The sequence below is a fragment of the Mytilus galloprovincialis genome, chromosome 2, assembly GCF_965363235.1.
Source record: "Mytilus galloprovincialis chromosome 2, xbMytGall1.hap1.1, whole genome shotgun sequence".
NCBI lineage: Eukaryota > Metazoa > Mollusca > Bivalvia > Mytilida > Mytilidae > Mytilus > Mytilus galloprovincialis.
Genome location: NC_134839.1, coordinates 945,004 through 1,002,630, shown reverse-complemented (window position 1 = coordinate 1,002,630; position 57,627 = coordinate 945,004). Strand labels below are relative to the sequence as shown.

Genomic DNA, 57,627 nt, shown 5'->3' with positions numbered 1-57,627 from the left:
GGACGACATTGAATGTCGTACTGGAGTTATCTTTTGACTGAGTCAGTTGCAATTGTAATTGATATCCAAGTGTAATTGATATCCTTGGATATCAATAACAATGGTCTTACACATGAGGATGTTGAATTTGGGCCTCGCAAAGTGGTGGTCAAAATTTCAAGAAATAAAGCATTCATTTCTTTTAGCATGTGGACTGTAGAATAATAAATTATACTATTTATGTTCACGATAGAAATGTTCAGCTTAAACTATTAAAATATTCAAGTCAATAGTTTTACGACAGAGATAAATTCCTCTACAGTTACTGGAGTAAACATCGCTTCCTCACTAAAAATGAAGACACGGAAGTGTTGCGGATTTTTAGTCTGGTACTATAAACGATGCACCAACGCAACTTTGCGTCTTTAGTCGTCCCATTTTAAATAGCTCCAGTGGTTGTTCATTTCGAAGACTGGAATGCTACTTCACAGATTCTCGGCCGCCCCGTCATACCTCCGTTTACCATACATTATGGTCTATGCGTTTTTTTAAGGATTCTCGATTAAAGCAGCATTCTCAGATCGCAAGGAGCGTGCAAGTTTGTAAAAATGTATGAGTTGATGAGATACGAAGACATTAGTCCATGAGAGGCTTTGAAAAACGTTCAGTTTATACTGGCATCGGAATTAAAAAGGTAACTAATGAAGAATCATACGGGTCGGAGTTATATGTTCAAACATTTTTTTGCTGGTTAATAGCCTGGCAGTGGTATTATGAACACGTTGAAATTTGGATAGACTAGAGACATTCACACCATACATTAAAGTATTACCAAAACCAACTTGAAGTCTTGGTATAACAAGAGATCATACATGAGCAAGCGTCCTCCAATATATGTGATCGAAACCCACCTAAATTACGAGTTATATGTGATTGAATCCGTTCTATATTACGAGTTATACAATGTATGTGATAGAATCCATCCCATGTAACTAATCTGATGGAACAGGATTTGGAAATTGCGTTAGTCTGTTGCTGAATGATGAAGGTTTGGATTGAAATAAACTCCGAGATTTCTAACACAGGACGATTCACTAAGTATAGTTCCATCAAATTTCAGTTGTAACTTACCAATACTACTGTAAATATACGTTTTTATCTATCTTAATTAACTTGATGATTCCAATGACCTACAACTTTGTCACATACATGTAGTTTCATTTACAAACTACTCTGATTTAAGCGTAAAACATTACTAGGCATTGTTGTATCATAGTCATATAGTCCTATAATATAAGACTTCGTAGGTTCATAGCTTGTGTATTCAACTGTTTTTAATAGGATATTTCTTTCACAATCAATGGTTCAGCATTGAAAGTAAAAAATATATCCGGTAAGAACGTTGAATGCAAACACTAATATGAGGCAGGCATAACCTGTGAATGGGGACGAAGTCTGTATGTATTATTTTTTTTAAATCAATCACGTTGATAAAAGAAACCGAAATACCGTACGTAACGTTCCCGATTTTGATTCTGTTGTTAGGGAATTAGCTGTGACGTTCTTTAAATTATGACGTCATATTCGATGTAAACAAAAGAAACGCTTTCATCAGGTAACGTTTTTTTTCATATCAAACAATTATTAAAATTGAATTTGTATTGAGATCCAATCTTATATTTTACTAGACTGATAAATATAAATGTTTTCAAAGTCTCATGCAAACAAGACAGATATCTGCGCAAAAGCGGAGAAAACCGGAACAGGAAGTAGATCTGAAAAAAAAAGTTAACGATTTTGAGTTCATTAGTAGAATGAAAAATTCGGGAAATTTTCCCGATTTATTTATTTTTTTTTTTTTTTTTATTGATTTTTCTACCGTAATTGGGGACTTCGTCCCCATATGAACCTAGTATGCAGTATTATAGGGTTATTGCATGAATATTGGGGAATATTGTCCCGAGTAGAATTTTATATTGCACGAGCTTGAGAGTGCAATATATGTTCTACGAGGGACAATATTCCCCAATATTCATGCAATAACCCTTTTATTGTATAGCAATATAATATTTGACAGTAAAAATTGGTTTAAACTAAGATTTAAACGCTGATGACGTCATGAATTTTGAAAATTTATTGCACTAGTGCAATATTAAAATTTTTTGCACGCTAACTTTTGGTTGCGTTCTGTGGGAAATATTATTTAATGAATGGCTGTTATTTATTTTGAATTTATTGAACCATAAAACTAATTTTTGACTCTTCACATTGAATAATCCGCGAAGCGGATTATGTTAAATGTGAAGAGTCAAACATTAATTTTATGGTTCAATAAATTCAAAATAAATTATTGCCATTCATTATAAATAAATTTCTATCAAAAATAAGGCTCAAAGATGTATATTAATAAGGATAACAACGTACACAGATGTTTGCGTATGAATACACAACGTTAGAGTGGGCGTGTCGCCATAAAAATTGATAACATTGAAAATAAACCCAATCCTTTTAACCAATCAGAAGACAGTAAATACACCAAATTTATCTATATTGCTATACAATAATATATTATACTACAGGACTAAATAGTCATGGAGAAATTCCCAAATTAAAATGTTACGTAAATAGTTATTTTAGAATTACCATTTGCTCAAAATTTACAAAATAATACCAGGAGATTTATTTGCTTGTTCATCGTTTATTTGTACAAATTTGTCTGTATAGTTTTATATACTATATTTACAACTGCAATATTCTCTTTATTCACGAAGGAATCATTTTCTTGCTTGATCTTTCTACAGATAACCTGAAACTTTGTGCTTATTATAAATTTCTTTTTCTTTTTGCTTTGAAGTAAACTGTTTATGACTGTTTATGACTGGTTCTTCACTAACCTAATATATTCCAAAACTCGTCTAAACTGATTAAAAACAGTTGGCAATATGAAGATAGACTAAATTTGTCAAAATTAAGTTTTCACACCTCTGTTAAAGTTCACTAAATCGCATCAGAGTAAATTCAATTAAAGAAAGCTTACTCCTATTACAAGATTCTATCAACTGCCAGCGTCATACGGGTCCTTTGGGAAAGACCCGACTTTAATTGTATTGAAAAGTGAGAGTAAAATGTGATAATAAGTCTCAGGATTCCAGTTAGAGACGCCTGGCTTTAACTTTGTAAGGTGTTTAATTAATCAGAGTTCTTGAACCACAACCGCTTCGTGCACAACTTTACCACTTATTATCAAATTTTAAAGGACATATTTCACCAGTGTGTCACAAAATTTAATTTGAAGGGGGAGTCGTAAAGGTTATGCAACTCTAGATTTCAGTTATAAAGGAACTATATCTGACCGATTATTTCGAGTAAATCTTTTGACAAAACGATTTCATGATTGAATTAAAAACTAAGGAACTCTAATGTTAATTTAATTGAATAAGGTTAAATCGGAATAAAAAACGTATTGAATTATACTTTGTTGGTTTAAAGATTACAAATTGAAAATAAAATGTATTGGATTTGCCCTTTTTATAGGTTAGCTGTCACAAGAAGTATTGAGAGAATAATTAGTTGGAAGACACCAGAAAAGGTTTCAGAAGCAAAAGGGTATATAAAATAATGTCCAGAATTGTCCTGATTGAGTCAGAATACTATGTAGTAATCAGGACAATGGTTTTATAAAAAAAAAAACATTCTTAGTCTAACTGAATCAATATCAACATGTTTGTCGAAATAATATGATATAGAATTATGAACACTCCAACATTTCCTTGTGCCTGATAAAATGTAAATCCGGCGCACGAACTTTATACAGTTTTATTTTGATGTGTATTACAGAAATTATATTCAACCTATGCCAACATGGTAAGGAATCAGAGCTTTGCATAAAGGGGTTGTCATGATCAATAGTGTACATTAAAACAATAAACATGTGTTGAGCACCGATTAAAATAAGGAGATCCTACTTCCTGTCCATGGCAGTCCACACAATGCCTATAAAGGATATTTTGTTTTCTTTTCGAAAGACATCAAAAATAAATCTGACTGTAACAGGGCTTTTCAACCAGATATTTTGGGAGAGAAAAAAACAACTATTTTGTAAGAAATTTAACTTATTTCAAGGCCAAAGTATTAAAATATAATCATATACAGTTTAAAATGTCATTTTTCTGTGTTAAAGAAATTAGGTTAAACATATTATACTCTAATTAAAAAGCATAGTGAACTGTTGACAAATTCTTGTCCGGATTTTGATTTACTTTTCGATTTATCAAATCATCCATATTTGTATCAGGTTTTTGACTTTTCAAATATGTTTTCCTTGGCATGGGCATCACTGAAGAGACATTTTTGTAGAAAGAAAAACATTAAAAGTGGTTCCGTAAACGTTATAAAACGACATAAACTTTTTCTTAGATTGTAATATGACGTGCTTCTTTCGCTTTGTGAATAAACCCATGCTTTAAATGAAATAAAATGTGTTTGCACATGCGGATATTGACTACTGCAGAATAATGAATTTTATCAAATTGGCATGCATTTGATAAATTTCATTAATTGAAAACACTTCCTAACTCTTAAATGATGACCATGTTGTTACTAATGATTCATTTATTATGGTTGTAATGTTTTGCATTTCGAAATTGACATATTTGACCTAGATACGACAACCGTTCATGCTGGCTGTTCAAAACTCCTCCCTCTGAAAAAATCACGTTGCCAGTCGTTTGCTTCGGCGTTTTGCATTCGCGCCGATCTGCATTTCATTTGCGCCGTCGATGATTAAAGAATTGACTCCTCGGCTCGTTTCAGTGTGCAATACAGCCCGTAACAGAGTAGTGATCGAATTCGCGTTTCTTTACCGTCAGAATAAGTTACGTTATCGACAAACTTATTTCAGAAGTGACATAATTTAATTTTCTTCATCGACAAAATATTTTATGTCCAACGTGTAAGTTTTCATTGTTTAAGTCGAAGTTTTTTTTTAACACAGTAAAACATTTTTTATAATCAACCTCTGTCATTGGCATTTTCATTTTAACGGTGAAGGATCAAATACGGGATCTCCGAAATTTCTATCATTTGTTACGAGGAAATCATTATTCAATCGAACATATGTCTTTGTTCATGACAAATATTATGAGATACAAAGGAGTTGAAATGATCAAATCAGTGGCAGATCCAGAGGGGGCGTAGAGGGCGTACGCCCCTCCCCCCTTTTGCTTGGACTTTTTTTTTGTAAAAGTTTAATGACTAATGAGGCCCCTCATGGGGGGGGGGGGGTCCTAGTAATCACATAATCACCATTTTTTTGCCAATATAATCACATAATCATTAAATATTTGCTTATCTTAAGTAATCAAATAATCATAAACTAAAAATACAGTCCTATGTAATCAAATAATCATGAAATATTTGGCTTAATAATCAAATAATCATTAAAAAAACGGCCAAGTAATCACATAATCAAAAACCCCATGAGGGCCCTCACTAATCAGACTAGACGACGTGAACTTTGCCATTTCCCGTGTATTTATTTTATGTGCCAATTCTTTACTTATAAAGATATTTGTCGCTGGTGTATACTAACTGAAAGTCATGTGATTCACTATGGTGGAGTTGACCAGTGCGTCGAAAAAACGTCACTCAGTCATTTTGAAATTTAATTACTGTCACAAAATTGCTTAGGCTGAGCATGACAATCTTAACACCTTCAAGGCGACACAGGATTGAGCAAGAACATATTGACTTCTATTTCATTAGTCCACAAAATAGTAGTACTTGTTATATAAGTACACTCTCATAAAGAAAAAAAAAATCCTCAGCAATATTATTTACCTACGAAAACATGTTCAACTCGTAACGCCCCATGATCGGCATCCTATTTTAAAATAACAGCTGAATAATGATCCCCAGTCAGTATAATCTCTAGATAGATTTAAATTCTAAGGTACGAACTATTTGATTTGAGGAGGCAGTCTGAGATATTTGAGAGATAAAAAATTGACTCTAATTTTTGCATTAAACAAAAATTCTGGCCGTATCTGGATTGAAAACAATAATCTTGTCCATTCTTTTGCTATTAGAAACGAATATCCAACAGAATTATTAAGCATTAAATGAACATGATAGACGGGGTTTGCATGTCTGACCGGAATGTCTGTTTCGCCGAACTGATACATTGAATACTTTTTTCAAGACCAGATTACAACCTTAACAGACTTAATGTCTACATTTTTCGACCGTCATTTATATATTCGTTGTCCGATGATTTCAGACTCATTCGTAGCTTTTGGTTAATTTGGAACCCCTCACATCCCTTAATTTTGTTGGGTGAAACATATCAGCCAAACATTTGGATAAATATTGCTTGTTTGTCTTTTTTAGCTCGTGTCCGTAGTATTGTAAATTTTATCGAATAGCCCGACGTATATCTTGTTTACAACAAGAAATTTGTGAGGTTATGATAACTTAACTTACAGCAAACCAGCGAGAATTTTCCATGTCCTTTTTTACTGAAAAGTCCAACATCAAATTTATCGGTAAATAGCTTGAAATCCTTACTATCATTTAATGATAGACAATTAATAGGGAGAATACAGCATTTAAAATGTCCAACCCTAGCTTACACCTTTCAGGAACTACAAAATATACATGCACCACGCCAGGAATCGTTTTAAAAAGTGCATATTACACTTATTTCATGTTTTTTAGCCAAAAAAAGGTCCAAAAAAATTTTCGCCTCGCTCCGCTCGGCAAATTTAAAAACTTCGCCCCCTTTCCAAAATCCTGGATCCGACCCTGGCAAGCGCAGTTTTCGGGACGATTTTCATTTGTACACTGCTAAAAACTGTCAGGTCCTGGCCATGGTATATTGGGAAGAAAATTTTTTTACTGCTTTTTACTAAACAAAAATATTCTCTGTGTGAAGAAATAGTTTTGTTCGTTATTTTGTCATATTAAAAAAATTCTCAACAAAATTGTCCCGTTTAAACTGTACTAGAAAAAAGTTTGGCATGTGAAACGGACGAAGACATATTCTAACAGAAGTACAAATACCAGTCCTCCCTTTTATGTATACATATGAGAACACATTTCAAAGTCATTGATTGAATTCAAATCCATCACACATACGGTACACATTGTAGTCCGAAAAAATAAAGGACTTCATTCCTATCAAACAACTTTTTAATTGTTTACCAGTATATTTCTTTTAGTTTTGGGTCAAATTGTAAAGGAAATATAATACTATCAAGACGTCCTTCCATAAATCTTTTTTTTCTGTTCTGACTTTGAAGAAATGACTACTTTTCGCCCAATCGAAATGGTGCATGGACATATTTTGTTTCATATTATTAGAATTATTTTCAATATTATCGGTATTAAACTTGATTACCGACACATGAACGTTTGTCAGCATTGTCAATCTTTTTAACGTTAAAGTACCAATAGTTCGGTCACTACTCAATTAAGTTTGTCGATAACGTAGCTAATTTTGACGGTAAAGAACAGTGGCGGATGCAGGAATTTTCGAAAGGGGGGGTGCTAGCCCAGGGCAAAGGGGGGGTGCAGGGGTGCAAAACATATGTCCCGATTCAAATGCATTGATCGGCCAAAATAAAGGAGGGGTGCGCACCCCCGGAACCCCCCCTCTGGATCCGCCACTGAAGAAACATCAATTCGATCACTTCTCTGTTACGGGCTGTATGTCTATCATGTTACAAAGAAGTTCCAAAAGTTTTAACACTATAAATCAAAATAAACTTAAACCTAAATAACAACATTTATAACCAGGTTTTACCAATGGTATAGTACAGTACATGTACAAGTATTAACTTACCTGTAAATCTAATTAGTAGCAAATATAAAATCGGCGCAAATGTCATACGCCCGTTTGCTTGTTTACAAACCAAAAAGGGGGTTTATGGAAGAGCCTACACAAACGAACTACACTTATACACATCGGACAGGCAAGAATTATCACGAATATAATGCCTATCCATGTTAAAACTACAATAAAGTATAGCTTGCATCACTTATTTCTTAACTAAACAATCATGCAATCAGTACACATCTAACATCCAATGGATTCGATGTGATTTTCTATTGCTGTCGGCAATTGATTTGTTATTACTGTCTGCAATTGATTTGTTATTGTTGTCGACAATTAATTTGCTATTCTATAGTGTCGGCAATTGATTTGCTATTACTTTTGGCAACTGATTTGCTATTTCTGTCGCAAATTGATTTGCTATTGCTATCGGAAATTGATTTGCTATTTCTGACGGAAATTGATTTGCTATTGCTGTCGGACGGAAATTGATTTGCTATTACTGCCGGCAATTGATTTTCTATTACTGTCGTCAATATTGATTTGATATTCAATAGTGTCGTCAATTGATTTGCTATTAGTAGGTGCACTTTATATGATAGTAGCCCTTGTAACAAAACCAAAAACACAAGAAATAAAAAAAAATTGGCATATCTATAGATTGTTGGTTCAACTCCATTGGCTATATTTCATGCATATTCAGGATGCCAGATGCATTTGGAGAAACAATTTGAAAGATATGCATTTTGAGAAATTATATGCCAAAATATAAAGCAATACAACATGTGGCAGTAAAACTTGACTTTTACTGCCACATGTTGTATTGCTTTATATTACAGGAGTAATTTTGGTAAATAAGTCAAGTTTTACTGCCACATGTTGTATTGCTTTATATTTTGGCATATAATTTCTCAAAATGTACGTGATTATTTATAGTCATAAAGACTGTAGTGGGTGATGGCCCGGTCCTGAACATTCCAGCGACCCCGCACCAGTGGGATCACCTTGAGTATTTAATTAAAGTAATGAAATGATTTTTCAACATTCGAAGCTCATTGCTTTCATTTGGAGATTTAACATTTCATGTAATAAATAAGTAAAGAAAAATTAGGAAACATTGTTAAATTTCGCGCGGATTTTCCTTGTGAAGACGCAGTTTGATGCATTTGTTTGACAATGCATATATCCTTATAATCGATAAGGTTTTCAACGCCTATCATTGAAATCACGGAAATAATCTTAGAATACTACAAAAATACCCATAACAGTGCATGATGTTTTCTCGCGAGAATTCCCGAGAGACTCTCACGTGACAAAATATTTATCAATGGCGGTAGAACCAATCTCCTTTTTATCCATGCCATAATGCCAGAGTGGCGAAATCAATTTCTCGCAGACATTTTGTAACAGAAAAGAATTCGATTGACATATCGTTTTTCACGCCTTTACTCTATCAATATTTATTTATAATCTCTAAACAAAAAAAGTTTTTTGTTCTTTTAACAGATTTAAATTCAGAGGTTAAACTGATAGCTTGCGAAAAAAAAATGACGCACTGAGAGGTTTTCTTAGTCTTGATAAAGTACCTTCGAAATTAGAGGCAGGTGATAGATATGAAAGAAGTCGAAGTGTGTACTATTTTCGTGATACTTTTTGGTGATCAAATAGTGTATATATACAATTTTGAGGAAAAATCATATGCTGTATACACATGAAAGCCCGAGTAAACAAGGTAATCCGAAAGTGCACGTGCTGTAAAAAAAAGTTGAGGATTGTTATCATGATTTTTTGTCGTCCTCTTTTCTACGTTTTGTAATGTAAGGTACATGTAAATGATGTATATATCTTGTTTTTGACTTAAGGCCAGACAATTGAAAACCCGCTACATCCTACTTTTCTTTTGATTATTTTATAAGATATAGTTTAAAAGCTATTTTGGAAAATATTTGTAAATCTTCGTTATTCTTTTCTTAGTTTTTCTGAAAGAGAAAATTGTTTGAATGAGAATTGTATAAACATAAAGAGAATCATTTCCCTCCTTACATCTTAAAATGAAGGACACGGACTAACCATTTGTTCTCCTTTTCTGTTCTTGTTTTTCATACATACTTTCAATTCATAACAGTTTTTGAAAAGCTTTTTATTTTGAAGCAGAGCAGCAGAACGTCCTTTCATGACTTGTGTTATCATTCTTTAACGAAGAATTTAAGTAGTATTCTAAACTCATAATATCTAATTCGGAGTTAAAGTACGTAATGTCCCCGAACATGTATTAGTCCTGACGTGAGTGCGAATTTATACATTTCGAACAACAAAATGGGCACACTTAACACGCAAAAGAAGTAACTAGCTTAAGAGACCCAATTGCTATACCCCTACGACCCTAACTGATAAATTCAATATTTTATCTATTTCGCATTGTTATCAATCGATGATTAAATAATCACGCTTTCGTGTGCCTCCCCTTTACAAAAGTGTACCTTTTATCATAATTCAATAGGATAAAAATCCGAATCACCTGTCATCTCCTATCGTCTAAAGTGAATTTATCACCTTTAAACAGTGTATTTGACACGATATCTTTAAATAGAAAAGGATTTTTAAAAAGAAATATGATTCTAGTATTTTATCATACCAGATGACGTTATTTCATGGATTGTTTAATATTGTATAACACATGCTCATTATGTGTGAAAAAAATGATAATAGTTACACGACTTGTTGTCCAACACACATGTACAGTACTAAGTTTGAAAAAATACTGAAAGTATCATGCATTAAAAAAACACTACCTTATGGGAACTCTATCTAGTAAACCAAGACGAAATACGTTGAGTAAAGAGAGATATAACAAGAGAACAAAACTACAAAAAAAGTAAAATCACAAAAATACTGAACTCCGAGGAAAATTCAATAAAGAAAGTCCTTAATCAAATGGCAAAATAAAAACCTCAAACACATCAAACGAATGAACAACAACTGTCATATTCCTGACTTGGTACAGGCATTTTCTTATATAGAAAATGGTGGATTAAACTGATTTTATAGCTAGCTTAACCTCTCTATTGTATGACAGATTGACAGTAGCATAAAATTCAGTGCATTGATTCTTACATCAATATGTCATGAGATATAATTGGTTGTTCTACGTTTGTCTTGATTTTCCTTAGAAATAAACTCAAGTGCAGCAAGATCCACTCCTTAGTTATTGAAATAAGTCTTTGTGCATTTCACATCAATTTTGATGATTTAAAAATATCAAGTCAGGTTAACCCAAATACGTGTGTATGATATATCTAATAGATAACAAAGAAAAGAACGGGAGTCGCATGTGGAGCAGGATCTGCTTACCCGTCTGGAGTTCCTGAGATTACCCCCAGTGTTTGGTTTGGTTTTTCTTGCTCAGGCTTTAGTTTATGGTGTTGTGTTTGTCTATTTGTCTTTTTCTTTTTTAACCATGGCGTTTTGATTTTATTTTTGACTTATGGATTTGAAATTTTGAATATCCCTTTGGTAACTTTCTCCTCTCTTTTTTTGTCACTTCCCAAGTCTGTCTTTTCAGCCTATTAAAACCTACGTTCTTTTTTTTTATTCAAATCTTAAGTTTTCTTTTCTCTCTTGTTTTCTGTGTAAGGGAGATGAATTTACTAATCAAATAAAAAATTATTATATGTATTAAAATTTGTAGGATTGCTACGGATGAATCCGACAACAAAAGTAGGCGTGTTATACACCATTGTGAAGATAAATCCGTTTAGATTTACGACACAACAAGTTTTAGTGGGGTTGATAGCCGAGTAATCATCATTTAACGGAATTTCGTCTCCGCCTAACATTTTTTCTAAATCGTGAGTTAAGTACCTTGTGTTATATAAAGGTATATAGGAAAAAAAATTGTTAGACGAGTGCATGTGTGTAAACCACCTTATTTTCGCGGATACCTTATTTCACGTTCAGCTCGGTATAGACCACTTAGCAGAGATTTAATTTCGCGATTTTCCAATTAACTTGATGTAGCCAAATAGAGAAAGATCGAAGCGTTACCTTTTCGTGACAATTTATATTCGCGTTATTTGTTAATCGCGAAATTCGCGAATATAAATCGATCGCGAAAATAAGTTGGTTTACAGTATGTCATTAACTGGCTACTTCAATGTTAAAACCACACAAATGGCCACATGCATCCAAGTAGGAAACGTGGTCATCACCTTTGATTGCATATAGTTTAATATGTTTGCCGTATAGTTTAATATATTCGGCGAAGAAAGCACCGCGAATTTTCCACCAACCCAGTATCACATATAATATAATATAACATTAAAAGGTTGCCCTGACTTAACTCATTAACGCCTTTTTAAACGCTGCTAGTTTTTACGCGAAACGATCGTTCACTAGCGTGACTGTTTTCAATACAGTTATATGTTAGTATTTTCGAATGAGACACCAGCTGACTATGCGGTATGTGCTTTACTCCTTGTTAAAGGCCGTAAAGGGAAATAACATTGTTAATTTCTGTGTCATTTGGTCACTTGTTAAGAGTTGTCTCATTGCCTATCACACCACTTCATTTTTACAACACATGCCATCCAGTATAAACCGGCTGTCGTCGTATTCTGTAAAAAAAAAAAACCCGCAAAGTTTGAAAATAAAGTTTGTCTAAGACCTTCGTTTCTAATTAATTTCACATTTTTCAAGTTTGTCTAGAAGGTACCGATCATCTGTCATGCAACTAATTGTCTCTTCCAGTAAAAAAAATGCATAGCCGTAAAAGGTACGTTTGCGTGTTCTGCACGTGTTCCGGCACTATTTCTAACGAAAGGTGATACTCTACTTGTATTTCCAAGCTGTTTCATCTATTACGTAATTTTCATTGCATGAAGTTGTGTTTTTTTTTTTTACAAAGTTTAGTAATTAAACTGTTGTCCCCAATCCAGACCCTCATATATCACTGTGACAGATAGTTTTGTTTAATATATTTGTCTTCAAAAAGAATACTTTTATTTCTATACAAAGTGTTGTTAATATGTAATGGACAATATATGCCATGCCCTCTCAGTCGAAGTCGTTACCTCATATCAATGAAAGCAAGTATTTGAATGATTGCCTCCCTGTGCAATATGTTATTAAACTGTGACCAGATCAGTCTGATTTAAATTGCGCAAATATAAGGCAGCCTGTCTGATTTAAATTGCGCAAAGAAAAGACAGCCTGTTGGTATAAAACTGAAAAATGAACGGGAAAAAAATTGCTACAGAAATTAACCATGAAAACAAAACTTCAAGAAAGTTTAATTAAATTCGACGAAGGTTTAACAAAGTAATTGATATGTAACAAATCTAAACTTTGATTGTGTAAAGTGATGCAAAAAGAAATTCCTTTTATTCATAAAATACGGGACAACTCATCATAATTTCGTCATTTTGCTCTCGATACTCGTTTTTGTCCAGCTACCGTAAAATTTTTACGATGGTTTGACAAAGTGATTGATATTTGCAAAATTAAACCAGGTAATGAACCTACATGTACATAGTTATATTAGTGGCACCGCCGAAGAAATGTAGGACCGAAATGTCTCGATTTCGCGACATAAATGTCAAAAGCTCGACAAAAAATGCAAACCGCATATCGAATCTTAGCACATAATGAATTGCTTTAAAAAGAAATAAGGAAAGTGAGTATAGAATTCACGGTAGATTTAGACTTTGACAGAAAATGAACAAATATATGATATGATTCTAATTTTCGACACTTTTATTCGCAATTACAAGCTATTGAAGAAAGACTTGGAATGTTGGTGTACTGTTAACCAATTCTTTTATTTTCTTATTTAGATGAAGTGTACGCCCGGGCGTTTTGACGCACACGTAGCTACGCGCAGGGTATATGTTGTACTACTTGGTAATGACAATTGTATTTTGTACTGCTCGGTGGTATTGTATATATAGATATAGGAAGATGTGGTATGAGTGACAATGAGACAATTCTCCATCCAAGTCACAATTTATAAAAGTTAACCAATATAAGTCAAGGTACGGTCTTCAACACGTAGCATTGGCTCACACCAAACAGCATGCTATAAATGGGCCCCCAATAATTACTAGTGAAAACCCATTCAAACGGGAAAACCAACGGTCTAATCTATATAAAAAAAAACGAGAAACGAGAAACACTTATAAACTTCATAAACAAACGACAACTACTGAACATCACGTTCCTAGCTTAGATCAGGTGCAAACAATTTCAGCGGGATTAATGGTACAGAACCTTGGAAAGACTGAACTCAATCAAAAAACGTAGTAACACAAATTAACACACAATGAACGAATAAATTTGATCTATGATACATACATAGTTTGTTCTGGCATATTTTATACTTATAAGTGGTATATAGTGAATAATGAAGATGTTGTATGGAACGCCAACACTGTCTTGTTATGACCATTTTCTTTATATGATGTGCATTTACCTTTATATGATGTGCAATTGTCATTATATGATGTGCAAATATCCTTACATGATGTGCAAACATCCTTATATGATGTACAAACATCATTATTTGATGTGCAAACATCATTATATGATGTGCAAGCATCATTATATGATGTACAAACATCATTATATGATGTGCATGTACACTTATATGATGTGCATATATACTTATATGATGTGCTTATATACTTATATGATGTGCAAATATACTTATAAGATGTGCATATGTTCTTATATGATGTGCGAATGTACTTATATGAGGTGCAAACATTCTTATACGATGTGCAAACGTACTTATATTATGTACAACGATCCTTATATGATGTGCAACTATACTTATGTCACGTGCAAATATACTTATATGAAGTGTACATATCATTATATGATGTGCAGTTACCATTATATTATGTGCAAATATCTTTATATGATGTGGTTGTGTCATTATATTATGTGCTTGTAATCTTATATTATGTGGTTTGGTTTACTTCATTATATGATGTCGAAACGTCATTATATGATGTGCTTTCGTCGTCCTTATGGTCAATGAACATGATTACGATTAGAATGATTACTGTCTACGTCATAACTGATTCCGATCAGCTTCTGTAAACTATAAACCCGGCTCAAATATGTGTCCATCGCTAGCGAGAGTGCAATTAATAGGAAAAATGAGACAATGCAATTTAACAAAATCAACGTTTTAAACAGTTCAGAGGGAGATAATTTAAAGATCAATTAATACAGGAGCTAATTGGAGAAATTTGCGGCTGTGGCGAAAATATGATAAAACAAATTTTGAGGCTCTTTATAGGTTGCTATTTGGGTTTAGCAAAAGCTACGTGTTGCAGGTCGTACTTTGACCTATGAGTGTTTACTCTTACAAATTATGACTTGGATAGAGATTTTCTCATTGGCTCTCATACCGCATCTTCTTATTTCTATTCATTGCAAAATTCATCATTGAACTCACAGTCAGTTTTAAAATATTTCACAACAATAGCTATAGAATTATCTACTCATGCATAATATGGCGAGATGGTTTGTTTTATAAACTGTTATTGAATAATATAAATGGTAAGATGTAGAATGTAATAATTACATTAGATGTATGTTTCATTATGATACTTTATTCTGATTGGCTAACTGCACATCACGTGTTATTCCGTAAGCAATTGTATTGCTCAATATAACTTTTCATTCATGATAACACGTGGTCCCACAATAAAGTGCACAGGTGAATTAAATAAAACAATAATAAAATTTGTATTTTCATGATAATTGCTAAAAAAAATGTAATTATAAGTATTGAATGCTTCTTTTTGTAACTTCATAGGGTTGTAAAAGCGTTGACCGTGTGCACATTTTTAGTATGAAGCGCTTCCGCCAAAATATCCAAATTCGGAGACTGCATGCTTAATCCACGTACTGCCCGCGAAATGCAAAATGGTCAGGTTTGGTAATGTTCACATATTTGTATATACAGATTGTTTATTTTCAACTTATTTCAATGGAGATTTTTTAACGTATTGAGAAAGGTGTGTGTAATTGTTCTCTTGTGGGTTTTTTTAGGGGAAGGGGGGGGGGGGGGGGGGAGTCGTGAAAAGTTTATGTCTTTGAAATGATTGTTTTTTCCCCTATTTCACGGTAATAACTTGGAAAATAAATTAGAGGAATTCCCATCTTTCCTACGCCGTCCCCACCACCAATGATGAAAATGACAATAATTATAATTTACTTATTTTTAAATCTGTTCTTATAATATAAAAAAAGAAGACGTGGTATGATTGCCAATGAGACAACCCTCCACAAGAGACCAAAATGACACAGAAATTATTACTTATAGGTAACCGTAAGGCCTTCAACAATGAGCAAAGCCCATACCGCATAGTCAGTACAAAAGGCCCCGAAATGACAATGTAAAACAATTCAAACGAGAAAACTATTTTGCTCAGAAAAGGTTTCCCTATAAATAAGTATCAAGATAAAAGGCAATAAAACAACAAAACTCATAAGAGCCAAAATTGCCCAAAATGGGACCTGAAAATTTACCATAAAATATATTCAAACACATTGCAGTATTTTTTTTAATCTATTGTAGTTTTAAAGATAAACCTAAAATATTAAAAGTCAACGCCGTAAATCTTCACTTAGAAAAAATAAAACACAACTCTCTATATGTCAGAGACCACCAGGCCTCAGTAAACAAAAAATAAATATAGTATTTTTATTTTCATTCAGACACAAATCTAATTAAATTACAGCTATTGTGTGTCCAAGCTATGCTTACGCAGATCTGAAAACGCTCCATTTTATTTTCTGTTTAAAGACCATTGGGATTCTCGGTTTTGTCGGATTTATATACATGTACACCTTCAAAAATGTGAAGGCTGAATGTCATTGGCTTATGTAATATTTACTAGAACAGAAAGTATCAAAGGACTGAAGTACTGAACATCGGATGACCACAAGTTCTCGTTGATTGTAACACGCACTTGTCTTAAAGAAAATCACATCACAATACCTGAAAGTGAGGTTAACTTACAGAGACATATTTTTTTCTGAGACAAGTTCGTGCGTGGATGATGAACGGGCTCGTCTAGATATTCAACATGATATAGTCAGTATCAAAAACGAAACTACCTATTATTCTATATATAACAGTTACATGTATACATAATTTTTATCCAAATGCTATAGAATTCTATTCTACTATTCTAATAATAGTGCAGTGCAAGTGCATGGTGAAAACACTTCTATAATAATTCGGATTTTCTAATAGTTTGGATTTATGTAGGCATTCATTTTTCCCGTATAAACGTTCTTGAGATGTTCTTCCGAATGCGTTAACACAATTGTCCTGTATGTGTGCCTAGATATAACTTACTTATAACTTAAAAATATATTTCTAATGACGCAACATTTTCATATAATTAATTTAATATGTTCTAAAAAAAATAATTTTTATTAGTATTACTTGAAGCGACAATGAATGCTATTTTGCACTCGGTTATGTCTGCGTTTTTATACAATCGGTAACATGTACCAGTCAAAGTCGAAAGTCAAATCTCTGTTGCGACAATACATCGGAATGCCCTCACGGTCATCGTGATGTAAACATGAAGTGTGGACAGGAGGACGTGTGCTTCCTTGTTCCAGGACAAACACTATTGTTTTATTTTTTCTCTCATTTTTTCATATTTATCAGAATAATCTGTCCGGGTAAGGTGAAATGGATTTCTGTGAAGTAGAATGTTAAAAATTGGACTCAGGGTGTTGGTCTATTACAAAACAGGGTTAATATTCATTTCACATTAATATTTTCCCGTACGAATATGCACCTGTCCCAAGTCTGGAGCCTGTAATTCAGTGGGTTGTCGTCTGTTGATGTGTTACATACCGGTTTTTGTTTTTCGTTCATTTTTTGTACATAAATTATGTCGTTAGTTTTCTCGTTTGAATTGTTTTACATTTGTCATCAAGGGGCCTTTTATAGCTGATTATGCGGTATGGGCTTTGCTCATTGTTGAAGGTCGTACGGTAACCTATAGTTGTTAATTTCTGTGTCATTTGGTGTTTTGTGGAGAGTTGTCTCATTGGCAATCATAACACATACTAGTAGTCTTTTACATGCATGAAAACATAATAAAAAGATGCAAGCAAGTGTCATGCACCGAGTTGAAGGTCATCCCATATCTCCTTTAATTCCTTTTTTTGTGGGGTGGGGTTGGTGGGGGTGAGGTTGGGGAGGGGGGGGGGGCTCGGTTGGCGAGTAGTCCAAGTATCTAGCCTGTCAACACTTACATGTAGGTTGTGAGTTCGAATCCCACACGTGGCAGGTAAGCTCGACTCCAATCTTAATTTAATAGAATTATTAGTTTTTCCTACCGAAAGTCGGTGGTTCTTTCCGGGGACTTCGGCTTCTTCCATCAATATAAACTCACCGCCACGATATAGCTGATAGTGTTGAAAGTGGCGTTAAAAAGCAATCAATCAACAAATCAATCAACCAATCATCCATACCGGTACAATTATAAATGCAAGAGAGGATAATTTTGTAGCTATCGTTATTAAATATTTTTAAAATTGACTCTGAGTTCATTGGTGCCTTTTGCAATGAATAGAAATAAGAAGATATGATATGAGTGCCAATGAGACTACTCTACATCTAAGTCTTAATGTGTAAAAGGAAACAATTATAGGTTAAATTACGCCCTTCAACACGGAGCTTTTACTCAAACCGAACAGCAAGCTATAAATAAGAGCTCAATATTGTAGATCCCCTATATTCATTATTGTAGACCCATCGATAAAAATTCATAATTTGACAATTTTCCATCAATAATATCTGGTGTGATTTTTAAAATGCATTGTCTCACTTTATCTTAAAAATGCAGTTTCGCTTAAAAGATTAAAGATCTATTTCTAAAACGTAATAAGTTAACTACTTATGCTCATTATTGTAGATCCCGTATATTCATTATTGTAGACCCATCGATAAAAATTCATAATTTGACAATTTTCCATCAATAATATCTGGTGTGATTAAAGCGATTACTCAATACGTCAGAATCTGCAGAATTAATATAAACCCGGATCAAATCTTTAGCTTTCGTTTGGAAAATGGTTGAGATGTAAAAAGAAATAACCTTGACATGTTTGTTCCTTGATTAAAGATGAAAAAAATCACACCAGATATTATTGATACCGATCGTATAAAAACGCAGACATAACCGAGTGCAAAATAGCATTCATTGTCGCTTCAAGTAATACTAATAAAAATTATTTTTTTTAGAACATATTAAATTAATTATATGAAAATGTTGCGTCATTAGAAATATATTTTTAAGTTATAGGTAAGTTATATCTAGGCACACATACAGGACAATTGTGTTAACGCATTCGAAAGAACATCTCAAGAACGTTTATAAGGGAAAAATGAATGTTTTTTCTGAGACAAGTTCGTGCGTGGATGATGAACGGGCTCGTCTAGATATTCAACATGATATAGTCAGTATCAAAAACGAAACTACCTATTATTCTATATATAACAGTTACATGTATACATAATTTTTATCCAAATGCTATAGAATTCTATTCTACTATTCTAATAATAGTGCAGTGCAAGTGCATGGTGAAAACACTTCTATAATAATTCAGATTTTCTAATAGTTTGGATTTATGTAGGCATTCATTTTTCCCTTATAAACGTTCTTGAGATGTAGAGAACTTGTGGTCATCCGATGTTCAGTACTTCAGTCCTTTGATACTTTCTGTTCTAGTAAATATTACATAAGCCAATGACATTCAGCCTTCACATTTTTGAAGGTGTATATAAATCCGATAAAACCGAGAATCCCAATGGTCTTTAAACAGAAAATAAAATGGAGCGTTTTCAGATCCGCGTAAGCATAGCTTGGACACACAATAGCTGTAATTTAATTAGATTTGTGTCTGAATGAAAATAAAAATACTATATTTATTTTTTGTTTACTGAGGCCTGGTGGTCTCTGACATACAGAGAGTTGTGTTTTATTTTTTCTAAGTGAAGATTTACGGCGGTGACTTTTAATTTTTTTAGGTTTATCTTTAAAACTACAATAGATTTAAAAAATACTGCAATGTGTCTGAATATATTTTATGGTAAATTTTAAGGTCCCATTTTGGGCAATTTTGGCTCTTATGAGTTTTGTTGTTTTATTGCCTTTTATCTTGATACTTATTTATAGGGAAACCTTTTCTGAGCAAAATAGTTTTCTCGTTTGAATTGTTTTACATTGTCATTTCGGGGCCTTTTGTACTGACTATACGGTATGGGCTTTGCTCATTGTTGAAGGCCTTACGGTTACCTATAAGTAATAATCTCTGTGTCATTTTGGTCTCTTGTGGAGAGTTGTCTCATTGGCAATCATACCACGTCTTCTTTTTTTATATTATAAGAACAGATTTAAAAATAAGTAAATTATAATTATTGTCATTTTCATCATTGGTGGTGGGGACGGCGTAGGAAAGATGGGAATTCCTCTAATTTATTTTCCAAGTTATTACCGTGAAATAAGGAAAAAAAACAATCATTCCAAAGACATAAACTTTTCACGACCCCCCCCCTCTCCTAAAAAACCACAAGAGAACAATTACACACACCTTTCTCAATACGTTAAAAAAAATCTCCATTGAAATAAGTTGAAAATAAACAATCTGTATATACAAATTTGTAAACATTACCAAACCTGACCATTTTGCATTTCGCGGGCAGTACGTGGATTAAGCATGCAGTCTCCGAATTTGGATATTTTGGCTTTTTCTGAGGAAAAAAAAGATTGTTTCAAAGACAAATAAAGGAAGTACAAAACACTACATGTATACGTCATATCACAAATCTATCCGACTTTGTATGGTTTTGGAGGAGTAACACTTAAGAATTGAATGCTTCTTTTTGTAACTTCATTGGGGTGTAAAAGCGTTGACCGAAGTACATTTTGTATGAAGTGCGGAAGCGCTTCATACTAAAAATGTGCACACGGTCAACGCTTTTACAACCCTATGAAGTTACAAAAAGAAGCATTCAATACTTATAATTACATTTTTTTAGCAATTATCATGAAAATACAAATTTTATTATTGTTTTATTTAATTCACCTGTGCACTTTATTGTGGGGCCACGTGTTATCATGAATGAAAAGTTATATTGAGCAATACAATATATTGCTTACGGAATAACACGTGATGTGCAGTTAGCCAATCAGAATAAAGTATCATAATGAAACATACATCTAATGTAATTATTACATTCTACATCTTACCATTTATATTATTCAATAACAGTTTATAAAACAAACCATCTCGCCATATTATGCATGAGTAGATAATTCTATAGCTATTGTTGTGAAATATTTTTGAAACTGACTGTGAGTTCAATGATGAATTTTGCAATGAATAGAAATAAGAAGATGCGGTATGAGAGCCAATGAGAAAACTCTCCATCCAAGTCATAATTTGTAAGAGTAAACACTCATAGGTCAAAGTACGACCTGCAACACGTAGCTTTTGCTAAACCCAAATAGCAACCTATAAAGAGCCTCAAAATTTGCAGTGTTCTAGGATTCCCATTACCCGTTACCCGGGGTAAGTGGATTAGGACAACGGGTAAGTCATTTTTTAGCCTTTGTCACCCGGTGGTAAGTCAATTTTCAAGTTCGGGGAAGCCGAAAAACTCTTGAAATTTCCCGGTCCTCTTCAATTTTCCCATATCTGCTTTTTATTTTTATTAAATCACGAGAAAAAACTTTGATAAAAGATCGAAGATTTTGTCGATGTCTATCGGCGCTTTTATTCAAGCACTCGTTTACTAGGTGTAATCAAGCGCAAAAGAGACCACATTCTTCTCCTATCATTCTAAAAGTCGGTCACGGTGTCGGTAAAATCGGAAAATCCGGATTGATAACTGTTGCTTAAATCGGGACATAAACGATTTTTTTTCTTGTCATCGGAGGAAAATAAACTTACAGTTGCATTTATTATAGCTCTTAATAAATGACATAGTAATAACTATAACATATTTGTCAAATTTAGTAAGAAATCGTTTTTTTTGCGCCGTCCGCATTGGTTGGCGGATTTAACTTTTAGATGTGGGTAAGTAATTTTTTTATTGATCTTACCCGTGGTAAGTCAAGGTGCCAAAAAAATCCTAGAACACTGAATTTGTTTTATCATATTTTCGCCACAGCCGCAAATTTCTCCAATTAGCTCCTGTATTAATTGATCTTTAAATTATCTCCCTCTGAACTGTTTAAAACGTTGATTTTGTTAAATTGCATTGTCTCATTTTTCCTATTAATTGCACTCTCGCTAGCGATGGACACATATTTGAGCCGGGTTTATAGTTTACAGAAGCAGATCGGAATCAATTATGACGACTATAGACAGTAATCATTCTAATCGTAATCATGTTGATTGACCATAAGGACGATGAAAGCACATCATATAATGACGTTTCGACATCATATAATGAAGTAAACCAAACCACATAATATAAGATTACAAGCACATAATATAATGACACAACCACATCATATAAAGATATTTGCACATAATATAATGGTAACTGCACATCATATAATGATATGTACACATCATATAAGTATATTTTCACATGACATAAGTATAGTTGCACATAATATAAGTACGTTTGCACATCATATAAGAATGTTTGCACATCATATAAGTACATTCGCACATCATATAAGTACATATGCACATCATATAAGTATATTTGCACATCATATAAGTATATAAGCACATCATATAAGTATATATGCACATCATATAAGTATACATGCACATCATATAATGATGTTTGTACATCATATAATGATGCTTGCACATCATATAATGATGTTTGCACATCAAATAATGATGTTTGTACATCATATAAGGATGTTTGCACATCATGTAAGGATATTTGCACATCATATAATGACAATTGCACATCATATAAAGGCAAATGCACATCATATAAAGAAAATGGTCATAACAAGACAGTGTTGGCGTTCCATAATGTTGTGTACTGGTTGTTAGTATGATGACTAATGAATTAAGTGTGTACTGGTTGTTATAATATCAATTCTAGTTTACACAAGTTGGTAGTGTTGATTGTAGTTTGTATTTGTTGGTAGTATGGTGACTAATGAATTAAGTGTGTACTGGTTGTTATAATATCAATTCTAGTTTACACAAGTTGGTAGTGTTGATTGTAGTTTGTATTTGTTGGTAGTATGGTGACTAATGAATTAAGTGTGTACTGGTTGTTATAATATCAATTCTAGTTTACACAAGTTGGTAGTGTTGATTGTAGTTTGTATTTGTTGGTAGTATGGTGACTAATGAATTAAGTGTGTACTGGTTGTTATAATATCAATTCTAGTTTACACAAGTTGGTAGTGTTGATTGTAGTTTGTATTTGTTGGTAGTATGGTGTCTAATGAATATAGTGTACTATTTGGCAGTATATAAATGTATGTGCTTACTGGTAGGTAGCATTGCATAAGTTTATACTGGTTAGCTGTAAGGAATACAGTTTTTACTGCCTGATACTAATATGACTAATAAATAAAGTTTCTAATGATTTAAGTGCGGTACCCCTAGTCTAGAACAATAAAGAAACAAATCATCTTGGTTAGTAGTAATTAGTACAGTTTGTGTACTGGTTGGTGGTATTGTAGCTAATGAATTTTGCTTGATTTTATTGGTTGTGTAGAATATAGAGTCTACTGATAGGTAGTGACAGGTTTTACTTGTTGACTGTAAGGAATACAGGTTTTACTTATTGGCTGTAAGGAATACAGGTTTTACTTGTTGGCTGTAAGGAATACAGGTTTTACTTATTGACTGTAAAGAATACCGGTTTTACTTGTTGGCTGTAAGGAATACCGGTTTTACTTGTTGGCTGTAAGGAATACCGGTTTTACTTGTTGGCTGTAAGGAATACCGGTTTTACTTGTTGGCTGTAAGGAATACAGGTTTTACTTGTTGGCTGTAAGGAATACCGGTTTTACTGCCTAGTAATAAGACGACTAATATATATAGTTTCTACGTATTTGTTGTGCAATGACTGTCTACAACAGTAAGCAAGCGGATCTACTTGCTATTATGTCTCCCCCAAACCGCAAATAACGATTTGTCCGAACTAACTTTACATGTTTTCCCCCTCAGTTTCGTGGATTTTTTTAAAGAAGTAGCTTGTATCAAAATTATTAGGAATAATGATTTTTTTTTCTTTTAATTATTTGTCAAATCTAAAGGAAAAATAATAATGACGTTTTGCGTTTGCGCCAATCTGCAATATATATGCGACATTTTTTTCTTACATTTGCGCCAATCTACACTTCATATGTGCCAATTTTTATTTCATTGTGCCAAGTTTTTTTTATATTTTTTTTTCATTTCCGCAATTTTTCTTTTTTCTTTAGCGCAATTTACTTTTTGCATTGCTCAATTTTTTTTCTTTGTCATATGTACCATTTGACAGATCAACACAAGCTATGTGGCATATAAGGTGTACAGAATTCATTGATTTAATATCTACCCCTTCAGTCTGTCATCTACTCGCCACGTAGATGTGGAAGTGGTACTTTGAGCAGGTAGGTTTATTGATAAAGTTTATAAAACTATATTCATGATCATCACACATAAAATAGCATATTTTTTTAAAAATAAAATAGTAACAGTTTGACGCAAGCACATTTGCATTTTGCTCGCGGTGTTTAGTTTTCGATGTTGTGTTTCGTGTACTGTTGTTTCGTCGTTTCTATAATTTTAGCCATGGCATTGTTAGTTTATTTACGACTTATTAGTTTGAATATCCCTTTGATATCTTACGCCTTTATATTACCAGTTTAAATTAAATTTGGCGCAAAAAACAAAATTAATAATTTGCACTAATGAAATCTGTGTTTTGGTGCAAATGGAAAAAAAAATTATATTTTCAAAATAAATTGGCGCAAATTTCATAACGCTGAAAAATACTTAAGAAAAAATAAATCCGGAATTTTTGCATACATTAATGGATTCGTTGATAATATTTATTTCAACTTATATAACTAAGTTTGTAGAAAGTCTCAATAATAATCAAGAACTGAGAAAAGGAAGGATTATACACCACTGACACAAGCAGTGCTTTTATGCAGTTCTGTTATCTCCGTTTATTGTTTTAAAATAAAATTATTGCATTCCTGTTAAGGCATACAATTTAATATGACAAAATAATATTATATTCTCAGATAAATTCGGAAAATTATTAGTCATTAAATCTGTAATAAAAACATTAACTTATGAAAATTCCGCATACGAAAAGCTTCACACGGAATTCAAATAGTTTTCATAAGATTCATGATTAACTCGGTTTATTTATTTGAACCAACTTGTAAAATAACATAAAACAATAATTAATATTGTTATTATTATGTGGTCATGTTTAAAACATTTCTCTTTTCTAAAGAATTATAATTTGCAAAACAAACAATCAGTTTAGGAACGAAAAAGTTATAGACCAAAATTCGAGAATTTTGTGAGCCAATAAAAGCTGTCACTTCTATTGTTTATTTAGCAGATTTTTCTTACTTTCTTAGTCAGTTTGAATAATAGAAATATACAAGGAAATTAATATCTTTGTTTTTTCAACTGTTAGTTTTATGAAGAAAACTCACTGGCGTATTATAATTTTATTGGACTGCTTTTGTAAATTATTAGTAAATTGAATTAAATCGTTAAATACCATGTCGAAATAAATTATCAAATCAGAAAGATCTTTTGCCATAAAAGGATGGTACTTAAGACGATATTGATTTAATCAAACCAATCACAAAGCTGTATTTTCTGTGAGACTTCCAGCACCTGTGCCATGCTTTACATTGCGCATGCTTCACGTGTAATCAGAAAATAGAATTATCTAAACTAAATATAATAATAATATTTGACCAAATCTTATACCAATTGTGGTTTCTCAAATGGACAATACACTTTAAATGACAATTCTTCAATTTGTTTTACATTAGTGCAAATTAAAAGTACAGTGTTCTTATTATTGAAAAAAACAAATTACAAATATAAGTATTTTTATCAACGGTTTCACATTTTGTTCTGATGACGGACTTTCACAGAAGTGCATTTAAATCAGTTACCGGCAAGCCAATGGGTAAGTGTATTAATGATTTAAATATAAATAAGAAAGATTTGCGTTTCAGAAAAATACAATTTTTAGTATTTATCTTAAATTATATTAAGATTTCAAATCATTTGTTTTATGAATAATCGAGTAAATAAACAGTTCATTTGTTCTTTTTTTTTTTGTGTGTGTTTTTTTTTTTATTATTATAATTTCTAGAATGAAATATTTTATCAAAACGTAATCTAGAAGATATAAGGTACATGTCAATGAAACCGCAACCAAAATGACTAAATGACCAAAAGATCAGCTTAAGATATTTGAAAGAAGAAAATAAATTGTGCAGATTAAACACCGAAAGAATCTAAAATAACTTTGTCCTTGACTATATTTAACTTGGACAATTATGATAAAAGTTGAAAAAATCAAACTTTAAATCAACACGATGCTTTCAAGTGAAATTTTATAACTAAACTGAATTAATTGAAGTATATAAAAAATCCTCATCTATTTACTTTTTTAATTCTTTTTTAATTCTTTATTAACGAATGTAAAACTATAAAGGGATCCTTCAGACCTTTGAAATTTGACAAATTTCTCGAGTTTGAAACATTTTTTTTTACAGGATTAATTGGTATATATAAGATGTGAGAATGTAATGTTGATAACAATGTGAACAAATCGGCATATAAATAAAATGTGCTTTTAGTCCTGCATAATATTCATTAAAAATGAGATTTAATTCGTTTGCAAGAACAATGAATTAAAAATGCCATAATCTATGTGCGCCAAAGGTAATATTGCGCCACTCTGTTTTAAGAATTTCAATTATAAGTTTCATTTGCGCATTTAAAACTGACACACAACTGCGCTTCTTTTAAAAAAAATGTATTTGATTTTTACTTTGTTAATAAAAAAACGGAAACAATTTTAAAAGTTAAAAACTTATTACAAAAAATGAAGAGCTCATAAAACCGGAAAGGACCAAAATAAAAACCAAAATTGGACAAGAAATTAGAACTATACATGAGGGATATTAATAATGGTTCCCTATCTCTTTTGTGATAAAAAAAAATGTCCTCTGAAAGTCAAAGAGTAGAAATTTCAAATAAGTTCCACACTAATATAAAACTAACACTAAACCGCCTTTGTTCGTTACAATACCAAATGCCATCAAGAAAAATATTGAATTCTGTAGAATTTTACAGGTTTTTTTTTTAAACTGGGAGCAGGTTCCTTTTTTCATGACATGGACGACGAACATATATCTGTTCTTTTTTTCTTATTTATTTTCACCAATTTTAAAGTTTTGATTTTTCGTTTTAAAATATCATTCAGATTGTTTTCTTTTGCGTACTTCTATTAAAGTCTTACTTTTAAGTAAATTTTTATGTAAAGGGTCTAATTCAAAACTCAAATTAATTGTTCAGGACTTCTCCAGTAAATAAATACGGGAGACAAATTCGTGTTACATTCCCATTTTTTTTTACAATTTTTATTTTCGAAGGCCAGATGTAATTTGTGACTTTTTACATGTAAAGACTATAGTCTCAATTGAAATTAAACGGAATGTCAAAACTTGTTTACAAGTGCAAACAATTCTATTTGCTAGGACGACAATTTTGTTCTTTTTTGTTAGTTGTTATATTATCTCTGGCCTGCCTTCTATTCGATCCTGCCTTTTTTTTTTGCATTCTATTCGTTCCTGCCTTTTTATTTTGCATTCTATTCGGTCCTGCCTTTTTTATTAGTTCATCCTGATTTATTCATAAATTGTCATCCTTCCTCTTTTAAACTCAAAAATCCTGTCCGGCCTTTCGTCTACCCCCCCCCCCCCCCCCCCCCCGCTTTCCATAAAAATCAAATTGAAGCTCCCTTCCTGAACATTTGATTTCTTGGAGAGTATGTTCAGTGGCTGTTTTTCACCACAATGAATTAATACATTAAATTAAAAGACAATGGCGAAATTGATGTATTTTTAAAAAAGCAATAGGAACAAACTGATTACGGTTAATAAAAGATTGATTTGATTGTTGGTTGCTTAACGTCCAGTGGCAAATATTTCATGCATATTCAGGACGATGGGTTAATAAAAGTGCTTACTAATAAATAGGTTACCTAAGCCAACAATGCGACCTAAATACTTGAATAATTAAAATACTTTCTACCTTATGAATACAATGTATGATTAATATTCATCAAATGTACTTGAATAAAATAGAATCATTTCTAAGCATCGTTTTGAATATATATAATTCATATCTTACTGTTATAAGAAATAGAATTCCATCTCCCGTACTGGGATTAGAAACAAGCGAATTGTTAGATTGATAATTCTTAGTTTTGAATATGTATCAAAATATATATATATTTTACTTTATTTTAAAACATATTTACTATACAAAAAAAAATGATTGCTTAATGTCGTTGCCAATTTAGCAAATTTATAAAAAGATCAACAGTTTTAACAAAATTGAAAAAGAAAGCATGACACAAAATAAAAAAAATAATAAAATCTACCACACTTGTCAAGATATCTTTCATGAATACATTTCTTTAATAAATGATAATCAGCGGCAAAAGATCGTTTTGCCTTATTTCTAATGTTTCAAATCTGCTTGTTTGATTAGTTGTTTCCACTATTTATTATTTATCTATTTGGGGGTGGGAGGGGGGGGGGTGTTTGGGTGGGAGGGATAATTGGTGCTTGTTGATTATTATTATTTTTTTATTACTTGAACTTAATTTAAAAACAAATTGTATAAAAGAGGGACGAAATATACCAGAGGGACAGTCAAACTCATAAATCGAAAATAAACTGACGACGCCATGGCTAAAAATAAAAAGGACAAACAGACAAACAATAGTACACACGACACAACATAGAAAACTAAAGAATAAACAATACGAACCCCACCAAAAACTAGGGGTGATGTCAGGTGCTCCATAAGGGTAAGCAGATCCTGCTCCACATGTGGCACCCGTCGTGTTGCTTATGATATATCAAATCCGGTAAAAAGTCTTAATTCGGTAGGTCACATTTATGAAAGGGAAGGGGATTGTAGTTACGACGCAAGGAACATATCCGATATCATTTGTGAAACGGTTATTCCATAACGGTCCGTAAAATTTACGAAGAGATGATTTCAACTTCACCATTTGGAACTCTTGATTTAATACCTTCCTTGTGAGCAACAACCCTCATGATCAAGAAAATCATGATAGGAAATATAAGATTTACAAAATTATAAACCCATTTATTATAACAGGGAAGTAAGTTTTCGCCATGCGTTTATACTCATAAATATAAGAAAGAGAGCACACGCAAGCATCTTTATTTAAGCAAACAATTGTTAAGTAATAATCAATCGTTGTTGTCAAATTGGCGTTTTAATCATATCTTCTTATATTCACATTATGTAACAGTAAACATTATAATTGTTATGTAACATGCTAGAATACAAATACATTTAATCGACTTTTGATAATATGAAGTTCATGTATCTGAACGTTTTTCGATGGTGTTTTATTTGATTTCATTGTCTACTAGGAACCTTTTTTTAAAGTGATGCGACAGGTGTTTATTTGGGAAATAAATTGGCCACCAACACGCTGATTTTTTTTTTGTGACGATTGAATGTTAGCTGTTTAACGTGCCTTCTCATTGGACGATATGCAACCGAAAATCAACCAATCAATGCTTAACAAATGGTTTTCCGCTTTTAGGGTTATACTTGTACAAACAAATAGCTAGACTAGTCTTCAATCCGACACCTGTTGCAAGTCATGAACAGGTTTTAATTTATGACTTATTGACAAGAATTAGACCTCAATTGTTATTTGATATGAAAGAGCGATGGTTTAACAAATTAACAGAAAAACAAAGAGCATTTCAAATTGTAACATGAAAATAAGCATCACAGCTGTTATTCGTATGATTATCAAGAATCTGTAATTACATACTGAAAATATCTGTTTTATCTGTTTGAAAATCTTAACTGCACAGCCATATTAATATTTTAAAAGATTCTATAAAAATAGATTTTCAAATTATAAATGTCAATATCAAGGTTAAGTAATGAGAGTACGCGTGGGTGACTAAAGAATAAATGAATAGGACGATATAAACCCATTTAAACACATAAAATGATTGTGTTAGCGAAACAGGATAAAATGTGAGGACCAACGTACAATCAATCAATCAATCAATCAATCAATCAATCAATCAATCAATCAATCAATCAATCAATCAATCAGTAAATGGATAGATAAATACAGACCCTATAACATACCGGAACACTTCAAGCGTGAGTGAGTTTGTTCTTTGTAATTTCTTTGATATGCAATAGTATGTAACAAATCAAATAAAGCAATAATACAACAACTCAGTTCAGGCAATAGTTAAAAAACTCAAAAACAGGTAATAGTAAAAAACTCAAACAATGGTACAACTAACCGAAACAGGCAATAGTACAACAAATCAAATAAATCATGCAATAGAACAACAACACAAACCTTGCAATAGAACAACAACACAAACCTTGCAATAGAACAACAACACAAACCTTGCAATAGAACAACAACACAAACCTTGCAATTGAACAACAACACAAACCTTGCAATAGAACAACAACACAAACCATGCAATAGAACAACAACACACATCTTGCAATAGAACAACAACACAAACCTTGCAATAGAACAACAACACAAACCATGCAATAGAACAACAACACACATCTTGCAATAGAACAACAACACAAACCTTGCAATTGAACAACAACACAAACCTTGCAATTGAACAACAACACAAACCATGCAATAGAACAACATCACAAACCTTGCAATAGAACAACAACACACACCTTGCAATTGAACAACAACACAAACCTTGCAATAGAACAACACAAACCTTGCAATAGAACAACAACACACATCTTGCAATAGAACAACAACACACACCTTGCAATTGAACAACAACACAAACCTTGCAATAGAACAACAACACAAACCTTGCAATAGAACAACAACACACATCTTGCAATAGAACAACAACACACACCTTGCAATTGAACAACAACACAAACCTTGCAATTGAACAACAACACAAACCTTGCAATAGAACAACAACACAAACCATGCAATAGAACAACAACACACATCTTGCAATAGAACAACAACACAAACCTTGCAATAGAACAACAACACAAACCATGCAATAGAACAACAACACACATCTTGCAATAGAACAACAACACAAACCTTGCAATTGAACAACAACACAAACCTTGCAATTGAACAACAACACAAACCATGCAATAGAACAACATCACAAACCTTGCAATAGAACAAAAACACAAACTTTGCAATAGTACACTGTACACTTGTTCTAATCAGGCAAAAATACAATGAATCAAATCAGACAATAGTACAACAAATCTATAAATCTAAACTTTTCTTTCTTTATTTTTTTTCAGATGAAATTTCAATCGCACATCACAATTTGCTACGACGATTCCATCAGTTTCCAACTGCTAATGTTTTAACAGAGGGTGCCTCGTGTTCTAGGGACCCAGAGAACGATGTAAACAAATCAACATTGAATGCAGACCATTCTTCGACGAACCCATTTCGGCCTTGGTTATGCGAGAGTAAAACGACGAAAAAAACGGATAGTACAAATCCGGAAACAGAATGTCCGGAAACTAAATCGGGTACTACTTATTTTTTTAAAAACAGTATTTTTATTGCAAATGTCTGAAAGAAAATTTTAAAAGTTTGATTGAAAAATTATTTATAGCGTTTTATTCAAATTTTCTATCTAAAAAAGTTTATGAATTATATAAAAAAAAAATATATTTTCTAATAACTTTAAAATTGAGTTAATACACTCTTTATAAAGTATGAATTATAAAAAAAATCAATTTTCTAAATAACTGTTTAAAATTGAGTTTATACACTATTTTTAAAACATAATTTGTTTCATTTATTACAGATCAGACGATAGTATCCAGAAATATTTTCAAACCATCACTTAGTGATTTGTATCGTTACCAATGGGCACAACATTTATATCGTTCGCCATTTAATTTTCTAACATACGGGCAACAAGCTCTTTGGACAGATCCAAGATTTTTTCAATTTTTTGGTCAAAGAAAAGATTTGTCACATGGAATGTTTCCAAATAAATACACAGAAGAGGGAGAAGTTATTGGAAAAGGTTTATACGAATGTTTGAAATGTCTGAAACAGTTCAGCACACCTCATGGTTTGGAAGTTCACGTTCGACGTTCGCATAGCGGCAGACGACCTTATGCTTGTGACATTTGCAACAAAACTTTTGGTCATTCTGTGAGTTTGTCTCAGCACAGAGCCGTTCATACTCAAGAAAAATCTTTTCAGTGCCAGCAGTGTGGGAAATCATTCAAGCGATCCTCAACCCTTTCTACCCATCTTCTTATCCATAGCGACACGAGACCTTATCCATGTCCATATTGCGGTAAACGATTCCACCAGAAATCGGACATGAAAAAACACACCTACATACATACAGGTAAATATGTGTACTGAATTTTCACATGTCTGAGTTGCTTGTTGTTGTTGTTGTTTTTTTTTTTTTTATATATATATAAATATTCGATATTATCAATACCAATGTTACGATAAAATGTCAAAACTTTTGGATTTGCAAACAACTTTGGTTCGTTGAAATATAACTGAAAATCGTGAAAAAAATGCATTATCCCTTTTATTTCTGAAATATTATTAAATAACTATGTACATTCTATACGCATGTTCACCAATTCTGAAAGAATTCATCCGGTAATTTTTCAGACAAAAAAGATAAATGCATTACTGTTTCGTCTTCAGTTTTAAGTTTAAAAAAACACAACTACGTAACATTTGACACCTTTATGTGACCTGTCGCATTTACTGTCACTTTTCCTTTAGTTGGTGTCGGGTTTTTTTAATTACATGAACATGATAAAAGGGGTAAACAACAGACGGCAAACGAAAAAAAAATATACAAAAATATCAGTGTCGAATATAGTCTTGTATTTTAAGAAGACAGTGTTGTTTATTTTCAGGCCTTGTATCACCAGTTTACTCTTGCACAATAAATTGCTTTTGCACCTTTTATTTTAACGTATATGTAAAGTAGTCACCGACTCCCTGGGTATATTTTGCTATGCATGTATTGTGATAATTATTTTGAGGTCGTTAGCCCGAATTGGTGTATCTTATTTACGTCAAGATATTGTTTCAAGTTTTTTTTTAGTGATTTTACCATTTGTTATTTGTTATAGAAAAGCACGATAAATGCTGGATATTCAATTTTATTGAACGATATCTTGATGTAAAAAAGGATATATAAAGTGTTTCAATACCACCAACACACTGTAAATCTAAATAAAGAGACATTCACAGACACTCACTCACAAAGCGAACTTTCAGAAACACTCACTCACTAAGCGACATTTCGGTGATCAGTTCCAACTTTTTTAGCGGTTTATTGAGAGATTTATATTCGTTTGTTTATTACTGTTCGTGTTATTAATTTATGAAATTCAATATAATTACAAAATGTGTACTTAATCAAAAAGTAAAATCACAAAAATACTAAACTCCAATGAAATTTTAAAACGGAAAGTCCTTTATCAAATGGAAATATCAAAAGCTCAAACCCATCAAACGAATGGACAAGTATCATATTCCTGACTTGGTATAAGCATTTTCAATCCATTTTACAAAACGTAACTGCACATAGTAGGCAGGTGTAGTTAAACAGTTGCAACTCTATAGCTAATCATAGCTGAAAAAAACAATAACAGACTTAAAACATAATTGCTATAGGGTGAATGACTTTTTTTCTCCCTGTAGGAAGTTACTCTGCTAATCTGTAAAGATAAAAGTATTTCAACTGAGAATTTTCTCAAATTTAATATAAGGGGGTATGGAAAGTTTGCATTTCGTAATTGTCAATTCTTTTATTATATCTTACTCGTTGGTAAATCAGATCAGCGTCAAACATTCTGGTGCACTTGTCAATAAAATTGAAACCGACATGTCAAAAGGACAACGTCAACATCAGTTGATATTTGATTTTCCCAGAAGTCTTTGTAAATCATGGAAGATCGTCGATGTTTTGATTTGATCAGTGTAATAGAAACTTCTTTAGATTGAGTTTGATTTGCGAGATTTGCCCGAAGTTTATTTGCTTCCATTCGGAATACTAATTTGTGTAATCTGCATATAGTTTCCTTATATGACTCTAGAGTCTTTAATTTAATCTGACAGAGGTATCGGTTTGGGGTTATAGGTACGAGCTTAGCCCAGATTCATTTTACTATTATAATAACGCTGAAAACACATAAAACAATGGAACTTATAAATACAATTTCATTCAAAATTTACTTTCTTTCATCAATTACATTCTGACGTTTTTTTTTCTGCCATACGACTGGCATCATTTTAAAGATTTAGACTATATCAAATGGTTGTATTTCACAATTCTTAATAAACAATTCAAATTAATTTTGAATCGTCAAAATAAATAAATGTGTTCAAGACCTGTTTGACGATGATATGTTAGGTTTAACGTATTATATTCGAAACAGGGTGATATAAATTTACAATTTATCCCTATTTGGTGTAAAAACCTTATTGAACCTCAATTCTGACCAGGAAGCATTACTGTAATGGGCGAGTCTCGAGGACTTGTAATTAACAATCCAATGTGGATAACGCTAACAGAATTATATCTGATCTCAGTTTATCTTCTGTAATAACTTCGGTTGTCGCATGGGCGTGTTCGATTTGACATTTTATGTGATTTCAATTAACCGCAGACCGCTAAATCATTATAAAGAATGGAAGTCGTTTACAGAAACAATTAAGAATATCTTAGCAACACTGTAGTATCAAGTTGAAGTTGCGAACATTTCAATTTATTCCTTTCCCTATGATTTTTATCATGCTGATACATTGCATTTTTTTTCAGGTGAGAAGCCATACAAGTGTACCCACTGTGGAAAAGCATTTAGTCAGTCATCGAATCTCATCACACACTGCCGTAAACACACAGGTTTCAAACCATTCTGTTGTCAGAAATGTGGTCGGTCATTTCAAAGAAAAGTCGACCTCCGCCGCCACCAAGAAACTCAACATGCAGAGGAAGTGACATCATCGGCGGAAGCTTGCATGAATTCGAGTTCAGACTGTTTAGTTTCAAAAACTCCACCTGCAATCAATATTGTATAGACACATATACTATTGTAGTTGTAAATTTATAGACATAGAAAAAATAGTCAGTGGGATGCTTGGGTAGATGAAAATCACACATTATTTATATTTTTACACTCATTTATATACTTAATAGCTAATACAGTTTAATTAGTGCTATTCTTAATCGACAAAAATAGAGTACTATTTGTATATTTATTGTTGAACTTACACATCTGTTTTTTTTTTATGTTTACTAATTTATCTTTGCTGCTTGCTTGCTAAACTGGAATTGACTGCTTGTATCTACGTTTGTAAGTCAGGTCTTATTGTGCGTGTGCCTCTGCGTGTGTCTGTGCGTGTGTCTGTATTCATGCATGTGTGTGTATGTGCGTGTGATTGTCTTCGTACATGTGTGTGATATGAGCAATATTTGAATCGATCAGTCTTAAAAATAAAAGTAAGATGTGCATACAGTTATAGTTTTAGTTAAAGTGTCGGTTATTGTGCACAATTTCCTTAAGTGAAATAAACAATTGAAATTAAAGATGTTTATTTATAGCTTGACAATGTTCAAGTTATGAGCATCTCAGAAAAGAAAAACAAGAAGAAGGTTCGGGGTGGGATGACAATAAAAACCTCAATAGAGACAGACAGCAACATGGCAAAAAACAGAAAAAAAATGATTAAAGATCATTAAGGACGTTTGGAGACAAACAAAACACCGTGGATTCTTCGTAAATTTTCGTAGGGTGTGATGTTTATCCCCTCGAGATAGATATAACGATTTTGAATGCAAGCCTTAACAAGAGATGTCGACTATCGAAAGTGGATAAACTGATAATTTTTTAAGTATAGTAGATTAAAAAAAAATAGGAGATGACTTATTTCCTAAACTCACCTATCCATAAAGAAGATGAACATCAAAGTAAAAACCAATAGATTGAGAAATGTGTATGTATTCCATAAGGATCGAAACCAGATGCGTCGAAAAGTGTATTATGTATACATCACACAGGCACTTGTCTCAGAAAAAAAATTTCCTATATACCTTAATATAACACAAGGTACTTAACTAAATTTTTTGAAAAATGACCCCCAGTCCCGAATTCCCGTTATTTTTCGATTTCTCGGTTGTCAAACCTACTTAAACTTAATATGCCGTAAATCTAAATTGATTTATCTACACAATGGTATATGACACGACTATCATTGTTGTCGGGATCATTAGTAGCAGGTCTCAGAAGTCGGTCAACGGGATTTTTTTTGCATTCGTCTCAAACTTTGACAACACCCAGCCCGCAGTGATTGAATTATTATAAAAATTATTAAAATAAAAACTGTCAGCTTCCCTCTGACTATAAATTTTTATCTTTATTGTAAATTCTTTACAGATTATGTGAAACAAACCCAAATAAGTGTTTTTTGAGGTCTGTCGAATGTGTCAGGAGTTTCTAATTTTAGAACTCAGATTTTCCCATTTTATTGACATCATTCAGACTCTCTCTGGACTTTACATAAGATATTGAGATAACTCCAAAAGGTTTGAAAAGCGAGAAATTTTGAAGTATCATGAAAAGATGTATTTAGCTAATAATGCTATTTGTTTATGGTATGTATATTTCTAATAACATTTTGATATCATTTTGAGTAGGGAAAACAAAACAAAAACATATGTCAATCCTTATTTGAATGGTAAATTGACATTTTTAAAATCCTAAACTTGCAGAACCCCTTGTATTTTCGAAAATATTCATCAATAGTCAATTTTTGTAATAGTTCGTCATTTGAAAAATGACCATCTGCTATACCGGAACAGGAATGGACAGTAATCCCACCTATATTCAAGGAAGCCACTCCCGTTGTTCCTGTGACTGCGACCGTTTCCCCCCTTTTTTAGTTCTTGTTCTATAGTACAGACCAAATGGCTCTTCCCCGTTCCACTTTGCCCCAGAAGCAAAAGGTTATGACCATTTTTTACCTGATTCAATGCTATAAGCTGTTTGACATTCATTTTGTTATGAAACACACGTGTACACAACGACACTTATGTAGAGTTATAAATTGACCAAAATTTCCCACATTTATTTTTAGATAGATGATCGACCAATGAGAAACCAGTATAAAATTACATGCGGACTGGGTGTTGCCAAAGTTTGAGACGAATGCAAAAAAAATCCCGTTGACCGACTTCTGAGACCTGCTACTAATGATCCCGACAACAATGATAGTCGTGTCATATACCATTGTGTAGATAAATCAATTTAGATTTACGGCATATTAAGTTTAAGTAGGTTTGACAACCGAGAAATCGAAAAATAACGGGAATTCGGGACTGGGGGTCATTTTTCAAAAAATTTAGTTAAGTACCTTGTGTTATATTAAGGTATATAGGAAAAAAAATTTCTGAGACAAGTGCCTGTGATACATCACCCGCCTTCCGAATCGACAAAATCACAAAATTAAAAAAATCGGTAAAGTAATCTAACTATTTAATGATATAAAAGAAAACTCTACATTAAAGTACACAATATTCATCTGTCAGTCAAAAGTACAGGAGAATGTAACCTGACCTGACCAATAACATGAAAACGAGGCTATGATCATATTTTTATAACATTTAAAAGGCATATTTACTTGTAACAATTAATTCACATACCAAATTAACTTGTCTTTTAATGTGCAACTGAAGAGAACAACTGTGTATCAAATCTTCTATCACATACGATATTTTCACAAGCCTCTATATCGAATCTTATAACACATGCAATATTATCACAAGTTTCTGTATCGAATGTTATAACACATTCGATATTTTCACAAGCCTCTGTATCGAATGTTATAACAGATGTGTAATGGTTACAAGCCTCTGTATCGAATGTTATAACAGATGTGTTATGTTCACAAGCCTCTGTATCGAATGTTATAACACATGTGTTGTGTTCACAAGCCTCTGTATCGAATGTTATAACACATTCGATAGAATGAAATTCAAAACAGTGTGGCTGTGGCCATTGATTGACACAATAATTTCATCCATTGACTGGGACAATTTAGGTGAACGTTTGTATGTAACAACCACTGCTCACTATGTACTTTTTAAAGACACCTATATTATGGGGTCACTAAAGGTTCTCAACACCTTAATAAAGTAATTCGAAAAATTAATCAGAAATAACACGATGCTTTGATTTATATCAATTATATAAATCAAGACATAAATGTTATTCCTGATTAATTTTTCGAATTATTTTATAATTAAAGGCGTTAAGAAACCTTTGGTGACCCCACAGTTTAAATGTCTATCGTAGGTACGTCGTGAACAGTTGTCGTTACAGACAAACGTTCACGTAAATTGTCCCAGTCAATGGATGAATTTAATGTGTCAATCAATGGCCACAGCCACACTGTTTTGAATTTCATTCTATTTTCACAAGCCTCTGTATCGAATGTTATAACAGATGTGTTGTGTTCACAAGCCTCTGTATCGAATGTTATAACAGATGTGTTGTGTTCACAAGCCTCTGTATCGAATGATATAACAGATGTGTTGTGTTCACAAGCCTCTGTATCGAATGTTATAACAGATGTGTAATGTTCACAAGCCTCTGTATCGAATGATATAACAGATGTGTTGTGTTCACAAGCCTCTGTATCGAATGATATAACAGATGTGTTGTGTTCACAAGCCTCTGTATCGAATGTTATAACAGATGTGTAATGTTCACAAGCCTCTGTATCGAATGATATAACAGATGTGTTGTGTTCACAAGCCTCTGTATCAAATGTTATAACAGATGTGTTATGTTCACAAGCCTCTCAGGTATCGAATGTTATAACAGATGTGTAATGTTCACAAGCCTCTGTATCGAATGTTATAACAGATGTGTAATGTTCACAAGCCTCTGTATCGAATGTTATAACAGATGTGTAATGTTCACAAGCCTCTGTATCGAATGTTATAACAGATGTGTAATGTTCACAAGCCTCTGTATCGAATGTTATAACAGATGTGTAATGTTCACAAGCCTCTGTATCGAATGTTATAACAGATGTGATATGTTCATAAGCATTTGTATCGAATGTTCTAACCTGCAAATTGTTCACAAGCCTCTCTATCGAATCACGGTTCAAACAGGCGATATGCATGTTCATTGGCCTCTTTATCGAAAGTAATAACAGATTTGATATGTTCACAAGCCCCTGAATCAATGTTCTTACATTCGATAATTTCAAAGTCTCTATCAAATGTTATAAAATGCGATATTTTCACAAGCCTCTGTATCGCATGTTATTACATGCGATATTGCCATCAGCCTCTGTTATGAATTTAAAACCCAATGTGATATTGTCTCAGTATGAAAATGAGGTCGGGCTATATTTTAAGAACATGACAGACGCATATTAACATGGATTCTCTGTAAAAAAAAATACATACCAAATATACTTGTCTTTTAATGTACAACACGACGGGTGCCACATGTGGAGCAGGATTTGCTTACCCTTCCGGAGCACCTGAGATCACCCCTAGTTTTTTGTTGGGGTTCGTGTTGTTTATTCTTTAGTTTTCTATGTTGTGTCATGTGTGCTGTTGTTTGTTTGTCTTTTTCATTTTTAGCCATGGCGTTGTCAGTTTGTTTTAGATTTATGAGTTTGACTGTCCCTTTGGTATATTTCGTCCCTCTTTTAAAAACTGTATCGAGTGTATTCCGGTGATATTCGGCATATTCCGGAAAATAGATCTCAATGATCGTTTTCAGTGAAAGACACTACAAAGTAGTGTACAAAACAATTATTTGGATACTGAAAAGTATATTGTGTAAAATAATTAGAAAAAAATAAATAAATAATAATTTAATTATTAAACAAATGCATTTTTTAAAAGTTTCAAACATTATTTAGAAAGTTACTTCGAAAAAGTTGACTTTTCCAAACAGTGTTAATTATGTATATTGTTGATTTTTTTCGTCGATTCGTCCATATTAAAATGTTTTTTTTTCTACTTTGTTGAGGCATATGGTAGAAATAAGTCATATCGAATGTACTTAATTTTTGGTTCGACGCAGGGGCGGATCCAGCTATTTTAAAAGGGGGTCCCAACCCAGTATAAAAGGGGGGGTCCAACCACATGTCCCCATTCAAATGCATTGATCGTCAAAAAAAAAAATGGGGGGTTCCAACCCCCGGAACCCTCTCCCCCCTGGATCCGCCACTGGGACGTCCGTGATCTTTTCACTCTCCGAACTTCATTTTGGAAACCACGAAAAAGGATTAATATATGAATCTGTTATTTTTCTCCATTATATGATAAAAAGATCATTATATGTCATTTTTCATATCGCATGTATTATCAGCCCTCGAGCCATGCGGCTCTTGGGCTGATATTGAACCTAGGGCTGATAATACATGCGATATGAAAAATGCCATGTAATAATCTGATATCATTGGCCCTTTATCAAAATTTATAATAGGTGTGATATGTTCACAAACCTCTGTGCTAAATGTTCTCACATTCGATAATTTAAAAAGCCGCTGTATCAAATATTGTAACGAGCGATATTTTCACAAGCCTTTAACTGGTTAATATATCAAATGTTATAACGCTTGCGATATTGGTACAAGTCTCTGTTCCGAATTTTCATACAGATGGGATATTTTCAAAAGCCTGTGTATCGGAATGTTTGAACACATGTGATTTGTTCTCAAGTCTCTGTATCGAATGCTATTACATTTGATATTTTCAAAAGCCTCTGCATCGAATGTTATACACATGCGACATTTTTCCAGGCCTATACTATTTTTTAGTTTGAATACATTTATAGGAAAATTGTTATTACATCCTCATAGTTTTAATGAGTATGTGTGCGTCGACATAAGATATATGGTGTGTCAAAAAAAAAAAAAAAAAACATAGTCAAAATGAAATTCTGTGCATGCATAATCCAACAATCATAATTTCATGGTTGAAATTAATAAGATTATATGCGTCAACAATTACGGACCTCAAAAGTTTGAATGAGATTGTGTGTTCGATAATCGAACATCTGCAAAGTTGAAATGGGATTGTGTGTATCGGTTATTGAACATCTGCAAAGTTGAAATGGGATTTTGTGTATCGGTTATCGAACATCTGCAAAGTTGAAATGGGATTGTGTGTATCGGTTATTGAACATCTGCAAAGTTTAAATGGGATTGTGTGTATCGGTTATCGAACATCTGCAAAGTTGAAATGGGATTGTGTGATCTGCAAAATTTGAATGAGATGGTATGCGGAGACAATCGACAATCTGCATAGTTGGAATGTGATCATGTGTGTCGATAATCGAACATCTTTTTAGTTGAAATGAGATTGTGGACGTCGACAATCGAACATGCATCAACATAATTGGAATGAGATTCTGTGCTTTCGACAATCGAACAGCTACATTGTTGGGATGAGCTTGTGTGCGTCCACAATCGATTATATGCATAGTTGGAACTCCATTGCGTGCGTTGATAACTTCACATTTTCATAAAAAGCACTGCACCAAAAGTTACACCGGAAAAAGGTAAAGTTGTACAAAGCCATTTTTTTTTTAAATTCTCCGTGCATGTTGAAAGGTTCTGTGCAGTTGTTTTCTTTTTCATTTTCGTCGATTAAAGTGCATGCAGTTTATCAAATACTATACATAAGTTTATACCTATTTTTTGGTATACATAAACAATAGAATTCGATACAAGGTATTCTAACTTTATACAATTCTCTCCAAATAATTACAATACTAGTATGCAAAAAATCACGATGTCACCAACTACATATTACAATTCAAAAAATATAAACAACAAATTAAAGGAGATTATATGCGTTACTTATATATTATCGTTGATTATCTCAACGAGAACGGCGAAAGCGAGAAAAGCAATCGAGTTGAGATTATTTCTCAAACCCCATAAAGTTACAATGGTACAAAAAAGTTCATCAAAAGTTATATAACATAACACAAACACACATGACAAGATGAGATGAAAATATGAAATAAAATAAAATGAACAGTCAGGGTTTCCGCTGGCGGTCGTAAAAATAATAAATATTGGCGATTAAAATTCGTCATTGGCGAAAGAATTTGTCGAAAGAAATATATATAACGATTTATTTTCAGCCATCTTGTTTATTTACTTTTTTCGGGTTTCTCTGACTTTACCCATGAGACAACACTCGGAATTCACCTTGAACTGTGGTTAAGATTTTGACAGAAAATCAATAATCAGCTGATTGCATTTATACATGTAGCTATCGACATCAAAGGACTAATTAATAAAGGTGTTGATTGTATGATTTGACAAAATGATATGGTTAAATGGCTTCTGTCACATGTTACAAAAGGGATGTATTAACCACTTTGCGACGCACGTGTTTGAAGCAAAATGTTTACGCTTCCTCAGAGACATATAAATACAGAGATTGGCAACTTATCGTTACGGCTATTGACCAGCGGTCAACTTCACGCATGTGCACGAGATTTCTCGAGAGTAGAAAATTCGCCAAACAATCCGCCATTACTGATTATTTACAAACAGCTTTAACGTACAGAAAACAACCAAATTATAATAAAATACAATCTATATCAACACAATTCAATTAAAAATAACTTAAATTTATGAAGTGGCATAGTTTATTTATAATTTTAAGCTTTCTTTAGTAATAGTTAATAAAATTATAGGCGAATTTATATCCCGATTCAAGAAGCCCAAATTTTAGATTCAGTACTCGATAAGGCTCCCGACTTTTGGAACAAAAATAAATAAAACTAAGCAATATTTCGAGGTTGTGTTTGTTTAAACAATGACATATAAGGTCTATAAAACGGTTTCTTCTATTATAGTTGGACTAGGATAATCCTGAATAAAATGATCGTTGCGGGATAACAAAACTACTTGAATGGTCTCAAAATGGCTTCAGAGTCATAATGTTCTTTTTCTTGAAAATTAAAGCAATGATAATTAAATTACTAAACACATGCTAATGTTCTTGTTGTTAAGCTCCATTGATACAGGTTTTAATGTTGCTAATTAAAAATCTTGATCATGGTAATAAAACTGCACCTATTAATAAGTAAACATCCTGTAAGGTACACGAAGTAAAGATCAAACATGTTAGGTTATCAGTAGCTGTATGATTCTTCCTCTTAATAAGTTAGTAACTCATGTAATTAAACCACTTGGACATGCAGAAATGTCACCTGTTGTTAACAAATTGATGAAGTCTTTCTAGATTAATTATTAACATCATAAACAAGGTAGTGTGAACCCCTGGTGTTAAAACTTGAAACTTTTTATCACAGTGTAAAGTAGCTCGACATATCTTGTCAAGTTGTTATGCTTAATAAGTCATATATGCACCACGAAGCCATTTAAATTAAGTATCAAGCCACTTTGACATTTTGTTTTCATATAAATAATTATTCAATCTTGGCGGAATTGATGATTCTTAAAGTTTTTCTTAAGGAAGTATTACAAAATTAACATAGCATGCATGGACAGGACCTTAAATACTTTTAAAGGACATGCACTTTTGCATATCCTTTTTTTTTTTTTAACAAATGCGTCCTTGTTAAAAGGATGAAGAAAAAAATAACATTTTCGCCTAAATTACATTTCAATTGTTTTCCATGTTGTCTTGAAGTGTGTCCACGGAATCCAGAGATAGATTTCAGAATCTTGTCAAAGTCAGGACATTTGTAACCAAAGTATAGCAGTAACATCTGCACTTAAACTCTTGTCAATTTCCTTGACCTTTTTTTTGGGGGAGGGGGGGGGGGGGGTGGACACCTGTCGCTAGAACAAAGTCGTCGTCACTATCTACAATTGGGTCAGTGTCTGTGTATTCCCCTAACAATATATCTAAATCTAAATTGTCGTCCCATGATAAAAAAATCTGTCTTGGACATCGTGAATATCACAATAACCACCAAGCATCAATTTTAATATAGATATAAATATTGAGATGATTGAAAGTTAATTTTAAAAGGGGAAATTTCGCTTGCTGACATCTTCGACACTACACAGTTATTTCTTCCAAAGATAATAATTTTCCACATACACACCTAATCATGGGACCCCCTAATTAACAGACCGATTGATGCTACATGTAAACAGTGTCATTATTATTCACCTGCGAATTTGTTTACAATACAAGATTTTAATTCTGAAAGTCTTTGTCACAGGCACTTGTTTCTATCCATTGGAAGAAAATATACGTTGATAGTGCCGGTTCTTCCAATGGATAGAAACAAGTGCCTGTGGTCTTTGTCCTGGTCCTTAATACAAAGAAAAACAACAGGGTGTTCCGAGTGATTATTATCGATTGCCTAGACTACCGCTAATCTCGTTATCAAATGATTAGAGGATGCTGGGTACGAGTTTACACGCGTGAAGTCAGCGAGATTTACAAGTCGCTAATCTCTTTAGTATACATGTATCTGGCTTCCTCTCCTTTTAATGATAGTCCAGAAAAGAAAACTCTTGTTATGACGAAAAATGTGCAAAAGCAAGAAAGAGGGGGGCAAGGGGGGTCCCAATAACAGCAAAACAGCAAATTGATTTGGCTCATAACAGATAACAAGGAATTAAAATGGACAAAAACAGATAACAGTAAATGAAATATTAAAATAATTCGGTCTTTGACAAATCAGTATTTCTTATTACGGATATAATCCTTTGTAATGCATTCTATTTTCTATGATTATGTTTTTAGTATTAATTTATGTATCTAGAATGTGTTTAAATTACTACTCAATATATAATAATATTTTTTATACGCTCGTTTACGGAACCGGCATATTATGGTATACTGTTGTCCGTCTATCTGTTGTCAACATGTCGAACATTAACTCAAAAACTCTTTAACGAATTTGCATCAAACTTTGGGAAATATTGTTTATATCTATTGACGTGAGCTCCCTTTTTTTTTTTTTTTTCTTTTTTAAATTATAGATTTTTAGTTTCTGGGTAATGGGTTTTTATTCCATAAAATCGGTGTTTTTTCAGTTTTCTGATACTATCTCAAAAATGCTTTCACAAAGCAAGGACTCAGTTTGGTGAATTGTTTATACAGTGCCCTAGCTAGAATTCAAAAGGGGCAGGGTGCCAGTGGAGGGCAGGGCACTTTTTTATGATAGGAGAAGGCACTGCTCATTTCTTTTGTCTATGTCCCTGCGTGTATCACGAGTTCACATATTTTTTTACTGTATATATTGTCAATAAAGATGCATAAGTTGTTGTTATGATTATTTCTTCTATAAAATTTCTAAGAAAAGTCATTCATACTACATGTTCATATCACATGGCAATACACATTCATACTATTAACCAAAAGAGGCAAAATAAACTTACTATTCTCCCCCAACCCCTCTCCTTCCAAAAAGAAAGAACATAAACTAAACATCTCATAGTTTACCATACATGTACATGACAGAGTAGTTGTATTTCAAAATTTTCATCTACAGCTTGGCCCTCAAAACTTTTTTTTTTGTTTGTGTTTAGGAATATATTATTTAGTGTAACTTCATCATGTTGATTTGTGACGAGAGTTTAACTACGCACTTCCATTTTTGTAAGTCGATAGCTTAACACCATTCAACCAATTAAATTATACATATTTCTTAATTGACAATGTATAAAACATGGATTGCCAAAAGTATGATTATCAAAAATAAATTGCAATATATTTTTTTTGTATGTTCAAAGACAGTTAGTATCTTAAAAGGTAACATTCTTATACAATTTTGTATTCAATTGGTTATTTTTTCCTATGTTTAGTGCTAGATAAAATTTTAGGAGCACAATTTTGTAATAAGCTTTTTCAGGGGAAGTAACTCCAAAATTAATTTCCAACATGTTTACGTCTGCTTGTCGCTCACAAGTTGAGATGGACGATGTTTCTGTGAAGGCAAAGTTGATTACTTCAATTCAATTCTAAATTCATGAAAGTCTTCATTCATACACTCTTCCATTGTGACTTGGAGATCGAAAAGAAAATGCCGACACATTCATCATATTTATGACAAAAAGGTACATTGTCTTAATTAAATTACCTAGTAATTAACACCTTTGAAGTTTTATCCACAATTATCTATACACATGAGGTCACTTTCAATTTTTATAAATTTTAGATTTTACGTTTCCGAGTTAACGGGTTTTTATTAATTAAAAAGAGGGGATTTTCCAGTTTTCAGACATTAACACTAAAGTATTTTCAGCAGTTCTCATGAAACTTTGCTGAAATGTTTATATCTATTGTTGTAAACTCCCTTTCGATTTTTATTAATTTTAGATTTTATGTTATTGAGTTAAGGGATTTTATTCATTAGAAAATGGTGGTATTTTCAAAAATAACTTAAAAATGCTTTCAGCAGTTCTCATGAAACGTTGGTGTATTGTTTATATATATTGACTGGAGCTCACTTTGTTGCTAATAAAAAAATGACCTAAAAGAGTTTAAATATTCTGACTTTTTCTAAACGACCATTTATTGAGGTGTGTGAATTTTTCTTAATAAGACTATGAGGCAAAGTGGTATATAGGGTAGAAAAATCAAAAGCACCAATTATAAGCATGCAATTTATCACGTACTTCGAACGAATTTTGACACTCCAAAAGCAATTTATTCCACTATTTTCAAAGGCCTTATTTGAACAATTTTTAATCAGGTTTTTGATTGTACCAAGTGTACTAGTAAGTAGAATACATAGTTAAGTAGGGAAACAATGGCTTGAAACGAAATAAATCTTTGTTTGTAATGAGTTATTTGCAGCTTCGGACCCAAGTACATGATTGGAACTTTCATTGTACAATGCATTTGGTTCTGCTTTGAAAAGAATCACAGAGCTGAGTCTATGTACCATATTATATAAAAGGTTAAGTGGTTGATAGGACCAAGTCCTTAATTGAGATCCTTGTCAGATATTCCTGGCCATATCTTTTCCTTTTTGTCATATTAAGAATTGTTTTAATTTAATATGTTCGTAGGGTAAACAAGGAACATTATTCTCATACAAAAAATTAATAATTCTAAATACACATTCATAAAAAAATGGAATTTATTACAAAGGATAATCATAAGATATACTTGAATTGTCCTGGATGGGTATATGTTAATGGAACCCTTCTCTAATACGGGACAAACATATCACTGTAGTGGTAGACCCCAATGTCCAATGATCTTCAATTTATACCTCATATTGACTGTCAAAAAAAATGCTAACATTCTAATTTTCAATAACAGTTAACAGCAAATACATTATCACAATAACAGATAACAAAAAAACTAAAAGCCCAATAACAGCTAACAAAGAATAAGACAATAACAGCTAACAACAAATATATTTTCAAAATAACAGATAACAAAGAATTAAATTGCCCCATAACAGCATAACAGTTAAACCCCTTGCCCCCCCCCCCCCCCTCAAGAAAGGTCTCTGATTTAAAACTTTATCATTTAACTTTCATATAGATAATTGATTTGAGTGGATACTTTATTTAAAAGTCGTTTCAGTGACACATGTTTCAAGCATATAGTTTTACTTATTTACGATGGTCTAGAAAAGAAAACTGTCGTTATGAAGAAATCTATTCAAAAGGTTGGCATGAGAGTAACCCTTCAATATAATGACTACACCTTCCACTAGGGATCAATTTCAAGTGATAAAATGTTTTGTTTTGTTATAAAAACCACTTCTTATTTAGGGGGGGGGGGGGGGCTTGAAAATTTTTTTTTAAAGAAAAATATACATTTGTGTTACTTGGCGAAAAAAAGTAATAAAGTGGCGAAAAATATATTGTTTTGGCGAAAGAGGTGGCGAAAAAAAAATTGACCCAGGGGAAACCCTGTAAACAGTATAGTAGCGAAGAGTGGTGATTAACCAGGAAGACCAATAATAATCTGTTTATCGCTAATTTACCTATGACGACGTTGTCAATTTCATGTCAATTTCATAAGCAACGCCACGTGCGTCCTTGGTTTCTAGCACACTTTTCCATCTCAAGCAAGTAGCATAATATGCAAAATTATCACAAAAAAAGATCAAAGGAAAAATGCACAAAATAGCGATAACATGCATTCACACATTTCCAAAGTTGTAATGAGATTGCATGCAGAAACCAACAATCACATTTTCTTGGTTGAATAATGTGCTTTGCTCATTGATGAAGGCCGTACGGTGACCTACAGTTGTTAATGGCTGTTTCATTTGGTCTCTTGTGGAGAGTTGTCTTCTTGACAGTCATACCACATCTTCTTTATTAAATGAATACATTTCAAACAATTATAATGTTTCGACACAAGAATATTTTAAGATACAGTGATATTAACCAAAGACCAAAATTAAGATTGCATATTGAATTAATTGTTTGTGATATTGAATAAAATTAATTGTTTGTGTCAAACCATTATATGCATACAGCTTGTACATTTTTACACTCTCGGTCGGGGCTGTTTGAAATTCGTCATTTGGTTAAGTTTTTTTTCTATCGATGTATACGTTGTGTTACCTCTATATGCCTATAGGTGCGATATGTAATTGCTATCTTATTATAATTATCCACCATATAGACCTCTGCTTCCCCTAAATATGTAATCTTATAAATTCGGGCCTAGTCTACAGAAGTTTGTTTTTTCTATAGATTATGTATCAAATGAAAATCGTTTCGCATACAAAATTATAAAAACATTTTTAAAACAAAGTACAAAATAAAATCCCTTTTTAATAGAGTTTTGGTATGTCGCGTGTCTGATAAAATACAGGTGGAAAAACAACGGCAGATAAGCTGGGATAAGGGTCGGATTTAATTGTTACTAAGTCTAAATAATAATGTAAACATTGTGTATTGGCAATATAAAATCAGAAGAATTAGATTAATTTGGAATTTTTAAAAGGTAATTTTTTTTAGAAACCTTGTTTAAAATCTTACTTATTGAAACAATTTGTTTAAACAAGAATTTTGCAGAGTATTAAGATTGTACGTTGTTTTTATTATGGTTTATGCTTTATTTAAAGTTTCAGTAAAGAATTCGTTCACGCATCACACCATGACCTCTCCTCGAACAAGATAATAAAGAGGCTTGGTTACTTGACTCCGTGGTTTTTTTTTTACACAAATAAGGTGAATGAATCGGGGACCTTGAATATAGACTTTAAAAAAATGAGCTTCTATAAAATCTAAAGTTTTCTTCAACATTGGATATTTTTGTCCCTTTAGTGGTATTTCTCGCGGCATTTTTCAAAGTAGTATTTTTCTTTATTTTGTAATGTCAATGTTAGACAAACTAGTACAACAGATTTTAGAAGTGTACTTTAGTTAACCATAGTTTATGGGTCTAAGTGTCCGTCACTAAAGTACTATATTTGTCGAATTAACAAGATTGAAATACTATACAGTATCTTATCTTTGATCGTGTGACCATATTTACAAACATTTGTACAAGTATCTAAATTATATACCGCATGGCACTTCAGATTTATCGATAAAACCAGATGACGGTCACTCACAACTCGTAATTTACTGATAAGGACAAAGGTGATCCGAGATTTGAGAGGTCGTGCACAATCAAAGGTTCGGGTTTGACAGATTTTGTATTCCCACAGTTATATACTACTATCGAGATAATTCATGTGTATACGTAATCAGATGTCAATCCCAAAAGAAAAGTCACGAAAGTCGATTCAAACACTGTAAAAAGGTTGTCTTCTTCTAAAAACCCAGCATCCATTCTTGGATCAGAGACATGTAATACATGTACATGTATCAGATGTTTCTGTTTGTAGACCGTCTAACCAGACACACATATTTTAGCTTTTTTAATAGAAGTTAAATTATGGTGGTTGGTTCTTTCTGTACTTCATACATAGAAGCTATAATAAATTTTAAATAAAAATAACACTGTATGCGTCCGAAGAGCTTTTCTTGATGTACCGACGAATAAGAACGTACAAAGTCAGAAAATTGAAAGTCAAGGATGTATTTATAAAGTAAATGCAAGATCTCCTTATATATAATTAAACATGAACCAAATTTTTTAATATAATTATAAGATATAAAAAAAATTACGACTATTTAACTATAATTCATTGTTGCGGTAATCATTTTGAATTCACAAGACTTTGACATGGATAAAAGTTTGAATTGTTTATGTTATCTATAATATAATATGTTTAAAAAGAAATTAAGAAATAAATTCTGAAAGCTTTTTTGTTTGTAAATTTTTTATATGTTTTAAAGTTTATAGTGTGATATCCATTTTGACTTAACTAGTACATATTTTTGTTGAAAGGCCAGCTAAAGCACACCTCCGGGTGCGGGAGTTTTTCGCTGTGTTAAAGACACATTTGTGGTCTTCGGCTAGCTGTTTTCTGCTCTTTGGAGGGGTTGTTGTCACTTTGACATATTCCCCATTTCCATTCTCAATCTTATTCAATTATTATTAACAACTATTACGTTTTCCATTGTTTTGTGTCATTTTTAAAGGTCTCTAAGGTAAAAAACGCACAATTTATTTTAGAAAATCTTTTAAAAATCAAGTATTAAACTATGATAATAATCAGGACAATTTATAATACTATTCTTTTATCAGACATATTTATTTGGTTTAAAATCAAAACTTTCTACTAAATTAAATGTTTCAACTTTTCGAGGAAAATTATGAATGATTTTAATGCTGAAATTGCACCAAACATCATGACTTGTTTTGTTTATTTGTTTATTTAATTTATTTTCTTCTTTGCTGCAGTGCATAATGGTTTATGAAATGTGACATACGGTGTCTTACTTATTCAAAATGAAGTTGTTTTTGTATATGTGTATCAATGACTTCTTGAGTGTACAAACTTTTCGAAGTCTATATGTCTCTAGTATTTATTTTTTTTTTGGCCGAGTAACACAAATAACCTTAACAGCAGAATGATTGATCTATACTTACTTGATGATAAGTAAATTGACATATGAATGAATAAGTATTTATAAAAATTCTCTATTTTTTTTAATTTCTATATAAAATAAAACAGTTTTCATTGTGATTTTCTATAAACAGAAAGAAGCGATGCTGAATTCCCTCTCATGATATTTTGTTAAATAAATCCGTTAGAAAAATTATGAATTATGGTTTCCTGACCGTTTCTACGAATATTATAATCAATAAACTTTTGATTGCTCCTTTAAACAAAGAAGAGCATCTTGTTTTTACGGTCAGTACTCTGGTGAATTGTCGGGACCAACATACCGATACTAAACAAATCACAAAATGGCAGATGGTAGCAGAAATCAACCACTTTACGCGGGATTTAATCTGACTTGATGTCTAAGATACGATAGATCGTCAGACGTTTTATTTCATACTTCAGTCAAAGACAATAAGTATACATCGTTTAATACTTTTGGGTAAATATTATTTACAGAAAATAATTGATGTAAAACAAATGCCGACAAAATAAGTAAAATCATGAATATTTTTGTAGCATTATCCAATTTTATATCTTTTAAAACGCTATAAGGATGATCTAATTCTTACATTGTGAATTTTGAATGAATCATGTTTGCTTGATAATACTTTCTAGTTTGTTCGTCTCGCAAATCACACACAACTTGAAAGCAGTACGACAAATAAAATTACTCAATAGCAAAAAAAAAAAAAAAAAAAAAAAAAATCTGTACAAGAACCTAAAACACAGCTTTGCCGGTTAAATAGTTGTTCTCCAAATTTCAGTCTTTACCTCACATTCAAGGCAGATTTCCGAAACAAAAATAAAGATAATGGTAATTTTGTTAAAATAAATGGAGGAGTAGATTTTCAAGATTTTATTCATAACCTCAGACACATACTTGTGTACAAGAGGACAGTATATACAAACATATTAAGATAATGCATAGCGAGACAGGACAAACGAAACACAAATACATAGTATATAATAAAAGACAACTGGTATAATTAGATTAAGTATTTTATAATTTTCTTCACGAAAATGGATAATTTCATTTGAACTTGTACGTTACATATAGACAGCAAGCCAGTAAATTTGTTCTTGCTTGGATTCATTACATAGTAATTTGGTATAAACTTTTATCTAAGAGCTGAAACATCAGCATTTTTACAGGTAAACAATATATGAAACTATCCCCTATTCCCTCATTACATAATGTACATATTCTATTGTCCCTCTCAATCCCCGCCCATCTACCTGACTCGATAGCATAGAGTAACTTCAAATTCGAGCATCGAAGTTCAGATATGTAATATCTATCCTTGAGTAATAATCGCAATAGATACGGTTCCAAACCAAACTTGAGTTTGAATAAAGAATAGAATTCACCCCTAGATGCATTATGTATCTGCGAGAACCAATGCTGATAGTACTGATCTGTTAATCGCGGCCATACTTTTTAACCAATCAATATTTACAACTTATTGATCGTTCCATATAAAACTAAGACCCGTTTTATCAAATATAGATTTTACATATTGAATCATTTAAATTTGGTAGGATTAGTTTCATGTAGTTTATACATAAGTCTGAGAAGGATATTTGACAGTTTGCTCTCTGTTTTAATAGTTCTGCACCAAAATGATGCCATCCTAAGTTTTATAGGGATATCTAACGGAACCCACCCTCTTTCCCCGTAAACCATAAAATTTGGTGTACTATTCCGAACATCAAGAATATTTTTACAGAATTGCAAATGCATTTTCTCAATATTCTATTTTCAAACCCCCAAACCTCTGATGAATATAACAATATAGGTGCGATGACAGCATCGAAGAGTTGTAACTAAATATCAATAGGCAATGATGTATGTTTTATCTTCCTGTAGAGAGCAAACATTGCTTTTTGTGCTTGATCAAAAATCCTTTTTCTAGCAGTACAAAAATTACCGTTATAATTAAAAGTTATTCCTAAATAATTGTAAGAATCTACAACTTCTATAGCATTACCATATACATGAAAATCAAAGTGGTCTCGTACCTTTTTTTTACTAAACACAATAATTTTTGTTTTATCTATATTAGCTTGAAGTTTCCGACATATGTTACAATATTGTTCAAAAACATCGAGTGCATGTTGTAGTTCTTCCTTACTATCAGACATAATAACAGTGCAATCTGCGTACAAAATTACAAAGATTTAAACTAATACTTGTAACAATTCTTCACAGTTTTTTAGAAATATATTCTTAATCTTTTACATCATTTTCCACCACAAAGTTTTCTAAATCATTCAAAAACACCGAAAACAAAAACGGTGATAATTTTTCACCCTGCCTAACACCAACCCCACAGTTGAAGAAAGTTGAACTTTGGTTACCATATCGAACACATGTCTTTATATTTTGATACATATTATAAAAAACTGTAAATATTTTCCCAGTAATACCTTTTTTTTACTAAACACAATAATTTTTGTTTTATCTATATTAGCTTGGAGTTTCCGACATATGTTACAATATTGTTCAAAAACATCGAGTGCATGTTGTAGTTCTTCCTTACTATCAGACATAATAACAGTGTCATCTGCGTACAAAATTACAAAGATTTAAACTAATACTTGTAACAATTCTTCACAGTTTTTAGAAATATATTCTTAATCTTTTACATCATTTTCCACCACAAAGTTTTCTAAATCATTCAAAAACACCGAAAACAAAAACGGTGATAATTTTTCACCCTGCCTAACACCAACACCACAGTTGAAGAAAATTGAACTTTGGTTACCATATCGAACACATGTCTTTATATTTTGATACATATTATAAAAAAACTGTAAATATTTTCCCAGTAATGTGAGATTTTTGTAACTTTTGCCATAACTCTGTTCTCCAAACAGTGTCAAATGCTCTCTTAAAATCAACAAATGTGCAAAATTATTTTTTGCCCGTCGAAAAAAATATAGATAAAATTGAATGCAGCACAAAAATATTATCGGTAGTTGAAAATCCTTTTCTAAATCCAGCCTGAGATTCTGATATAAGTTCAACTTCATCTGAGAAACTATTTAATCTCTCATTTATTATTGACGAACTGTCTTTCCTAAACAAGAGTTTAATGTTACACCTCTATAATTTGCAGGGTCTGCTTTGGAACCTTCATTCTTAAAAATAGGAATCATAATACCAAGAGACCATAACTCTGGAACTATACCTGTATCTAATACTAAATTAAAAAGTTTAACATTCATTGGCATAAGATCATATACAGTACATTTTATATATTCATTAATTATTTTGTTACATCCACTAGCTTTATCATTTTTTAAATTTTTTTCACTTTTTAAAATCTCATCTTCGGTTACAGCACCATTCAATAAGTTATACAATTCATCTGGTAAATTATGTACATTAAAATTAACTTCTGATTCCTCAGTATTTGAGTCACATCTATTCATATCTTTGAAATTGTCATAGAGAGCTTCGGGCCTTTATAGCTGACTATGCGGTATGGGCTTTGCTCATTGTTGAAGGCCGTACGGTGACCTATAGTTGTTAATGTCTGTGTCATTTTGGTCTTTTGTGGATATTTGTCTTATTGGCAATCATACCACATCTTCTTTTTTATATTCAATAGAAGTTTCAGGGTCTATGCCTCTTTTTTATCTGACCCAATACTATTCAAAATATTCCAAAACTTTTTACTATCTGTTTTTTGGTCTGGCGTAACTTATTGCCAATATTTCTTTGGTACAGTTCATATGCTTTAGAAAGTTTTATAGCTTTTGCTTGCATATGTTTTCGATTTGCATCATCTTTTTTATATAACTGTACCTTTTCCGCGCTTTGTGAAGAAAACATTTCTACTATCAAAACGTTGTTTGTTAGACCAAGGTTTATTGTCGCTTTTTGGTTTGCGATTTTTGAACGGCTTGTATTTATCAAAAGTTTTTGTAGCAACTGATTGAAAAAAGGTACTAATTATGGTATTCTTAATGCCCGCGTCACACTGTCCCGATTTTTATATACGATGGACACCCGAATGCGAAAATTGTAAGTTCGTACGAAGTTGATCCCGATCTCGTTAAAATACCAAAAAGTGACCGAAGTAAGTACGATAAATAACGAAGTCTATACGATGGTGCCGAAATTATATACGATAGCAAAAGATGGACATACGAAGGTTAACCGAAGACGGGTATTTAAGCTTCATATCTCAGCCGAAGCCTACACGATGGATCACGAAGGCTAAACGATGGATTACAAAGGCTAAAAGATGGATTACGATGATGGTGCGATGGCCATACGATGTCTCAAAGATACGAACAGAATTTCGACAACATATCGTTTCTGTACAAGTCTGCCATGCATGGCGGGAAATCGATCTTTTTGTCTAATTCTTATAAAACTTAGTTTATTATCCTCTCGGCTTCTACGTGTAAGTTGCGTGTAGATGAAATTGTTATGGGCACTCTAGAACCAAAATGATCAAAACTTTGTATGGTGTTACTCGTTAAGAATATCTTAAGCGCTATTGACTTTAAAGTCCAAAGGTTAAGATCACAGTGACAGTTGTAATGCAAGGCAATATCACCCTTGTGGACACTCTAAAACCAATATGCTTCAAAAGATTTTAACCACATTTGGTATATTGTTCCTCCTTGGTAATGATCTGACATTTTTTACGTTCAAGGCCAAAGGTCAAGGTCATGCAGATGGACTTGTTTTTTCTCCTTGAAATAGCATAATACACAGGAAATTGGTTGCTCATTTTTTTACCTGCTGGTTCTAAAGACAATATTAAAGGTATTTCCAGTTACTGAATGTTTTGGTTGATTTCTAAAAAAATTGTTTATGTATATATGCATATTCAATTTACCATTTTCTGCATGTGTCATATACAAATATAGTGTCCATATTTGTCCCCAATATGTTACATACGAGGGGTTGCCACGCTCGGCATTGCCTTGTTTGAACTGTAAAATGTGTGCACTAGTCTGAATAATCACCCATAATTATGCCCATGTTTACTGGTCTATCTTAAAGGTAAGGTAATGGGTTCGTTGATCCCTTTTATTCAAAAAGAGCTCTTTCCAGGAGAATATCATAATAATATAGACAAAAGGAAGGATGTGGGGAAAGCAACAAATGCGGCAAAATATGACATATAGAAAACAAAATGGTTATGGAGTAAACATTCGTGTGACAACAACTCAGACGATACCTAAAAAATTAGAATAATGAAGAAAAAGTTGGTTTCCCTATATACGTGTACCTGCAGTGTTGGTGTACGAGGCGCGTTTATGATTTTCATTATGTTACTTGATATGAAAAATTGACAAAAAATAATATTTTTCTTGTAAAAGTAAATCCTGGGCCTGTAATAGCTGCTCTTCTTGTTCCATTTGAATTAATAGAAACAACGCTGTCGCCTTTCTTGTTCTCATAGAATCATATGAAATGAGCTCCATGTCTTTCTTAACTGTCGTATTAGACTGACCAGTGCATATCGCGCATGGCACTTTAAATGTATTTTAGCGCGAAAATTAACTTATATTTAGCTGGATTTATTGCTGTCGTAGTTCCATCTTGTCGCCTTCGTACTTTTATTCGATGGCAACACGACTGGATTACGAGGTCTTCACGCAGTCGTGTTGCCATCGTAAGACCTTCGGGTATCTTCGTGATTCATTCGTGTAGACATCGTAATGTCAAAACTGCCCGATGGAAACGATGGAAACACGAATGCAATACGATGTGCAAAGATGCATTCCCGGTGACATTACGATGGTGAGGATGGTGAACCGAACTCAATACGAACCCTTAACATCGGACGCACCTTCGGGGATTTTTTAACATGTTAAAAAATTTAGAACCCTTCCCGAAGTTGTCCCCGAAGGCTAGAAAAAGTGGCCGATGGTTAAAGATGGTTAAAGATGGCACTACGAATAGCCCGATCTGGATACGATCAGTCCCGATTTTGAAAATTTCCATTATCGTGTTGCCATCGGCGTAAAAATCGGGACAGTGTGACGCGGGCATTAAAAAAGCCAGGCACTCAACCAAATCAGCCGAAGGGCAACTTATATGTATTCAACAATCTTAAATTTAATAAAAAAAAAAAAAAAAAAATACAAAGCTGAAAGTGTCGTACACTTGTTTTTATTCAGCTTGAACGTGTTTCTTTCTTAAATGCCCGCGTCACACTGTCCCGATTTTTATATACGATGGACACCCGAATGCGAAAATTGTAAGTTCGTACGAAGTTGGTCCCGATCTCGTTAAAATACCAAAAAGTGACCGAAGCAAGTACGATGAATAACGAAGTCTATACGATGGTGCCGAAATTATATACGATAGCAATAGATGGACATACGAAGGTTAAACGAAGACGGGTATTTAAGCTTCATATCTCAGCCGAAGCCTACACGATGGATCACGAAGGCTACACGACGGATTACGAAGGCTACACGATGGATTACGACGATGGCGCGATGGC

The 57,627-nt window shown here is 32.6% G+C and overlaps 1 protein-coding gene across 1 annotated transcript; it reads left to right on the top strand.

Moving 5' to 3' along the window:
• Positions 1-25,770: 25,770 nt before the first annotated feature.
• On the top strand, positions 25,771-35,656 carry LOC143062642 (uncharacterized). The gene is made up of 4 exons (XM_076234327.1): positions 25,771-25,988; positions 31,436-31,672; positions 31,954-32,511; positions 34,960-35,656. Exons 1-4 carry the CDS (start codon positions 25,937-25,939, stop codon positions 35,217-35,219), a joined length of 1,107 nt encoding a protein of 368 aa, XP_076090442.1. The 5' UTR covers positions 25,771-25,936; the 3' UTR covers positions 35,220-35,656.
• Positions 35,657-57,627: the final 21,971 nt, after the last annotated feature.

Bases quoted from the DNA above. Each gene is read 5' to 3' on its own strand.
- LOC143062642 (XM_076234327.1), top strand. From the start codon at position 25,937: ATGACGGACTTTCACAGAAGTGCATTTAAATCAGTTACCGGCAAGCCA. The intron at 25,989-31,435 runs GTAAGTGTATTA...ATTTTTTTTCAG, and splicing joins AGTTACCGGCAAGCCAATGG to ATGAAATTTCAATCGCACAT. The intron at 31,673-31,953 runs GTACTACTTATT...CATTTATTACAG, and splicing joins ATGTCCGGAAACTAAATCGG to ATCAGACGATAGTATCCAGA.